Source organism: Xenopus tropicalis, chromosome 9 (genome assembly GCF_000004195.4).
Source record: "Xenopus tropicalis strain Nigerian chromosome 9, UCB_Xtro_10.0, whole genome shotgun sequence".
Lineage (NCBI taxonomy): Eukaryota > Metazoa > Chordata > Amphibia > Anura > Pipidae > Xenopus > Xenopus tropicalis.
The window spans coordinates 11132143-11204231 of NC_030685.2; the positions used below are offsets into that span (position 1 = coordinate 11132143).

A 72089-nucleotide genomic window follows, 5' to 3' on the forward strand; every position below is an offset into this window, starting at 1 on the left:
GATTTTTAAAGGGCTTGTCCCGTTTTGCAGCTCTGGGTGCCAGTGTTTTTTGTTGCTATTTGTATCTTGGGAGGGTGCCGATCCCTCGGAGAGCCATGGGTGTGCGAGGAGGGTCTCCTGTTCTTGTATGAATGAACAGAGGAAGAACTCGCCAGATGGTAAAATGACCTCATTCAATTTATTTAGAAAATCTGTAGTATCAGTTACCAGAAAAATAAGCCTGTAATTTAAGAGAATGAATAAACTTGTACATATCTATGGTAAAACAGGGTTCAGATATACACATAGGGACAAAATGTAAACCCTTATTTAGCACTGATAGTTCGTCTTTTGAACGTTCATACGAGGACAGGTTTACTATAGTTGTTACCTGTGATACCGGCATGTTCCCCGACGCCTGGTCGTCAGTATATGTAAGGACTGGCCTCTGGTGAGGGACCAGCAGGTAGGAGCCTATGTGCAATGTAACCCCCAGAAGTCCCTTTAAGGGCAGGACAGCCAAGTGTGGTGAAGCAAAGATGTTTAATAGAAACTGAACAGAACAAAAGAGTAATACAGGCCTGTGATGATAGGCAAATAGACAGAGTCTGGTAACAGGCAAGTAGGTCAGGGCTGGTAGAGTACTGGCAAGGTCCGTAAGGCAGGCTGAGGTCAGGGCAGGCAGCAGGCAAACAAGGTCAAGGAAACAGGCCGAAGGTCAAACCAGGGAGATCCACAAATACAGGGTACTGGGTGGGGACAGGAGAACGGATACAGGAATCAGGCAGGGAACGCAGGAGTCAAAAATCAGGACGTGGCAAGACCAGGCTCAGTAGGAACGATGCTCGAGCACTGGGTGTTTCCAGGAGCAGGTTTATAACGGCCGCTAATTATTAAAGCAGCAACACATGCGATTAACAAGATGGGTGGAGTACGAAGGGAAACAGGCAAAGATGCTGGATGCACATACGGGCAACTGACCCCACGTGGCTCAGTAAGCAAGTGCACTTGCAGTCTAGCACAATGTCCGGGGTTCATACGATATAAATGCTAAAGCATGTAGATATATCATTCTAAAGCATTGGGGAATTTTGGCTACTGATTCCAAATATGAACATTTATTTAAATTGCCCCCCAGTTTTTTCTTAAAAGAGAGGCAGAAATGAGTTTATTAAACATAAACCGGTTTCTAGTCAGACTTCTTCTTCTTGCTATTCCAACAAAAGGTACATACCCATGTAGAAATTGTAGTCTTTGTAATGGCATTATTCCTGGAAATTTGGTTACCCGTCCACAGCATGGCACTAGGCACGAAGTGGGTGGCTTCTTTACCTGTGATAGTAAAGATGTCATCTACTGTGTCAAGTGTCTATGCGGGCTGGCTTATGTTGGGCAGACTACTAGAACCATTAAAGTTAGGCTTAATAAACACAAATCTACTATACTGTCAGGAACTATGGGGGAATCGAACCCCGGACATTGTGCTAGACTGAGCCACGTGGGGTCAGTTGCCCTTATGTGCATCCAGCATCTTTGCCTGTTTCCCTTCGTACTCCACCCATCTTGTTAATCGCATTTGTTGCTGCTTTAATAATTAGCGGCCGTTATAAACCTGCTCCTGGCAACACCCAGTGCTGGTTCATCCCTGCTGAGCCTGATCTTGCCACTTCTGATTTTTGACTTCTGCGATTCCTGACTCCTGCGTTCCCTGCCTGATTACTATCTCCGTTCTCCTGTCCCCACTTGGTACCCTGTCTTTTGTGGATCTCCCTGGTTTGACTTTAGACCTGTTTCCTTGACCTTGTTTGCCTGCTGCCTGCCCTGACCTCAGCCTGCCTTACGGACCTTGCCAGTACTCTGCCAGCCCTGACCTACTTGCCTGTTACCGGACTCTGTCTATTTGCCTATCATCACAGGCCTGTATATTTACTCTTTTGTTCTGTTTTGTTCTGTTCAGTTTCTATTAAACATCTTTGCTTGGCTGTCCTGCTCTTAAAGGGACTTCTGGGGGTTACATTGCACATAGGCTCCTACCTGCTGGTCCCTCACCAGAGGCCAGTCCTGACATATACGTAATTACCAACCGCAATCTCCTCAAAAAAGCAAGAAAAATGAGAAGGGTAAAGATACAAAGAAAAAAAGGGGAGACGTTGCTTGCCAAGCATTTTTTTTTTACACATGGGCATCAGATGTCACAAGTCTGGTGGCAGATCTTAGAAAAAATAATGGTCAAACAAGGAGAAGAAAAAAAGAAAGTACTGTCACAAGGGGAATGTTACTGGATCTGGCTCTTACAATCTCAACATCCAAAAGGGCTAAATGATGAATTTAATATGGCGTGTTTCCTATAAATATAGGCCATTTATTATTATGTATGTTTTTATTACATGGGTGAAATGTTTTGCCAGGCATGGATTCATGGTGAATTTCTGCGTTTCGCTATTGGCGGATTGTTTGAAAAAATTTGCCGCGGAAAAAATCGCCGCGCATCCAAAAATTGACAAAATAATAGCTGCGGACGACAAAATAATAGCCGCGGGCGACAAAATAATAGCCGCGGGCGACAAAATAATAGCCCGGGCGACATAAGAATAGCCCGGGCAACAAAAGAATAGCCGCGGGCGACAAAAGAATAGCCGTGGGCGACAAAAGAATAGCCGCGGGTGACAAAATAATAGCCCGGGCGACATAAGAATAGCCCGGGCAACAAAAGAATAGCCGCGGGCGACAAAAGAATAGCCGCGGGTGACAAAATAATAGCCGCGCGACAAAAGAATAGCTGTGGACAGCAATTTTTTTCTGTGTTTCGCGAATTTTTCGCCGTTTCACGAATATTCAAATTTTTCGGCGAAACAGGACAGATTCGCTCATCACTACAGATAAGTAATCCTCTTGGTTGCACATCAGGGATAGAGACTCTCTTTCCGCTGCATTTAGGGTAAGATACTTGGATTTTTGTCAACTGATACATGAATTGAAACATGTTTTTAACTGTAACTTAATATGTAACAATTTCAGTTTAATGTGGTTAAAATGTTTGTATTTTCCTGTGCGCCCTGCCGTTTACCTCAACGCTTGGTTTCAGTTTTGTCATGAGACTTGAAGCTGGGGTTTTTTGATGAGAAAACTGTTCATCTTTATATGCACTTTTTACATTTTTGTACACTGTGCTGCCAGTGTAGTATATTTATATTATATTCCTGTGTTGCTGAAATATTTATCTAAATGTGTTTAATTAATTATGATTTGGACATAAAATGTCGTCACTTCCACTGATCTGTATGCTTGATAAAGGGGTGACTTTGCCCCAAAATGTTGCAACTCCGCAATAAGGAGTTTTGCAGCTCTGGGTGCCAGTGCTTTTTGGTGCTATTTGTATCTTGGGAGGGTGCCGATCCCTCCCAAGAGCATTAAAAATATTTTGGAGAGCCATGGGTGTGCGAGGAGGGTCTCGTGTTCTTCCACAATCATGGTTAACACATTGGGGCCGATTCACTAAAGTGCGAAATAACGTGCGCTATTTATAGCGTGAGTTAAAAATTTCATTGTGTCTAAATTATCGCGACTTATCACACGATTCACTATAAGCATACTTGCGCTATTTTACGTGCGATATCACATGCATTATTTAACTCGCGAAGACTATTTCCATGCGGTAATTGATGGTACATGCGCTAAATAACGCACGCGTATAGTGGCCGCTTATAAATAGTAGCTTATAAATAGTGTATATAAATTGTCGCCGCATATAAATAGTGTATATAAATATTAGCCACATATAAACGGTAGCATATAAACGGTAGCATATAAACGGTAGCATATAAACGGTAGCATATAAACGGTAGCATATAAACGGAAGCATATAAACGGTAGCATATAAACGGTAGCATATAAACGGTAGCATATAAACGGAAGCATATAAACGGTAGCATATAAACGGTAGCATATAAACGGTAGCATATAAACGGTAGCATATAAACGGTAGCATATAAACGGTAGCATATAAATGGTAGCATATAAATAGTAGATGCTTATAAATAGTAGCCGCTAGTGATGAGCAAATGTGTTCTGGTTATCTTTAGTGAAAAATTAGTAAATCTTTCGAAAGATCCACGAAACGGCAAAAATGTTGTGCGGGCACCCGCCACTATTATTTTTTGACACCTGTGTCAATTTTTGGACGTGCGGTGATGTTTTTGCGTGGCAAATTTTTTCATGCGTTTTGCCATTGGCAGATTGTTTTGCAAAACGCATGAAAAAATTTGCCACACGTCCAAAAATTCGCCGCAAATCCATGCCTGGTGAAACATTTCATCACTTGTAGCTGCATGTAAATAGTCGTGCGAATGAACGCACGCCATGGTAGCCATACACGCCAATACTTGCGGGAAAATAACTGTATTAAAAATGAACATTTCGCTGCAAACTGGCAGCCGCGTCACTCTAGGGGAAACACAGACTTGAATAAATAACACTGTAAGTCCATATTTTATTGCCAAAAGCTCATTTACTGTACTTTTCTATAATTATCGCCTGCCTGAAGTAGGGGTTCATTTTTGCATGGCCTAATGCGATATTTAGCGCGTCTAAGTGATTGTGAATCATGCGTTAGTATTCTTTTCTGTGCGCTAATTAACGCATGTGTTAAAACTACCGCATGCGGTCACGCAAAAAATAACGTATGCGATATGGCGACTTAACGCACGCAATAATACTAAAGTGAATCGCACGCTAATTATCGCGTCTAATTTAACGCAAAAAAGCACGCGATAAAATTTATCGCACTTTAGTGAATCAGCCCTATTGTATTGTAGCATAGCAACCAGAGCACAGAGTGACATGTTCCTTGATATGGTAGGTACTCAGTGGTATTTTGGTGAAAACTGGGACACAAATGGTTGATGAATATACTATTGAAATCTCACCTATAAACATATAAAGGGACAATGAGGTCTCGGCAATTCATTTCCGCAGCTACCACTCTAGCAACCGTCTTCTGAAACGTATTTTTATCCTCTTCAAATTCCACCGCTTCATCCAACTTCAGAATATTGGCTAAAAAGCAAATGCCAAATAAAAGTATATAAAAGTGCAAAAAAAGATCAACTCGCTGTGAGAACCCTGGAGCATCCACCAAGTCCAGGGTGGTGTCAGCCCAAGAGTTCCCCAGCCTCAATAGGCCCAGTTGTGCCCCATTCCTCAGAAGAGGCAGAATGGATGTACTGGTTACCATGTAGAAGTACAATTTATTGAGGTCTGAATATGAAGATTTTCATTCATCCAGGTCATGGTATATCTAGTATGTACATTATTATTAAGGTTACAACTGGACTTGTTGAGGTGCTTCTACTCAAATATACTTCTAAACCATAAGACCTTCTCTTGTGTGTAAGATTTCTATCCCTGTATTTATCTAATCTGTAACTCGATTTGGGATAAAAAGTTGAAAGACCAGTACAGGTATGGGAACCCTTATCCGGAAACCCGATATCCAGAAAGCTCCAAATTACAGAAAGCCTGTCTCCCATAGACTCCATTTTAATCAAATAATTCAGATTTTTAAAACTGATTTCCTTTTTCTCTGTAATAATAAAACAGTACCTGTACTTGATCCCAACTAAGATATAATTACCCCTTATTGGGGGCAGAACAGCCCTATTGGGTTTATTTAATGGTTAAATGATTCCCCTTTCTCTGTAATAATAAAACAGTACCCGTACTTGATCCCAACTAAGATATAATTACCCCTTATTGGGGGCAGAACAGCCCTATTGGGTTTATTTCATGGTTAAATGATTCCCTTTTCTCTGTAATAATAAAACAGTACCTGTACTTGATCCCAACTAAGATATAATTACCCCTTATTGGGGCAGAACAGCCCTATTGGGTTTATTTCATGGTTAAATGATTCCCTTTTCTCTGTAATAATAAAACAGTACCTGTACTTGATCCCAACTAAGATATAATTACCCCTTATTGGGGGCAGAACAGCCCTATTGGGTTTATTTCATGGTTAAATGATTCCCTTTTCTCTGTAATAATAAAACAGTCCCTGTACTTGATCCCTACTAAGATATAATTACCCCTTATTGGGGGCAGAACAGTCCTATTGGGTTTATTTCATGGTTAAATGATTCCCTTTTCTCTGTAATAATAAAACAGTACCTGTACTTGATCCCAACTAAGATATAATTACCCCTTATTGGGGGCAGAACAGCCCTATTGGGTTTATTTAATGGTTAAATGATTCCCTTTTCTCTGTAATAATAAAACAGTACCTGTACCTGATCCCAACTAAGATATAATTAATCCTTACTGGAGGCAAAATAATCCTATTGGGTTTAATGTTTTATTGATTTTTTAGTAGACTTAGGGTATGAAGATCGAAATTATGGAAAGACCCCTTATCCGGAATACAATTGGTCCCGAGCATTCTGGATAACGGGCCCTATACCTGTACTAATAAAGATAAGTAGAAACTATTCCTTTGACCAGCAATATCCTTACTAGTGATGGATCCACAGGAGATATTGGGTGTGGCCTGCTGAAAAAGTTATGGTAATATAACATGAGAAATGTGAGAAAATGGCGGCCCCTGACTTTGTAATGAAATTTAAACAGACGTACCGAGCTGAGTATAAATCTCCCCAGTTTCATAATCGTTCATCCTGCCGAACCCCCGGTTGTCTACCACTGTGATTGCATCAGTGAGTTTGTAGGATTTTCTGACAGTGGTGAGGCCTCCGTAGCTTTCTAGTCCTTCCTCCAGATGGACCTGGGCTGCTGTCTGAAACTTGCCCCCGTGCAGGGCATAAATGAAGGAGTTAATCAGCGAGGACTTGCCATGTCCTGTTGACCCAAACAGCTGCACCAATATGCGTGTGTAGTCTTGGCCATCATCAATTTTGTAATTCAGAATCGTCTTCCTATCATTTGCCGACTGCTCGATGATGGGTGTGTGACAGAAGTGTCTGATACAGAAGAATTTTTACTTGCAAAACTTGCATAACTTCCATTATGAAATTGAAAGTGAAAGTCTTAACTGGATTTTCCATAGGAAGTCAGTTCTGTTGCACGTTAACCGATTCAGCTTATCTGAAATTGTTATAAACTACATTGCATATTGTGCCTATAGTAGCATTGGGGATAATAGCCTCTGGGAAGGGACTGGGGCTGGGGGATAGCAGGTATAGTAGGGAGAGATGGTGCCTATAGTAGCAGTGGGGGGATAATAGCCTCTGGGAAGGGACTGGGGCTGTGGGATAGCAGGTATAGTAGGGAGAGATGGTGCCTATAGTAGCAGTGGGGGGATAATAGCCTCTGGGAAGGGACTGGGGCTGTGGGATAGCAGGTATAGTAGGGAGAGATGGTGCCTATAGTAGCAGTGGGGGGGATAATAGCCTCTGGGAAGGGACTGGGGCTGTGGGATAGCAGGTATAGTAGGGAGAGATGGTGCCTATAGTAGCAGTGGGGGGATAATAGCCTCTGGGAAGGGACTGGGGCTGTGGGATAGCAGGTATAGTAGGGAGAGGTAGTGCCTATAGTAGCAGTGGGGGGGATAATAGCCTCTGGGAAGGGACTGGGGCTGTGGGATAACAGGTATAGTAGGAAGAGATGGTGCCTATAGTAGCAGTGGGGGGATAATAGCCTCTGGGAAGGGACTGGGGCTGTGGGATAGCAGGTATAGTAGGGAGAGATGGTGCCTATAGTAGCAGTGGGGGGATAATAGCCTCTGGGAAGGGACTGGGGCTGTGGGATAGCAGGTATAGTAGGGAGAGATGGTGCCTATAGTAGCAGTGGGGGGATAATAGCCCCTGGGAAGGGACTGGGGCTGTGGGATAGCAGGTATAGTAGGGAGAGATGGTGCCTATAGTAGCAGTGGGGGGATAATAGCCTCTGGGAAGGGACTGGGGCTGTGGGATAGCAGGTATAGTAGGGAGAGATGGTGCCTATAGTAGCAGTGTGGGGATAATAGCCTCTGGGAAGGGACTGGGGCTGTGGGATAGCAGGTATAGTAGGGAGAGATGGTGCCTATAGTAGCAGTGGGGATAATAGCCCCTGGGAAGGGACTGGGGCTGTGGGATAGCAGGTATAGTAGGGAGAGATGGTGCCTATAGTAGCAGTGGGGGGATAATAGCCTCTGGGAAGGGACTGGGGCTGTGGGATAGCAGGTATAGTAGGGAGAGATGGTGCCTATAGTAGCAGTGGGGGGATAATAGCCTCTGGGAAGGGACTGGGGCTGTGGGATAGCAGGTATAGTAGGGAGAGATGGTGCCTATAGTAGCAGTGGGGGGATAATAGCCTCTGGGAAGGGACTGGGGCTGTGGGATAGCAGGTATAGTAGGGAGAGATGGTGCCTATAGTAGCAGTGGGGGGATAATAGCCTCTGGGAAGGGACTGTGGCTGTGGGATAGCAGGTATAGTAGGGAGAGATGGTGCCTATAGTAGCAGTGGAGGGATAATAGCCTCTGGGAAGGGACTGGGGCTGTGGGATAGCAGGTATAGTAGGGAGAGATGGTGCCTATAGTAGCAGTGGGGATAATAGCCTCTGGGAAGGGACTGGGGCTGTGGGATAGCAGGTATAGTAGGGAGAGATGGTGCCTATAGTAGCATTGGGGATAATAGCCTCTGGGAAGGGACTGGGGCTGTGGGATAGCAGGTATAGTAGGGAGAGATGGTGCCTATAGTAGCAGTGGGGGGATAATAGCCTCTGGGAAGGGACTGGGGCTGTGGGATAGCAGGTATAGTAGGGAGAGATGGTGCCTATAGTAGCAGTGGGGGGATAATAGCCTCTGGGAAGGGACTGGGGCTGTGGGATAGCAGGTATAGTAGGGAGAGATGGTGCCTATAGTAGCAGTGGGGGGATAATAGCCTCTGGGAAGAGACTGGGGCTGTAGGATAGCAGGTATAGTAGGGAGAGATGGTGCCTATAGTAGCAGTGGGGGGATAATAGCCTCTGGGAAGGGACTGGGGCTGTGGGATAGCAGGTATAGTAGGGAGAGATGGTGCCTATAGTAGCAGTGGAGGGATAATAGCCTCTGGGAAGGGACTGGGGCTGTGGGATAGCAGGTATAGTAGGGAGAGATGGTGCCTATAGTAGCAGTGGGGATAATAGCCTCTGGGAAGGGACTGGGGCTGTGGGATAGCAGGTAAAGTAGGGAGAGATGGTGCCTATAGTAGCATTGGGGATAATAGCCTCTGGGAAGGGACTGGGGCTGTGGGATAGCAGGTATAGTAGGGAGAGATGGTGCCTATAGTAGCAGTGGGGGGATAATAGCCTCTGGGAAGGGACTGGGGCTGTGGGATAGCAGGTATAGTAGGGAGAGATGGTGCCTATAGTAGCAGTGGGGGGAATAATAGCCTCTGGGAAGGGACTGGGGCTGTGGGATAGCAGGTATAGTAGGGAGAGATGGTGCCTATAGTAGCAGTGGGGGGATAATAGCCTCTGGGAAGGGACTGGGGCTGTGGGATAGCAGGTATAGTAGGGAGAGATGGTGCCTATAGTAGCAGTGGGGGGATAATAGCCTCTGGGAAGGGACTGGGGCTGTGGGATAGCAGGTATAGTAGGGAGAGATGGTGCCTATAGTAGCAGTGGGGGGAATAATAGCCTCTGGGAAGGGACTGGGGCTGTGGGATAGCAGGTATAGTAGGGAGAGATGGTGCCTATAGTAGCAGTGGGGGGAATAATAGCCTCTGGGAAGGGACTGGGGCTGTGGGATAGCAGGTATAGTAGGGAGAGATGGTGCCTATAGTAGCAGTGGGGGGATAATAGCCTCTGGGAAGGGACTGGGGCTGTGGGATAGCAGGTATAGTAGGGAGAGATGGTGCCTATAGTAGTGGGGGGATAATAGCCTCATTTTTTGCAGACTCCCACTGGACCCATCAGAGCTGTAGGTTATAATTACTAATGTACCCCCTACTAAAATTTATAAGGATTTAGAAGATCGGCGTTACATGACCTGTATTATTCAATCTGTGGCCTTGTTTTTTTATGTCTTCTCTGTGACCCAAATATCCTTATAATATAATTTAAGTAGGGGGTACATTATCCCTTATAATACATGAGTGATACTCAGAGTTCCCTGTATAACTCAGCCTGCAGCCTTGTGCCTTTATATGGGCACAGAACCCCTCAGTGACTGCTAATATCCTTATCATTTACAGTAGGGGGTACAGTATCCCTTATAATACATGAGTGATACTCAGAGTTCCCTGTATAACTCAGCCTGCAGCCTTGTGCCTTTATATGGGCACAGAACCCCTCAGTGACTGCTAATATCCTTATCATTTACAGTAGGGGGTACATTATCCCTTATAATACATGAGTGATACTCAGAGTTCCCTGTATAACTCAGCCTGCAGCCTTGTGCCTTTATATGGGCACAGAACCCCTCAGTGACTGCTAATATCCTTATCATTTACAGTAGGGGGTACATTATCCCTTATAATACATGAGTGATACTCAGAGTTCCCTGTATAACTCAGCCTGCAGCCTTGTGCCTTTATATGGGCACAGAACCCCTCAGTGACTGCTAATATCCTTATCATTTACAGTAGGGGGTACATTATCCCTTATAATACATGAGTGATACTCAGAGTTCCCTGTATAACTCAGCCTGCAGCCTTGTGCCTTTATATGGGCACAGAACCCTTCAGTGACTGCTAATATCCTTATCATTTACAGTAGGGGGTACATTGTCCCATATCCCCCTGTGCCAGGGGTAGAGTTAAAAGCAGCTGATATAACCAGTAGGGGTACTAGGTGTAACTTTCAGACATCTCGTTTCCCCCCATATACAGCTCAGCTCGTACAGGGGTTTGTGCAGCTGATTCCTGCGCCACATCCTCAGGAAATGGACTGTCTCTGTAGCCTCTCATTAAAGTGAAAGCTTTCTAACAAGAACTGAGGACATTTGTATTTTATCTAAAAGCCCCTAAGCAGGGTGCCACCCTAACGGTATTTGACTGGGTCAGAGTTACCCTATAAATCCCTCCCTTCCCTGACCCTCTATAAGGCCAGATTCCCCCTTTTAAGACTCGTCCTGCCTATGTCCCACCCATTTCCCTGCCCCCTCCACCCATTTCCCTGCCCACTCCACCCATTTCCCTGCCCATTCCACCCATTTCCCTGCCCCCTCCACCCATTTCCGTGCCCACTCCACCCATTTCCCTGCCCACTCCACCCATTTCCCTGCCCCCTCCACCCATTTCCCTGCCCACTTCTCCCATTTCCCTGCCCACTCCACCCATTTCCCTGCCCACTCCACCCATTTCCCTGCCCACTACACCCATTTCCTTGCCCACTACACCCATTTCCCTGCCCATTCCACCCATTTCCCTGCCCATTCCTCCCATTTCCCTGCCCATTCCTCCCATTTCCCTGCCCACTCCTCCCATTTCCCTGCCCACTCCTCCCATTTCCCTGCCCACTCCACCCATTTCCCTGCCCACTCCACCCATTTCCCTGCCCACTCCTCCCATTTCCCTGCCCATTCCACCCATTTCCCTGCCCATTCCTCCCATTTCCCTGCCCATTCCTCCCATTTCCCTGCCCATTCCTCCCATTTCCCTGCCCACTCCACCCATTTCCCTGCCCACTCCACCCATTTCCCTGCCCACTCCTCCCATTTCCCTGCCCACTTTTCCCATTTCCCTGCCCACTACACCCATTTCCCTGCCCACTACACCCATTTCCTTGCCCACTACACCCATTTCCCTGCCCATTCCACCCATTTCCCTGCCCATTCCACCCATTTCCCTGCCCACTCCACCCATTTCCCTTCCCATTTCACCCATTTCCCTGCCCACTCCACCCATTTCCCCGCCCACTCCACCCATTTCCCCGCCCACTCCACCCATTTCCCCGCCCTCTCCCATTTCCCTTCCCTCTCCTCCCATTTCCCTGCCCACTCCTCCCATTTCCCCGCCCAGTCCTCCCATTTCCCTGCCCACTCCACCCATTTCCCTGCCCACTCATGCAATTCCCCCGCCCACTCATGCAATTCCCCCGCCCACTCCTCCCATGTTACCGCCCACTCACAGCATGAAATAAACTAAACACACATAAATACTAAACAATTTATTTAAATCAAAATATTTAATTACATTCACACATGACAAAATCTCTTTAAACCCAACCCGGCCTATTTATGGAACTGAACCAAGTACTCTTCCTTTACTTCTGGTAGTATCCCAACATTCTTGTAATGCCAGTACTCTATTTACTTCTGATGTCCTTGCATCTTCTCGAAGGGGGACCTGATGCCTCTGAAAGACACCGGCAGTGCCTGACCCACATCCCATGGTTGCGGGGGCTTTTTGTGCTTAGGGTAAGTTATAACTGTGGTTGAGGTTGTTCTAGAAATAGAACCTGCATTTGCTCCTAAACTGAAGCTGCTTAGACAATGGGGCAGCAGGATTGTCCGCAGAATACTATGGGTTATTGTGTGATCATATGTCTTTTTAGAATGGCAAGGTCCAGGCTGTTAATATAGCATTTATCACATAATGGCTTTAACCTTTGCACATAGGACAGAGCCCTGGTGGTGGTAGGTTGGCACCAGAAGTTCTTTGGAAGACCCCTATCTGTTCTACTAAACCTTCCCCAGCTGGAACCTAACTCTGCCCCCTAGTGATCTTCCTGTAGGCCTAAAGTGCTTCAATGTTAATATAGATATAGACAAAAGGGTCTATAACTAAGTAGAGTACAGCAGTTACACAAGTTCATTGTTCTTATCAGTCAATAAGTAACCCATTAACCATAGAACTTTCCACTTCCTGGTATTAGTGTTCATTTGTATATAAAAGCTAAAGCTTGCCTAAAAACACAACACTTTCTGTACATGACACAATGAGCATCATTAATAACACTATATCATCATAAGGGGCCCCCAGCATCTTCAGGGGGCCCCACAGTCTGTAGAAAGCCCAGTATGATACATGCAGGCCAACACAGATCAACTTCTTAAAGGTTGGGGACAACTGTAGAAGTTTTATACAACAATGATTGTTTAAAGGGGAAGTTCACCTTAACAAAACATATTGTTTTCCCAGTAGAATACATCATATAGCAGTGACTCAATAAACAAGGGCGAAAACCCTCTGAAACATGGAAAGATGTTTTTTTTCTCGAGTTTGAAACGATATGTTCTTGGAATGTGAACTTTGCCTTTAATGACCTCTCGTGATGACTAAAGCTGATACTAAGAATTAGGTCCTAATTATAGGGAAACTGTTTCGTTTAAAAGCATGGGAACAAACATTTTAAAAAATTTGACTCTGTATTGGGTAATTAACACTTGCCCACATGTACCGATAAATATATCTGTAGGGTCAGCACGGGAGAGCTCTGCATTCTGGGAGATTTCAGCTTGCTACTGAAAACAGCAGCATCCTGAGCATTTATTTGGGGCCTTGGGTACCGATTCTTCTGTATTCCGCGTGTCCTCCTCCTTCTCTCCAGGCTTCTTCTCCTGCCCGTCTCCGGTTCCTTCTCCTCCCCTCGTTCCTCTGTCACCTTCCTTATTGTTTCCTTGAAATGACAAAATGGAAACCAGCTTAGATTTAAGATAAAATCATGTGCTGAAGCAGTTTTTGTAGTTGGAACATCTTACTGGGCCTAGGACTAGGCTCTCCAAAATATCAGACCTCCGACACTTAGACAGGATACTGGAGGTCGCTTGTCACCCACTTCCTTATGCAGTGGTTCCCAGACTGTGGTGCCAGTGGAAAGGACCAGCCTAAGGGCCAGCTTGGGTGACATTTGAGAAGAATAGCAACTAGCCAGGAACTAGGTAGGCAGAAGAGGTAGCTTCCTAGGGCGCAAAGATTGGGGGGTACCAGGCAGGAGCCTCTCTTGCCTACCCCTAGTCTGTCCTCCATTATGCGGTGGGGGCAATGAACTATCATTCAATAGCACAGGTGCAGGGGTGAGATGGCCGACCGGGTTGCCTAGGGTGCCCACAGCTCGGCCCGCCCCTGCCACTAGCTCTTCTAGATACCCCCAGAGCAGGTTCCTGCTCACACACATATATATTATCAATAGTAGGGCAACATTGACTGTGCAAGGAGCACATACAGGGGGTAAAAGGCAGCAGAACAGATTTTTTTCTGCTAGCATATATAGACCAGCTGAGAAAATAACCCTTGTTTAGATATGAATAAATCTGCCCCATTTCCCTTCACATTTCATATAAGAGCCAAGATGGCTGATGTTGCCCTGAGGGTGGACCTTATTTACAGCATCCTCTTGCATCTGTAATTAGGCTTTGACCATTACTTTGAAGATCTAGGAGATGGGGAAAGGTTTACATCCCTTTGATTGTATGCTTCACCCCCCTCACCCCCTGTCCAGTGATCTTTCAATCTAATTTCTGTAGCTTCATGAAGTCCTAAGACTTCTTTGAGTAAAAAAATTCAAACAATGATATATTTATCAGTTCTGAGCCAAGCCGACCAAGCTCCCTAGGCAACCTGGTCGGCTTGGCCAGAACCTCTAGTTCCTGACCCCCAAAGGTCAGGAACTAGCCTCCCCATGTGTGTGCAAGCGCACACACAGGTCGGTGGGGCTGTTGGGGCCACTACAGTGGGGGGGAAGGGGTCCATAACTAGAGGTAGGTAAAAAAGGTACCTGCCTGGCGCCCCCCCCCCCACTGTTGCACCCTAGGCAGCTACCGCTTCTGCCTACCCCTAGTTTTGGCCCTGGTATTTATTAATAGCCTCGATAAATTGTAAGTTGATCATACAAAAGTTTTGAAATTCGTGGTAGTTTTATGCAAAATGTTTGACGAATTTTGGTGAAAGTTTTACGAAATTTTTGGAGAATATATTTCTCGAAAACAAAATCTCTTTATTTTTCCCAAACAGGAAGTGCTCCAGTGGCCATTTTAGGAATATTGACACTTATTTTCCTTACTTGCATCTTGGAAAACAATAATGTGTTTCATTTGCCCTTGAAACTGTATAAACATAGAAAACAATGTGATTAACTTCCCCTTGAAAGTGTGTGAAATAGAAAACAAGGATGTGATTAACTTCCCCTTGAAAATGTGTAAACTAGAAAGTAATAATGTGTTTAAGTTGCCCTTGAAACACGTATATCTCGAAAAAAAAACAAAAAAAAAACGTTAAAATAAAAATCGAACTTTTCTCAAAAAACCTTAGTATGGGCCCCATAGTGATAAATACCTTTTTTGTTTGAGGCCATGATGTTCTTCATCTGAAGCTTTTTGTTCATCATTTCCTCATTGAGTGTTTTTTTCTCCACTTGGCTGATGAGGAAAAGCTCCTGGGAGAATTCTCTTATACGGGGCTGATTAGCCAATAGGCTTTCTTTAAACTTGTCGCTACTGTCCTCCAAGTCATCTATCACCACAATGACACATTGCTTGCCTGCACACAGAGAGAACCAAGGATTGGATCACAAGATCACACTAAACCCTCCTGCGCCGCTCAACCAAACGTTACTCAGCTGTTGCTGGACTACAAATCCCAGAATAATGTAACATATAATGAAGGGTGAGGCATGCTGGGAGCTGTAGTCCAGCAACATCAGGGTTGTATTCTTAAAGCAATATTGCACAATAAAACTTTCCCAGCTCTCTAGGGCCCGCATTGGCAGCATTGAAATGCAAAAGAATCCTCCAATGAGAATCCCAGCTGATCTGTATAAATCTGGCTCCCTGTTCTCTGTTCCTGCAATTGGAGTTGGGAGCATTAAGCACAGTTTCCCAGCACTGAACAAGTCTGTCCCTTTATCCCCATGTCTGATTCCTGTGCCATATAATGACGGGAAAATGACATCATTATCTCTATATGTAAGGTACCAGCAAGGGGCCTGACACAGTGCTGGAAATCAGCATTCTCATTGGTCACTTCTCTTGCATCTATAATTAAGTTTTGGGTCAGTAGAATTCTCATTGGGGAATTGGTTTCCATGTGTAATTACGTTTTCCGTCAACTTCTATAGAGAACTAGGGGGCGCAGTGGGACAGCTTTACGGTTGGGTTAAGTGTCCCTGCATAAACAGGCCTATACAGCCCCATCCAATGGGACTTTTCAACTTATAGATGTCTGCCCAATTTTGAAATAAGCTGCCATGTTGAATAAGCCTGATGGGGCTAAATGGGCAGCTGAAATATTTCAGTGTAGCATAAGGTTGGAGTTAAACTATCCTGCCCAGCTGCATGCCCCAATGCTCATATAGTCGGGGATAGTGATGAGCGAATTTTTTTGCCAGACTTTCAGCGCAATTCCATCAACGAGTCAATGTGGTCCCCGATCCAACAGAAAAATCCAACCTGCCCAATCGAGATCTGGACGATTTCATTGGTGCCCATACTAAAGGACTAAAGGACATTTTTGACATGACTGTGCCCATTTTTGACGTGAATGTGCCCATTTTTGACGTGACTGTGCCCATTTTTTACGTGACTGTGCCCATTTTTGACGTGACTGCCCATTTTTGACGTGACTGTGCCCATTTTTGACGTGACTGTGCCCATTTTTGACATGACTGTGCCCATTTTTGACATGACTGTGCCCATTTTTGACGTGACTGTGCCCATTTTTGACGTGACTGTGCCCATTTTTGACATGACTGTGCCCATTTTTGACGTGACTGTGCCCATTTTTGACGTGACTGTGCCCATTTTTGACGTGACTGTGCCCATTTTTGACATGATTGTGCCCATTTTTGACGTGACCATTTTTTTCCGTGCCAAATTTTCACGGAAGTTTCATGAAACAGTTTACCAATGGCGAGGTGCGGAAATTCGCTGCGAATCCATGCCTGGCAAAAAAATTTGCTCATCACTAATAAGAAGCGCTAAAGTAGGTGTAGTATAGATTAAACCCCCGGGCCCACCAGAAAACCTTAGACCATGGGCCCACTCTTCAAACTATTTTTCATCCACTTCTTACTCTCTATATTTTCCTAGTTTTTAATCTTTACATAATATAATCTATTCTTCCATATATTTAGTTGCTTTGTTCCCATAGAATAATAAGTAATGACCCTGAATTAGGCCAAATGGCTAGAAGCAGGCGGGCCCACTGGAAATTTCCCTGGTATCCCTGTGGGCCAGTCCGACAATGGGAGAGAGCAGTTTCTATATATTGGGAGAGCCGATGGCATTGAGTAGACTTCAGGCAAGCTAAGAGGACCTGATAGGGAACTGTCATATATATTTTACTCTGTGTAAGGGCAGAGCTGTGATTGGCTCTCCACATTCTATTGTGCATCTGGGGACTGATAGGACATGCCCACTGCTCATGGACAGGATTGGGAGATTATCTAAGAGGATCTCTAATAAAGGTGTAGTTGTTAAAGGAAAACTTTACCCTCAAACAATGTAGGTCTCTATAAAAATAAATTGCATAAACAGCTCATATGTAAAGCCCTGCTTCATCTAAATAAACCATTTTCATATAAATATACTTTTTTAGCAGTATGTGCCATTGGGTAATCCTAAATAGGAAACTGCCATTTTAAGTACTAAGGGCCGCCCCCTGGGATCATAGGATTCACAGTGCACACAAACAAGCCAAGGCACACATACATGCTAGGCCCCATCAGCCTTTTGCTCCCATACTACTTCCTGTTACAGTTAGCGCTGCATTACTTCCTGTCAGCTGATCTCTGAGGGAACACACAGCCCATCACTAAATGGCGGCTCAAGGGAAAGGATGTAAAAGGGCAATATTTACTGATATATATATATATTGGGGAGATTCTTTAATAGGCCACTTAACATAATATAAACTGTCTGTTGGTTACGTATTCCTTCTGGGGGTGTAGTTTTCTTTTAAGGGTGATTTCCCTTAAAATCAGTTATACATTATCATAGCTGATGCCCAAATTAAGTCTGATAATACAGAACTGTGTGTATGGGACCCATCTCACCCAGCTTTTTGGATAAATATTTCAGCTCTTCATCATACAGAGAGTCAGTCACATTGGTCACATTCACTCTGCCCCTGTTCTTGGTGTGATACAGGATAGCGAACCCGCACCCGGACACGTTGGCTGTGAATTCTGAAAAATTATTGCCGATGTAGATGGGCAGAACTTCCTTTACGTCTTTGCTGAAATCTGTCTCATTGAGCATATCTATCAGCCAGTTATAACTCTGTCTTCCATCCCTCGAAAATATTCCCACGGTTCTCTGGCTTTTCATGTTGCGTCTGACAAAAGCATTCAGACAAATATATTGATCAGGGTTTAGTCATAGATATTATTTGTGCAATAAAACTGAGCAAAATGGAGAAATAAACATAAACAGGTATGGGATCCCAGTCCTATTGGGTTTATTTAATGGTTAAATGATTCCCTTTTCTCTGTAATAATAAAACAGTACCTGTACTTGATCCCAACTAAGATATAATTACCCCTTATTGGGGCAGAACAGCCCTATTGGGTTTATTTAATGGTTAAATGATTCCCTTTTCTCTGTAATAATAAAACAGTACCTGTACTTGATCCCAACTAAGATATAATTACCCCTTATTGGGGGCAGAACAGCCCTATTGGGTTTATTTAATGGTTAAATGATTCCCTTTTCTCTGTAATAATAAAACAGTACCTGTACTTGATCCCAACTAAGATATAATTACCCCTTATTGGGGGCAGAACAGTCCTATTGGGTTTATTTAATGGTTAAATGATTCCCTTTTCTCTGTAATAATAAAACAGTACCTGTACTTGATCCCAACTAAGATATAATTACCCCTTATTGGGGGCAGAACAGCCCTATTGGGTTTATTTAATGGTTAAATGATTCCCTTTTCTCTGTAATAATAAAACAGTACCTGTACTTGATCCCAACTAAGATATAATTACCCCTTATTGGGGCAGAACAATCCTGGATAACAGGTCCCATACATGTATAACATGGAAAGCTACTTTCATTTTCTTCCAGCCTTTAGTTCCGGTTTAAATCCTACAGTTCTTATATTTTCTGGAACGTCTCAGTATCACTATAACACATATAACACATATAACACATATAACACATATAACACATATAACACATATAACACATATTACACATATAACACATATAACACATATAACACATATAACACATATAACACATATAACACATATTACACATATAACACATATAACACATATAACACATATAACACATATAACACATATTACACATATAACACATATAACACATATAACACATATTACACATATAACACATATAACACATATTACACATATAACACATATAACACATATAACACATAAGGAATAGCCCCGTTACCAGTAGAAGTGATTGATCCCAGGAGGATATTAAATACATTACCGTGCTATGAAGCTTCCAGGCAGAATGTCGGTTTCTCCTCTGGTTTCCAAGCTGCCGTCTCAGCATATCCTCTCAGGCAATCCCATAATAACTCCCTCTCCCCCCCCCCCTGAATAGTGGGAATGGAATTTGCTGGTTAACGTTTATGGGAAATTTCAGTTTCACTTTCACTTAGGGCAACGAGCTGCGAGCTGCAATCCCAGGCTTCTCATTACTGAGTGTAAGAAACACAATTCAGCAAGGGAATTAAAAAAGGGAGGAATAAAGGGGCAGATGTGGGATTTTTGCTCCTATGACTTTCTGTGAGATGCAGATTATTATCTCTCTCTCAGCTCTGATTGTTCATGTGTTTACCTTTACTGCACGGCAACTAGACAATGCTTTCCCACAATGCCGAGTGCTTCACAGCAACCGTAACTGTGTTGCCAAGGGGTTGTGTAGACGCTCCAGTATGAATTGTCTGAAGTCTGATTTGTTTTATAAAGTCCCAAACTGTACTAAACACACACAGACACACAAATACACACAGTATTGTCCTTAGGGCCTACAGTAAAACACCCAAGGGACTCATTTGCCAATCCCATTGGTGCAAAAGGCTGGAACTCTAAGGGGTTCAAAGGGGTCATAAACCTCAGCCACGATGCTGTCCCACTGCGCCCCCTAGTTTTGCTATAGAAGTAGCCAAAAAACATAATTATAGATGCAAGAAAATTCCCCAATGAGAATTCAAACTTCATTATGCAGAAGAACTGACCAATAAGAACACTGATTCCCAATAGGGATGAACGAATCTGCCCTGTTTCATTTTGCCCAAAAATATGCGACTACCACACAACTTTTTTGATGCACGTGACTTTTTTGACGCAACCGCAATGTATTTGATGCAACTGCCTGTTTATGAAACCACAGCTACAGCTTTATAAATCCTCAATTCACATCTGTAATATAGGGACCACTAATATATATATATATATATATCCTTCTATTTATTAATATTGGGTTTTTTCCCACAGAAAGCATCTGTGTTTCAGAAAAAGGACAATTATTGGCCTCAGGCAACTTTAAGAGGCAAAATAAAAATTTTAAATTGAATTTCTTCTTCAATGTGCCCCCCCTCCCCAACCCGCTCTAGTGATTAAAAAATAAGACCAGGGCAGTGAGCAGGGGTGGCTGCCTCAGGGCAACACTAGGTGCCAGATCAGCCCTGCCCTAAAGGTGCCCATACACCTTAAGATCCGCTCGCTTGTCGTCAAGCGAGCAGATCTTCTCCCGATATCCCCACCTATGGGTGGACGATATCAGGAGAATCCAGGCTAATTCAAGCCTGGGGCCAAACGATCGAATTATAACAACGGGTATAGGCAAAATCAACGGGCCGATGCGGTCCCCTATTCGACTAGATTTTTTAACCTGCCCGATCGAGATCTGGCCGATTTCAGGCCAGATATCGGTCAGGCAGGCCCGTCGGTAGTGCCCATACATGGGCCAATTACCGTATATACTCGAGTATAAGCCGAGTTTTTCAGCCCTACAAATGTGCTTAAAAAGTAAGCATTGGCTTATACTTGGGTATATACGGTATTGCGTGCAAACTACAGGCAATACGGTCGTTGGGCACCACCCCCCCTCCTGTGGCCGGCCTTAAGCAGCAAGTATACGCGGCGTGCGCGCGACACTATGCGTATCGCGTCGCTGCATATAGGGGGCGATGCGCCATGAGTAACACCCAGGAGCCCCCCCTTCCTAGACGACCGTGGCACCGCGCCGCTCCCTATGTGCAGCGGCGCGATGCTGCACATAGGGAGCGGCGCACCATGAGGCACACCGGAGCCCCCCCTCTCTGGATCCCCCTGGATGACCGTGGTGCCGTTCATCAGGATTAAGCAGCATGTGCACATTATGGGACACAGTGAGTGGCGCGATATATTTATGGGCAGTGTCAATAAAGTAATTCAGATAGTATTCCTTGGCTTTTGTGATGTTTTCTATTGTTTGCATTACTATAAAAAGAAACACCAAGCAACCCAACCCAACCAAGAATACAGAAATGCCATATTTAGTTATGGGATTAAAGATTTTGTATACCGGTATATGGATGCTTTTCATGCTGCACCATTGAGGGGCTTATACTCGAGTCAATACGTTTTTCCAGTTTTCTTAGGTAAAATTAGGTACCTCGGCTTATATTCGGATTGGCTTATACTCGAGTATATACGGTAGCTGCCGAATCTGTCTAAGGGACCCATATCGGCAGCTAGAATCGGCCCGTGTATGGGGACCTTTAGGCAATGCTGCCCTAAAGTGAAGTGACCCACAGTACTGAAGAGGGATTTAATCTATTGTGTTTCATGCCCTCAAGCCATTTCTGCTGTATGGGATCCTGGTCAACAAGCCGTCTCCACGATGGGGTCACAGAACCCTGCTCTAGATTTCACTGTATCCAACATCTGTAAATACCTTGATCGTGATCGTGAGTAAACCCCTGTGGTTGATTCAATAAACCGTTTTATTCTTTGCACAAACCTCTGGCTCCCTGTTTGTATTTCTACACAACAACCCTCCTCCACTGAGAGAGGGCCTATTTGGGTTAAAAGGTCTAGTGTCCTAGTGTCTAGGTCTACCTGTCCTAGGCCAAGGGTTACACACTCTTCACATTTTCCAAATTCTTGCTTAATAATAAGATGGTATATACCAGGAGCTTTGGGACTGACCCAACTTAAGTTGGCAGTGGTGTAACTTTGTCGCACTTGGCCCCCCTTAGGGTCTCGGCATTAGGAAGGTTGAGAACCACTGTTCTAGACTGTAGCCAAAAAATGACATAAGGGAGCCAAGAGCTTTCATATAAGGAGGCTAAGTAGGGTCAGAGTGAGCCGATGGGGCACCAGGAAAAAACCCGGTGGGTCCTGCCAACCCAGACCTGATCCCTGCTGGGGCTCCCTAGCTTCTCTAAGGGGGTTTGGGGGCCATGTTAGGGGCCCCTGAGGGTGTGTGGGGGCTGCATTGGGGGACCCTGAGGGTGTGTGGGGACTCCTGGGGCGGCAGCCAAGAGCTTTCATATAAGGGGGCTAAGCAGGGTCGGAGTGAGCTGATAGGGCACTGGGAGAAAACCCAGTGGGTCCTGCCGACTGAGACCTGATCCCTGTTGGGGCTCCCTAGCTGATCTAAGGGGGTTGGATGGATGTTGGGGACCCCTGAGGGGTTTGGGAGCCATGTTAGGGGCCCCTGATGGTTTGTGGGACCCTGAGGCTGTGTGGGGATCCCTGGGGCGGCAGCCATGTTGGACCCTGCACACCCCAGTCTGACCCTGGAGCTAAAGAATTATTAAAGCTCTAAAAGTGAGGGCGTTGGGAAAGAAGGAATGTTTTTGTCCCACTAAAGAAAACCCTCAGAGTTTGTTCCCTCTGGAACAAAATAGTTGGCCCATAAATCTCCATTCAGTTTGCTCCGCAAATTCTATTTGGTTCTTCTATTCTTTAACTGTATAAACACGGTACTACTACTAATAATAATAATAATAATAATTCTGTGTCATGCTGTGCAAATAATAGGGTTTATTGCTGCATGCAGATAACATATGTCATTTACTCACCCCACATTGTCTAACGGGCTGTTTCTGTATATGAACATCTAAAGCATCTTATTACAGATATGAAACAAAATCATATGGATAGCGCATTACATCATCATACCATTTTGCCAAAAATTTTAAATTAGGTTAATCATGTTTTTGCTTCTAGTGCCCCTTTTACCCCCAGGGCAATTTTTGAACTATTTGCCTTCCTCTTCTGCCTCTTTGCAGCTTTCAAATGGGGGGTCACTGACCCCGGCAACCAAACCCTATTGCTCTGTGAGGCTCCAGTTTTATTGTTACTGATACTTTTTATTCCTTATCTTTCTATTCAGCCCCTCCCCTATTCATATATCAGTCACCCTCTCAAACCACCCCCTGGTTACTAAGGTAACTCAGACCCTAGCAACCAGAAAACTGCTGAAATTCCAAACTGGAGAGCTAAAATGACTAAAAAAAACCACAAATAATAAAAAATGAAGACCAACTGCAAATAGTCTCAGAATATTACTCTCTATATCATACTAAAAGTTAACTCAAAGGTGACCAACCCCTTTGATTCTCTCTTCCCACTCAAGCTTTTCCATCTCTGATGTTTCTGCCTCCTCCTGCTCCAATGACTTTATCCACTGCCATTTTATTAACTATTTTACTCTGGGCCCCCCTGTGAAAAAAATCTTCAGGGGGGCCCGGCACAGAATAGACTCACCCCTCCCCAGCCCTGACTTACACCCTGCTGCTCCCCCACCCTCTCTCCAACCTGAAAGCTGGTATGGAGTGGAGATTTATCTGAAGCAATGTAGAAGCAGACCACACAGTCTGGGCCCCCCCTGTCCCCGGCCATCCCCGCTTCAGGTTTTGATAGACAGTTAGGTCTAATACATCCTTTGAATGGGGGTTGCACCTTCTGCCTAGAACATGTATAAGAGCTCACTCTTTCAAACTAACCAGCTCTGATGGAATTGGTTATTTAAGTTACCTTTAAAACCTCTACTAGGAAAAGAAGCCCCCCCTAAAAGACGCAGTAGACCTACCTGCCAATCAAAATCTGACCCAGACCCCAGCAGGAAGAGACCATGAAGACAGGTTGCTCAGAGTGAGATCCTGAAGAATAACGTGATTATTTCATAAGCAGTACAGAATAATTATATTTAGAAAGTTCCCTGAATGCAGGGTTTAACCCAGGGTCTCTGGCTCTGCCCAATGTGTGAAATTATTGCTGTTGTTTTTGCACATTAAGTGATAATAGTAAAGTCGGAAATCCATCAGCCTCCATCCCCTGCACCATTCAAAGATGAATTCAGAGAACCTCCATTCCCTCCTCCTCTTTGGTTGGCAGTAGAAGCTCCGTAGTTGTAGGTGTATTTGCAGATATCTCTGGATCATTCTTTTTCTCCTGCTCTCTATTTTGTGATGATAGCAAAGCGGCAGATGGATTTGTCTCAGCCCCCTTTCCTTGCTCTTGCTTTAACTCCACATTAGTTGGTGATGGTTGATTTGAAGACTCAGATGTATATAAAGAGGTCTTGTTGGCTTGCAACTCCAAGGTCTCATTGGCCTGCAACTCCAAGGTCTCATTGGCCTGCAACTCCAAGGTCTCATTGGCCTGCAACTCCAAGGTCTCATTGGCCTGCAACTCCAAGGTCTCATTGGCCTGAAACTCCAAGGTCTCATTGGCCTGCAACTCCAAGGTCTCTTTGGAATGCAACTCCAAGGTCTCATTTGCCTGCAACTCCAAGGTCTCATTTGCCTGCAACTCCAAGGTCTCATTTGCCTGCAACTCCATGGTCTCTTTGGAATGCAACTCCAAGGTCTCATTGGCCTGCAACTCCAAGGTCTCATTGGCCTGAAACTCCAAGGTCTCATTGGCCTGCAACTCCAAGGTCTCTTTGGAATGCAACTCCAAGGTCTCATTTGCCTGCAACTCCAAGGTCTCATTTGCCTGCAACTCCATGGTCTCTTTGGAATGCAACTCCAAGGTCTCATTGGCCTGCAACTCCAAGGTCTCATTTGCCTGCAACTCCAACTTGACTGGGTCTGTAGCTGCTTGTGTTGTAGACATCTGTGTATCATTCTTATTCTCCTGCTTCTCATTTTGTGATGACAGCGAAGAGCCAGAAGGATTTGTGCCAGTCCCAATCCCTTGCTCTTGCTCCACATTGGCTGGTGATGGTGGGTTTGAAGTTTTAGAAAGATGCAAAGAGGTCACATTGGCCTGCATCTCCAACTTGTCTTTGATTGCTAATGATGGGTCTGTAGCTGCATGTATTGTAGAGATTTGTGTATTGTCCTTCTTCTCCTGCTTCTCATTTTGTGATGACAGGGAAGAACCAGAAGGATTTGTGTCAGTCCCAGTCCCTTGCTCTTGCTCCACATTGGCTGGTGATGGTGGGTTTGAAGTTTCAGATGGATGCAAGGAGGTTTCATTTGCCTGCGACTCCCCTTGAACTGTGGTTGGTACCAGTGGGTTTGTAACTGCTTGTGTTGTAGACACCTGTGTATCATTCATCTTCTCCTGCTCCTTATTTTGTGAAGATAGTAATGAATCAGAAATATATTTATCAGTCCCCTGCCCTTGCTCCATATTTATTGGTGATGTTTGGCTTGAATTTTCAGAGAGATGTAAAGAGGTCCCATTGGCCTGCATCTCCAACTTGTCTTTGATTGGTAATGGTGGGTATGTAGCTGCATATGTTGTAGAGATTTGGGTATCGTCCTTCTTCTCCTGCTTCTCATTTTGTGATGACAGGGAAGAGCCAGAAGGATTTGTGTCAGTCCCAATCCCTTGCTCTTGCTCCACATTGGCTGGTGATGGTGGGTTCAAAGTTTTAGATGGATGCAAGGAGTTTTCATTTGCCTGTGACTCCCCTTGGTCTGTGGTTGGTACCAGTGGGTCTGTAACTGCTTTTGTTGTAGACACCTGTGTATCATTTGTCTTCTCCTGCTCCTTATTTTGTGAATATAGTAATGAATCAGAAGTATTTTTATCAATCCCCTGCCCTTTCTCCATATTTATTAGTGATGTTTGGCTTGAATTTTCAGGTAGATGCAAAGAGGTCACATTGGCCTGCATCTCCAACTTGTCTTTGATTGGTAATGGTGGGTCTGTAGCTGCTTGTGTTGTAGACATCTGTGTATCATTCTTCATCTCCTGCTTCTCATTTTGTGATGACAGGGAAGAGCCAGAAGGATTTGTGTCAGTCCCAATCCCTTGCTCTTGCTCCACATTGGCTGGTGATGGTGGGTTTGAAGTTTCAGATGAATACAAAGAGGTTTCATTTGCCTGCAACTCCCCTTGGACTGCGATTAGTACCAGTGGGTCTGTAGCTGCTTTTGTTGTAGACACCTGTGTATTATTCGTCTTCTCCTGATTTTGTGAAGATAGTAATGAACCAGAATTATATTTATCAGTCCCCTGCCCTTGCTCTTGCTCCATATTTATTGGTGATGTTTGGCTTGAATTTTCAGATAGATGCAAAGAGGTCCTTTTGGCCTGAATCTCAAACTTGTCTTTGATTGGTAATGGTGGGTCTATAGCTGCTTGTGTTATAGAGATTTGCGTATTGTCCTTCTTCTCCTGCTTCTCATTTTGTGATGAAAGGGAAGAGCCAGAAGGATTTGTGTCAGTCCAAACCCCTTGCTCTTGCTCCACATTGGCTGGTGATGGTGGGTTTGAAGTTTCAGATGGATACAAGGAGGTTTCATTTGCCTGCAACTCCACTTGGACTGTGGTTGGTACCAGTGTATCTGAAGCTGCTTGTGTTGTAGACACCTGTGTATCATTCTTCTTCTCCTGCTTATTTTGTAAAGATAGTAATGTCCCAGAATGATTCTTATCAGGTACCTGCCATTGCTCTTGCTCTATATTTATTGGTGATGTTGGGTTTGAATGTTCAAATAGATTCAAGGAGTTCTCATTGGCTTGTGAGTCCCACATGACTGTGCCTGGTGATGGTGGGTCAGTAGCAATCTTCTCCTCCTGGTCATTGTATTGTGAAGCTACATGTTGGGTGTAATCATTCTGCTCCCATGATCTGGTCGTCGGCACAGTATTTTCTTGTCTACTCGGCTGATCTAGTACTGAAGATATTAGACAAGTTATCAGTAGATATGGGGGCTCATTAACTAAACATTAACTAAACATTCGCCAGATTAAACTTGCCGCAGTGACAATTCGATAAAGTCTGGATTTTTTTGGTTACGCCTTGGGGAAACTAGTGGTGTAGAATATTATCTTTAGCAGTGCAGAGATGGGTTACCTGGAGATTCAGGAAGAAAGTTGCTTTGCTCGGGTTCTTCATTAAGGATTTTGGCCTTTTCTAAAAGAAAAATACATAATAACAAAATATAATTCCTTTTGGTGCAGACTTGAATTATAATGTGATTGATGGTATCAGCTACAATGAATGAGGAGATGTTTTCACTCATTTTACATCAATACAGGGTCGGACTGGACCACTCGGACAATGGGAAAAATCCCGGTGGGCCCCGGCTCTAGTGGGCCTCGGTGGCCCAGACCCGACCCTTGCTGGCGCTCTCCCTGCCTGACCACTCCTCCCCTGACACGTTAAATTACGCATGCTTGGGGGAGGACGTTGGGTGGGGGGCCCTGTGAGGGGGGGTCAGGGGGCTCCTGCGGGGGGTGTAATTAGGGGACGTGGCCAGCAGGGGCACCTGCATGGCCCCCGGGGTGGGAGCCCCTGTGGGCCCTTCACCCCACAGCCCGACCCTGTATCAATATTAGTAATTTGACTAATGCGGTAAAGGTAATTAAGCTAAAGATCAATGATCATTGCTTTTTATTGAGAAAATGTTATTATTTGTGTATTTGTGGGGTTGTGATTGGGGTGTGGGGAATGCCCAACCGCTCCTCCTCCGTTAAATTTACACGCTAGGGGGAGGATGTCGGGTGGGGGGGCCCTGCGAGGGGGGTAAGGGGGGCCAGCGCGGGCACCTGCAGGGCCCCTGGGGCGGGAGCCCCGGTGGGCCCTCCACCCCCTAGTCCGACCCTGCTGAGGTATGAAAGAGTGGTCAGCACCAACGTGGCAATGCATTACCAGTTGACAAGAAGCCAAGTCAGATTTACCTTCTTTTAAGGTATTTGGATCGCAGCGGCAACAGGGGCAGCAGGGGCAACATTGGCTGCTACACCACAACCAGCAGCAACACCGACACCACCAACAATGTTCTCCATGTTTATTGCTTCCTTTTGCTTCATCATACAAAGCTTGGCTCTTTTGCGCTGTAAAACAAAAAAAACAGGAAACAGCATGCATCTTGTAGTCTTCTACTATTATATGCTGTGTGATTTGCCACCTAAAACTTGTTGAGATGCAGAAGTCAAGGGGAAGTATATGTTGAGCGTCTGGGCAAGTTGGAAATTGCATATTTTCAAGCAAGTCGGCAGTAACCCACGATTCTGCTCATACTCATACCCAATGTCTAATACCCATTAGACAGGCCAGAGGAGAGGGGAAAGGATGGAGCTTTGGGGGCATTGGCTCTGCAGAATGGTCTATTTTAGTCATTACACCAAAGGGCATATTTATCAAAATTAAATTTGGGGGAAAAAAATGAGAGTGCAAAAAAACCAAAAAAACTGGGACAAAAAGCAAGTCAAATTCTCATTTTGTCAGCGGAAAAAAAGATCACACACCAGGAAAAATCACAGTGTTATTCATTAGAGCTAGTGATGAGCGAATCTGTCCTGTTTCGCTTCGCAGAAAAATTTGCGAATCTTTGAAAAGATTCGCGAAACGGCGAAAAATTTGCAAAACAGTGAAAATGATGTGCGCCAAAAAAAAATTGTCGCCCGCGCTATTCTTTTGTCGCCTGCGGCTATTCTTTTGTCTCCAGTGGCTATTCTTTTGTCGCGAGGCTATTCTTTTGTCGCGAGGCTATTCTTTTGTCGCCCGTGGCTATTCTTTTGTCGCCAGGGGCTATTCTTTTGTCGCGAGGCTATTCTTTTGTCGCCCGTGGCTATTCTTTTGTCGCCAGTGGCTATTCTTTTGTCGCCAGTGGCTATTCTTTTGTCGCGAGGCTATTCTTTTGTCGCCTGTGGCTATTCTTTTGTTGCCCGCGGCTATTCTTTTGTCGGGGCGACAATTTTTGGATGCGCAGCAAATTTTTTTCAGCCGTTTTCGCGAAATATTTCGCCCATCACTAATTAGAGCCTGTTAGGGACTATTCCTATTGACTTTATATAGAAACTCACTCGCTTTTGACCAGTGATCTCCAACCAGTGGCTCATCACCCCCATTGATGTTGCTCCCAGTGGCCTCAAAGTAGGAGCCATTTTTACATTTCCGGCTTGGAGACAAGTTTTGGAAACCCAGAGACACAGTTTTACCCCAAGCAGAACCTCCTGCAGGCCAGCAGTCCCCATGGGGCTACCAACTAGCCAATCACAGCCCTACTTGGCATCCCCCAAAACTTTTGTTATGCTTCTACGGCTCATAAACAAATTTTTACATCTAAGTTTGGCTCACAAGTAAAAAAGAATGGGGATCTCTGCTTTTGACACTAGATTTGGGCACGATTTACCCTCATTTGACAAAAAGCCAAGTCAGATTTACCTTTCTCTTTGCAGCAGGAGCAGCAGCACCACCGCCACAAACACCCTCTATTTATAGTGCTTCCTTTTGCTTCATCATGGAAAGCTTGGTTCTTTTGCGCTGTAGAACAATAAAACAGAAATCAAGGGGAAGTAAATGTTGAGCATCTTGGCAAGTTGGAAATTACATTTTTTCAAGTAAGTCAGCAGTAACCCACGATTCCGCTCATACTCACCCAGTGGCTCGGGGGCAACATGTTGCTCCCCAACCCCTTGGATGTTGCTCTCAGTGCCCCCAAACCAGGGAGTTATTTTTGAATTCCTGACTTGGGGGCAAGTTTTGGTTGGATAAAAACAAGATTTCCTACCAAATAAAGCCCCCTGTAAGCCGATAGGGTGCATAGAGGCCCCTAATAGCCAATCACAGCCCTTATTTGGCTCCTCCATGAACTTTTATGGTGCTTGTGTTGCTCTCCAAGTCTTTTTACATTTGACTGTGGCTCAAGATTAAGAAAGGTTGGGGACCCTGCATTAGACAGACCAGAGGAGAGGGGAAAGGAGGGAGCTTTGGGAGCATTGGTTCTGCAGAATGGTCTGTTTAAAAATGAGGGTGCAGAAAAAAAACTGCTACAAAATGCAAGCCAATTTGTCAAATTCGTATTTTGTCAGCGCAAAAAAATGTGAATTTGACAATTGGGGACCTCTGCTTTTGACACTAGATTTGGACACGATTTGGCTTCTTTTGGCTAAAGTGGGCGGAAGATACGACAATGCATTAACAGCTTAAGTCAGATTTACCTTCATATAAGGTATTTTGTTTGAAACAACTTTTTTTGGTGTGATCATGAATAGTCTGGTCCTTTTGGGGTGTTGGACAATAAAATATTAAATTGTGATTAGTATTCAATCCAAAGTAAACGGAAGCACCATGTGCCTTGTAGTGCAGTTATGTTACTGCAAAGAAGTCAAAAAGACTGATATCTTGAGTATTTTTACAACCAAGCCAGTTGTGTAAGTGATTATATATTGGTGGGAGCCACCATTCTGCTCACACCCCTCCCTGAGACAGACGAGAGGAAAGGTGGAAGGGGGCAGCTTTGGCTCTGCAAAAAGGTCTACAGTATATTACACCCGGGGGCAAACATCGCCATCACCAAACAGGAATCCAATTTGAATGTTCACCTACAAGTTAGAAAGTGAAAGCAAAGATCTGATTGGTTGTTATGGGCAACATCACCCATCTCCAATGTTAATAAATAGTAGGCTGAAATATCCACATTCAGTTGTTTGTAACCATCGCCGCCGTGGCACTGGAAAAGGAAAAGTTGACACTATATTTGAAGACGATTTGGCTTCATTTGACTTGGACTGAATACCTGGTGTTGGTTCTTTCCTTCCTTTCTCTTCAGCATGTTCCTTAATATTACCTAAATGATAAAAATAAAAAAGAAGTCATATTATTTATCATATTATGAAAGTCCATAGAGTGGGACCTATAGGCACCTCATGGAAACATCAGGAGGGCAGGGTGCAACGCTGGTTTCTGCAGTTAATGCCACGACAGTAGAGATGTAGCGAACTGTTCGCCGGCGAACTAATTCGCGCGAACATCGGGTGTTCGCGAACGCGCAAGTTCGCAAACTTTCCGCGTATGTTCGCAATTTGGGTTTGCGTGGCGTTTTTCCACGGCGTTTTTTCTCGGCCTAAAAACGCTGCGCAAGCCACACATGGCGTTTTTCAGCAAATCCCGTTTCCATGTTGCTAATAGTGCGAAATAGCAAAAAACGCTGCGTATTTCCGCTAGGTCTGCCAGCTGCCTTTGCGTATACATAGGAATAGCTTGCAGTTTTATGCAACGCTGTGTCAACAAAGTATTTTTCATAGAAATTTTTGCCCTTGATCCCCCTCCTGCATGCCCCTGTCCAGGTTGTGGCACCCTTTAAACAACTTTAAAATCAGTTTTCTGGCGAGAAATGGCTTTTCTAGGTTTTAAAGTTCGCCTTTCCATTGAAGTCTATGGGGTTCGCAAAGTTCGCGAATATTCGCGCTTTTTGGCGTAAGTTCGCGAACGCGTTCACAAACTTTTTTTTTGAGGTTCGCTACATCCCTACACGACAGTAAATGAGATCTCCTGTTGAGATCTGAGCCCTTTTTACTGGAGAAATGGAAATTTACAAAGTTATTGTAAATATTGATGAGCACATTTTTTTTCATCAGGCATGGATTTGCAGCGAAATTCCACATTTCCCCATCGGCAAATTTTTTCAGGCAAAAAGTGGCAAAAATTTGCTGAGAAAAAAATTCACCAAGACAAAAAAGTCACAGAGACAAAAATTTCACCAAGACAAAAAAGTTGCCGAAACAAAAAAGTTGTTGCAAAAAAACAAAAAAGAAAACCCCGGCCATTGTCTTTAAAGCATTTGGAGCGAGAAAATACACCCATTGACTTAAATGTGAAAAAATTCACCAAGACAAAAATATCACAGAGACAAAAAAGTCGCCAACATAAAAATGTTGCGAGACAAAAAAGTCAACGCAAAAAAAATCTTCCTATTGACTTTAATGCATTTGAATCCCAGATTCAGTTCGGCATTCGGCCAAATCACGGCTTTTTTTTAAGGATTTGGTTTTGGCTGAATCTGCGGTCCCGTTCAAACTGAATCCGAATCCTAATTAGCACAAATTAACATATGCTAATTAGCATTCGGAAAAGGGTTAAATGGGTAGTGAAAAAAAAATATCGCCATTTCGCCATGTGCTGTGTTTTTTAACCCCTTCCGATCCTAGTCAGCATATTCTAATTCGGATTGGGTCGAATCCTGCTGGGTGGGTTCAGGGGGTTCGGCTGAACCCAAAAAAGGGGGTTCGGTGCATCCCTAATTTGGAGTTAGAAAAATAGTTGCATGTAAATATTGTCAACCGCCTAAAAATTTGGGAATATATAGCAGATTTTTAGTGACAAGCAAATTTTTTCGCCAGGCATGGATTGGGAGCAAAGTTCCGCGTTTTGGCAAAATTTTTCGCGAAACTGTGGCAAAAATTTGCAGTGAAAACCTTCGTCCAGACAAAAATGTCTGATACAAAAAATACCCATTGACTGAAAAAATTGAAAAAACACCCATTTTGAGTAAAAATAAAAAAAGTTGCGCAGAAAAAATGTTGCGCGCGTAACACTTGTCACATTCGTTGCCTACTGGCGTTTTGCAATTTTTTTGCCTTTTCGCAGATTTTTCAGCAGTTTTGCTCATTTTTCTCCATGTAAAATGGGACATACCGTATATACTCGAGTATAAGCCGATCCGAATATAAGCCGAGGTACCTAATTTTACCTAAGAAAACTGGAAAAACGTATTGACTCGAGTATAAGCCTAGGGTGGGAAATGCAGCAGCTACTTCTAAGTTTTATAAATCAAAATAAATACCAATAAAATTACATTAATTGAGGCATCAGTGGGGTATATGTTTTTCAATATTTATTTCAAAGAAAAACAGTAAACTAGCTCTGTAAGCGGAGAAGAGGGTCAATATGAGTACGACCCTACACTCATTGCACAATTGCAAACTGGCAGCAGACCCAGTCCCGGAGGACATGTAAGGGGGAATAAGTATTGCTAGTGGGAGCCTAGGCCAGGGCACTGGAGGGTCTGGTTGCGGGAGGCCTAATTTGCACACAAAGGACAGAGGGTGCTAGTCTAGAGGGACCCATAGCACCCGACTCGAGTATAAGCCGAGGGTGACTTTATCAGCACATTTTGGGTGCTGAAAAACTAGGCTTATACTCGAGTATATACAGTATTCCCTTTAGTGACTAATTGTAAAATATGCATTTTTATACAAATTGGTTCAGTACTTCTCTTGTGTGAGGGGGAGCTTTTGCCCATGATCTTCATGATGTGATCTATCTTGGCTGTAATAGACGTGTGGGCTTCTGTCCATTCTAGGTCAGAACCTGCAGAACCTCCGGGGATGAACGCTTCTTTCTCTCTCTCACTAATAAGGAAGAGAGCGCAGGAGTATTCCTTGATCTTTGGTTGGCTTTCAAGTATGTCTTCCTTCCTTGCATCGCTGCTGTCTTTCAGGTCATCTAACACCACAATGACCATTGGCTTGCCTGCAAACACACATTTACCATTGAGCACATTTACCTAATTGGTTTGTGTAAATCACTATATTGAAGATTAAAGGGAAACTATACCCCCAAACAATGTAGGTGTCTATAAAAATATATTGCATAAACAGCTCATATGTAAAACCCTGCTTTAATCTCAATATTCATACTTTTTTAGTAGTGTGTGCCATTGGGTAATCCTAAATAGAAAACTGCCATTTTAAGTACTAAGGGCCGCCCCCTGGGATCATAGGATTCACAGTGCGCACAAACAAGCCAAGGCACACACACATGCTAGGCCCCATCAGCCAATGAATGGGCAGAGTTCTGCCTTTTGCTCCCACACTACTTCCTGTTACAGTTAGAGCTGCATCACTTCCTGTCAGCTGATCTCTGAGGGAGCACACAGCCCATCACTAAACGGCAAAAAAGTTGTGCGGTACCCGCATTTTGTGAGTTTTTTTGGCGTTTTACTAATTTTTCCACAGTTTTCGCAAATTTTGGGGGGAAGCGAAATGGGACAGATTCTAAAAGTGAATATATAGCAGATTTTTAGTGATAAGCACATTTTTTTTCAGCAGGCATGGATTTACAAAACTGCAAAAATGTGCAACAAAAATGTCACTAATAGAAAAAAAATGCCCACTGACTTTAATGCAATTGGAGTAAAGAAAAATTTGTGCATAAAATTTGCCACGTAAAATTTGTTGTCTACTGATTTGTTGTCTACGCTTTGCAAATTTTTCACCGTTTCATAGGTTTTTGGGTGAAGTTTTTTTAAAGGTTTTTAAAATTGCCCTGGTCACTTACTGAATGCTAGGGATGAGCGAAAAAATTCTCCAGCGTTAGATTCGCGGCGAACTTTCGCGTTTCGCTGCCGGCGAAATGTTTCGGGAAACGGCGGCAAAAATTCGCCGTGCGGCTCCTTTCGTTATTTTTGCCGTGCACGGGCAAATTTTGTTGCGCGAGAGCAATTTTTGCCGTGAACGTCCAATTTTAGTCGCGCGCGGGCAATTTTTAACGTGTGTGACGATTTTTCCACCGCGCGACGGAAAACTAGGGCGCACAACTTATTTTGCCGCGCGCAGAAATTACGCCGCGCGGCGAAAAAAAAAATGACACCGCGCGAAACGGGACAAATTCGCTCATCACTACTGAATGCCTTTTTGAGTGCGAGATTTCCTTACCCAACATTGAAGATAACGTTTTCAGCTCATCATCGTACAACGAATCAGTCACATCTGTAACATTCAGCCTCCCTCTCTTCTGGGTGTGGTACAGGATAGCGAATGTGCATTGCGCCACATTGTTCATAAAGTCAATTAAGTTGTTTCCTACATAGACCGGGGAGACTTCATTCACCACACTTTGGAAACGCGGCCCTTTCAGCAGATTGATCAGCCATGTGTAGTGGTCGATTCTGTCTCTTGAGAATATTCCAACTCTAAGTTTATTGTTTCCCATTATTCTATACCTAAGAAAATACAAAGAAAAGATTCCTGATAAGTATATGCAGAAACATGCAAATTCACCACCTATCCGATCAGTCATAACAGTTATTGTTCTGGAAGCTCTGAATGTTCTCTACTAAAATTCATTAGACAAGAATGCGTAGAGGAGATACATCTAGGGGCAGATTTACTAATCCACGAACGCTCCGAGTGTATTTTTGGCGACTTTTTTGTTGCTTGCGCGACTTTTTCGTACTTTTGTGCAAAAAAAACGAAAAGGTTTTCCCGCTGTTTAAAATTGTTCAGTACGAACATTTTGTGACTTTCGGATTGCCAACACGATATTATCGTGACTAATACGATTTTTTGGTAAGCATATTCGTGATATTTGCCATCAAGAAATTATCTTATGCAATCCGAATTTGTCCCATTCAGGATTCGAACTCACGTTTTCATGAATGTGCCCCCTAGTGGGGCCTCTGTAAATAGGATATACCTGCATGACCTTTAAGAAGCGTATTTATCAACTTTCACCCATTAATAAATACACTTCTAAAAATCCCATAGGAATGAACAGAACGTGGATGAGTTTATGGGGTCCATTTACTAAACAATTTTGAGGTAAATTTGTATTTTTTCTAAATTATAGAACATTTTGGCATGTATGCGAAAATTTCGTTAAAATTTCACACGTTTTTCGTGGTTTTTGGTAATAAATCGTATTTTGCACAAAGAATACGAACATTTCGGAATTTGTTAACGCTTTGGTTACACTTTCATCGGGACTATATTCTCGCCAAGTTTGATCTGTCGAGTGCCGTTGAGTCCTATGGAAGGCTTCCAAAGCCAGAACTGCTTTTGTGGCATTTACGAACTTTTTCCCCCCAAAATTTTGTGACTTTCGGAATGCAATTGCGATATTATCGTACGAACGATAAAAGCATAGTCGAGACATTTCAGAACTACAGAAATGATCGTGGTTACTTCGAATTTATACCATATCGAGTTTTAAGACCAGAAAAAAAAAACACATTTTAGTAAATGTGCCCCTATACTGTATGTATTAAGCTCTAAACTCCCATTTTGATAAATCTGCCTCTTAGTAACCTCTATGACATTTAGCGGCAGATTTATGAAAATGTAAGTTTAGAGCTCAATACATGTGTTTATGGGAAGAAATTCCTTAAGGCTTCTAGAAAAGTCCATTACATGGACTTTGCCCCATTTACATGGGTTTATCCTATAGGCTAAAGCTCACCCACTGGGTTTAAAGCAGAAGCCAGGATAATAGCTGATCAGATTCCCAACTACAGACCGGTTTCACCTTTTTGGGGCTCATCAGTGTAGTGCAGGGTTTTCTGATCAAGCTAAAAGGGTTGAGGAGACCGCCTCATATGTATGCAAATGTCATAACAGGATTCTGGGAATATGTATGAGGCGGTCTCCTCAATCCCTTTAGCTTGTTTGTGTATCCCCACTCCTGGCTCTCCCTAAGCTGATCAGAAAACCCTGCACTACACTGATGAGCCCCAAAAAGGTGAAACCGGTCTGTAGTTGGGAATCTGATCAGCTATTATCCCGGCTTTTGCTTCAAACCCAGTGGGTGAGCTTTAGCCTATAGGATAAACCCATGTAAATGGGACAAAGCCCATGTAAATGGACTTTTCTATGAGCCTTAAGGAATTTCTTCCCAGAATCCTGTTATGACATTTGCATACGTATGAGGCGGTCTCCTCAATCCCTTTAGCTTGTTCGTGTATCCACTATTTGATAAACACATGTACAAATAGTCAAATAGTGAGCTCTCATTTTCAACCAGTGATAAATAGGCTTCTAAAAATCCCATAGGGCTGTATGTAACTGTATTAGTCTCTAAACTCCCATTTTGATAAATCTACCTCTTAAAAAATGTTCCCTTAGGGGCAGATTTATCAAAATGTGAGTTTAGAGCTTAATACATTCGGCAAGCTGAAAATGCAAATATATATGACACCTGCATTCATTTACATTGTTTACTAAATGGAAGACGGATTTATGAAAGTGAACAACCCCTTTATCCGGTAAGTCTGACCCTCCGGTCACTGTGGGAGACAAAGGCGGGGCCTGAGCTGCTATAAATCTGCAGAAGCAGGAAGCTCTATATAAAGAATAATAAAATGTACAAACAGGATCAACAGGATCAATTAACCTTTATCTTAATAAAAATCCATCCCTGCCCCGGGCTGCACCCTGCCCATACTCAGTACAACTAAATGATTTCTGCTAAGTGTTACTGTAAGTGTTACTGTAAGTGTGACTGTAAGTGTGACTGTAAGTGTGACTGTAAGTGTTACTGTAAGTGTGACTGTAAGTGTTACTGTAAGTGTGACTGTAAGTGTGACTGTAAGTGTGACTGTAAGTGAGCACTTGGGAGTCTCTATGTTCCGAGGTGGGTGGAACACTGATTGCTTGAGCGGCTTGTACCCATGGGTCAGACTGACCGGGGAAAATTGCACTCTAATCCTGTTACTAAGACACTGGAAGTGACTGCGCTCTCGCTGCAAAAGTACCCAGGTCACTTTTTTGAGATAAAAATGCATTATGGGTAAAAATTGTTGGTGTTTGTGGAATATTGTAGTATCGAAGTGGGGCGATTTGTCTATCTATCTATCTATCATCTATGTAATCTATCTATCTATCTATCTATTATAAATATGTGTCTGTCTGTCTATCTATCTATCATCTATCTATCTATATCTATCTATCTATCTATCTATCATCTATCTATCTATCATGTATCTATCTATCTATCTATCTATCTATCATCTATCTATCTATCTATCTATCTATCTATCTATCTATCTATCTATTATAAATATGTGTCTGTCTGTCTGTCTATCTATCTATCATGTATCTATCTATCTGTCTATCTATCTATCAATTATCTATCTATCTATCTATCTATCTATCTATCTATCTATCTATCTATTATACATATGTGTCTGTCTGTCTGTCTGTCTGTCTGTCTATCTATCTATCTATCTATCTATCTATCTATCTATCTATCATGTATCTATCTATCTATCTATCTATCTATCATCTATCTATTTATCTATCTATCTATCATGTATCTATCTATCTATCTATCTATCTATCATCTATCTATCTATCTATCTATCTATCTATCTATCTATCTATCTATCATGTATCTATCTATATATCTATCTATCATCTATCTATCTATCATCTATCTATTTATCTATCATGTATCTATCTATCTATCTATCTATCATCTATCTATCTATCATCTATCTATCTATCTATCTATCATGTATCTATCTATCTATCTATCTATCTATCTATCTATCATCTATCTATCTATCTATCTATCTATCTATCTATCAGCTATCTATCTATCTATCTATCATGTATCTATCTATCTATCTATCTATCATCTATCTATCTATCATCTATCTATCTATCTATCTATCTATCTATCATCTATCTATCTATCTATCTATCTATCATGTATCTATCTATCTGTCTGTCTATCTATCATCTATCTATCTATCATCTATCTATCTATCTATCTATCATCTATCTATCTATATATCTATCTATCATGTATCTATCTATCTATCTATCTATCTATCTATCATGTATCTATCTATCTATCTATCATGTATCTATCTATCTATCATGTATCTATCTATCTATCTATCATGTATCTATCTATCTATCTATCTATCTATCTATCTATCTATCTATCTATCTATCATGTATCTATCTATCTACCATGTATCTATCTATCTATCATGTATCTATCTATCTATCTATCTATCATGTATCTATCTATCTATCTATCTATCTATCTATCATGTATCTATCTATCTATCTATCTATCATGTATCTATCTATCTATCTATCTATCTATCTATCTATCATGTATCTATCTATCTATCTATCTATCATGTATCTATCTATCTATCTATCTATCATGTATCTATCTATCTATCTATCTATCTATCTATCTATCTATCATGTATCTATCTATCTATCTATCTATCTATCATGTATCTATCTATCTATCTATCTATCATGTATCTATCTATCTATCTATCTATCTATCATGTATCTATCTATCTATCTATCTATCATGTATCTATCTATCTATCTATCATGTATCTATCTATCTATCTATCTATCTATCTATCTATCTATCTATCATGTATCTATCTATCTACCATGTATCTATCTATCTATCATGTATCTATCTATCTATCTATCTATCATCTATGTAATTTATCTCTCTCCTCTCTACCTATCTATCCATATATCCATATATCTATATATCTATATACACTGGATCTGGGATACTGCACGTCCATCTTGTAGGACTAGAACTTTTGGAATGTACAGCTATGGGCACGGCGCCTGCCTCATCTTTCTCTTCTTTTTAGAAAACATGTGACAGCAGCAGAACGTTCCACTATATCTTCCCATACGGGACTATGAGCCAGGCTGCTGGTTATAGGGGGAAGTCACTTACCTTAATCCCCAGTGCCGGTAGCTAGAGACGGCTCATATACAGACCCTCTCCCTTATGCGCCTCTGTCTCTCATGTAACGTTTTCACTTTCACTATTACTAACCAGCTTATCTACATTTCAGCAGTTTCCTAACCTTTGGCCCATACAGTAAATCAGCCGCTTCTGCTTTATATTTCCTCTTCTTTGTATCCGATGCACGGCACCGGTGTTCTGGAGGGATTCTGGTTTTAAAGGGATATGCTACTTAATAAATACATTTTATTGCACCCACAGGCTAACCCAGGGATGCCCCTCAGGTACTCCGGCTAACCCAGGAATGTCCCTCAGGTACTCAGGCTAACCCAGGAATGCCCCTCAGGTACTCCGGCTAACCCAGGGATGCCCCTCGGGTACTCCGGCTAACCCAGGGATGCCCCTCGGGTACTCCGGCTAACCCGGGGATGTCCCTCGGGTACTCCGGCTAACCCGGGGATGTCCCTCAGTTACTCCGGCTAACCCGGGGATGTCCCTCAGGTACTCCGGCTAACCCAGGGATGTCCCTCGGGTACTCCGGCTAACCCAGGGATGTCCCTCGGGTACTCCGGCTAACCCGGGGATGTCCCTCAGTTACTCCGGCTAACCCGGGGATGTCCCTCAGGTACTCCGGCTAACCCGGGGATGTCCCTCAGTTACTCCGGCTAACCCGGGGATGTCCCTCAGGTACTCCGGCTAACCCGGGGATGTCCCTCAGGTACTCCGGCTAACCCGGGGATGTCCCTCAGGTACTCCGGCTAACCCGGGGATGTCCCTCAGGTACTCCGGCTAACCCGGGGATGTCCCTCAGGTACTTTGGCTAACCCAGGAATGTCCCTCAGGTACTCCGGCTAACCCGGGTATGACCCTCAGGTACTCCGGCTAACCCGGGGATGTCCCTCAGGTGGGAATTTATTTTGGTCCATTATTATTTACAGTGCAACAATTTCATAAAGCCCCTTTGAGTTCATTGGTTCTTAAACTCTATCTTATTGGATAAAAAAAGTGTGTAAACGTTAAATATGTCAGTAAAATAATCTATCTGCAGCAGCACTGTTAGCTTTCAACTGAAAATAATTAAAAGTAATTGTACTGTCGAAGATAAAGATGACAGTTAGACGAGTGCAGGTACAGAAACCTTTAGTCCTCCCTTTGACCTAATACTGTATGTAGGATGATGTTGAAGATACAGAAATACGATATAGAAATAGTACAAAATTCAAAGATACCAACAACTAATTCTTGGACATAAAGCTGCAATATGTTGATAAAATAGTTGGAGGAGGATATTTGGAACAATCGATATATCTCACAGTAGAACAAATGAGGTACAGGAATGGATAACACACAAATATCTAAAATGGAGACATTTTCAAAGAAGAGTTTGACGTTCACCATCAGCGAAAGTGTCCTAAACCTGAAGTAAAGCATATTTAGCATCAATTAAGGGTTTCAAAATACAAGTCAACTCACGTAAGTCAAACTAAAGCTTAAAAGTGTTTACTCAAACATCGGTAAAAAATACAGATTACTTTAAAACTCTCAATTATTACAGGATTGATCCTGGCTTCTGGTATTATATCAGTGTTATGGCTTTGACTCTGTCCCAACATCTTCTTTTGACTTCTGCACTTCCCAGTCAGTTTAATCTCACCTCCCCATTCCTACTTCTAGAGCCCACAATGTCATAGTAACGCATGCTAAGCTTCTGTCCCCATCTGTGACTGCCACCTAACCAAATATCTAGCCCTTCTTGACTTCCAAAAAACAGAGGTGTCAATGTCTATGAAGATTCTCATTCATCCAGGTCATGATACACAGTATCTAGTAGAATTAAGTCTTATACATTATGTATCAATCAGTCTATGAAGGCCCTCATTCATCCAGGTCATGATATACAGTATCTAGTAGGATTAAGTCTTATACATTATGTATCAATCAGTCTATGAAGGTCCTCATTCATCCAGGCCATGATATACAGTATCTAGTAGGATTAAGTCTTATACATTATGTGTCAATCAGTCTATGAAGGTCCTCATTCATCCAGGTCATGATATACAGTATCTAGTAGAATTAAGTCTTATACATTATGTATCAATCAGTCTATGAAGGCCCTCATTCATCCAGGTCATGATACAAAGTATCTAGTAGAATTAAGTCTTATACATTATGTATCAATCAGTCTATGAAGATTCTCATTCATCCAGGTCATGATACACAGTATCTAGTAGAATTAAGTCTTATACATTATGTATCAATCAGTCTATGAAGATTCTCATTCATCCAGGTCATGATACAAAGTATCTGGTAGAATTAAGTCTTATACATTATGTATCAATCAGTCTATGAAGGTCCTCATTCATCCAGGTCATGATACACAGTATCTAGTAGAAATAAGTCTTATACATTATGTATCAATCAGTCTATGAAGGTTCTCATTCATCCAGGCCATGATATACAGTATCTAGTAGAAATAAGTCTTATACATTATGTATCAATCAGTCTATGAAGGCCCTCATTCATCCAGGCCATGATACACAGTATCTAGTAGAATTAAGTCTTATACATTATGTATCAATCAGTCTATGAAGGCCCTCATTCATCCAGGTCATGATACAAAGTATCTAGTAGAATTAAGTCTTATACATTATGTATCAATCAGTCTATGAAGATTCTCATTCATCCAGGTCATGATATACAGTATCTAGTAGAATTAAGTCTTATACATTATGTATCAATCAGTCTATGAAGATTCTCATTCATCCAGGTCATGATATACAGTATCTAGTAGAATTAAGTCTTATACATTATGTATCAATCAGTCTATGAAGGACCTCATTCATCCAGGTCATGATACAAAGTATCTGGTAGAATTAAGTCTTATACATTATGTATCAATCAGTCTATGAAGGTCCTCATTCATCCAGGTCATGATACAAAGTATCTGGTAGAATTAAGTCTTATACATTATGTATCAATCAGTCTATGAAGGCCCTCATTCATCCAGGTCATGATACACAGTATCTAGTAGAATTAAGTCTTATACATTATGTATCAATCAGTCTATGAAGGCCCTCATTCATCCAGGTCATGATACACAGTATCTAGTAGAATTAAGTCTTATACATTATGTATCAATCAGTCTATGAAGGCCCTCATTCATCCAGGACATGATACAAAGTATCTAGTAGAATTAAGTCTTATACATTATGTATCAATCAGTCTATGAAGATTCTCATTCATCCAGGTCATGATACACAGTATCTAGTAGAATTAAGTTTAAAACAACTGGACTTTTCTGAGTTTTTCTTGAAAACGTTTCACCACTCACCATTATGCTGCGTTGACATCCTTACCCAGTCATGTACTTTGAAGGATTAACACCTTCATCAATGAGAATCTTGGTACCATTGTGATTGGATCATACCTTCTTACACCTGTCAGTTTCAGCTAACACCTAACTGAATAAGTTCAATGGAACCATTGTGATTGGATGTCTGTGACTCTACTACCATCAAGGGTTTAAATACCGGGGAATTCCCTACCAGTCATTTGAACTGAAGAAGCCACTCGGATGAGTGGTGAAACGTTTTCAAGAAAAACCCAGAAAAGTCCAGTTGTTTTAGACTTAATTCTTCTAGATAGAGGTGTCAATGGGATAAAGATACGAAAAACATATTCTCATCTAATCATAGTTAGATGCAATGGGTCTGATACATTTGTAATGAAATTATAATAAACAAGTGAACAACCTTAAATAAGACACAACTGGAAAGAGCTTTCGTAGATGTACAGCAGGAGCGCATATAGATCATAAAAAGATAAAACGAAAACCACAAACTAATAGTGCATAACGTCTATAAACAATAACTCCAAATAAAACCAATCACCATGTGTAGGTAATATTAAATTGTGTAGTCGTGCTAAATGCTCACCAGATGGCGATGTGTTCAAGCCAAATTAACAACTTGTGTAGAACTTGAGACGTAACCGGGTCCTCAGCGTAAGCAAACAGAGAGATAAAACGGCAGATAGTATAAAATCATTTATTAAATAGATCCTGCTAAAATCAGGCTACTTACAGAACGTAGAAAACAACAGGCTCATAAATTTCTCAACGCGTTTCGCGTATATCCAATACGCTTCCTCAGGCAATGAATAAAAGTGAACTGGAAAGAGATGTGTTAGTGTCTGTTCTCTTGCATGCAATAATGGTTTCACCCTACAGCTGACAATCCATTTGCAGCACAGATTCTGCCTTGACAATGGTATTGCTGTAATTTGTAGCATTGGGGATAATGGGATTCTGACTGATCCCCTATCGTTATCGATAAGTCCATAGAAGGATTTCCCAACAGAAAAATATCATACCCTTGTTATAACATTCAAACATATAAAAAATGCATTATTAACATTAAATAAGTAGAGATGTAGCGAACCTCACAAAAAAAGTTTGCGAACCCGTTCCACCAAAAAGTGCAAACTTTTGCGAACTTTGCGAACCCCATAGACTTCAATGGGAAGGCGAACTTAAAAACCTAGAAAAGCCATTTCTGGCCAGAAAACTGATTTTAAAGTTGTTTAAAGGGTGCCACGACCTGGACAGTGACATGCAGGAGGGGGATCAAGGGCAAAAACTTCTCTGAAAAATACGTTGTTGACACAGCGTTGTGTTTTGTGCTGTAAAGGGCAGAAATCACACTACATTTCTAAACTTGTGTAATAAACTGCTTTAAAACGTCCGGCGTCTACATGCCAATCAAGTCGTGTAAAGGTTACAGCCGGTTCACACGCAAAGACAAAACGCCGCAGTAGTGGATACGGAATATATTATTGCTGGTGGAAAAACATCGCTCAGGTGATTTTATTGCAATGCAATGTCACTACTATGTGTAACGTGTTTGGTGCACTACTATGAATAACAGCAAACAGCACTGGACACAATAAAGAAAAGTAACTTAAATTAAAAAAAAATAAAAAATTAATAATAAAAAAAAAGTGTTCTCTGGTTGGTGCTGGGGGTGAACTACTAGGAGCAGCACACCAGTCCCCAACACAGCTAGACTAATAGCACTGGGCTCTAAAAATAACAGTAGCAAAGTAAAAAAACACAAATAAAAAAAAATGATGTGAATGTGTGGTTGGTGCTTAGTGCACTACTATGAGCAGCACACCTGTCTCCAACACACACAGACAGAGCTGCAGTACACAATGAAAAGAAGAGTAACAGTAATCAGAAAATAAAAGCAGTCCTTACAAGGACTATTGGGTTACAGCAGGACAGCTGTCCCCAGCAGCTACATACAGAGCAGTAGAAAGTATATTACTAGTCAGAAAAGCTACCTAAACTGCCCCTCAAACCCCTGCACAGCTCTCTCCCTATGCTAACTCATCAAGCACACACAGGCAGAATGTAAAATGGCTGCTGGGCTTCGGTTTATATATGGAAGGGAGTGGTCCGGGGGTGGTCCAGGAGGGAGAGCTGCCTGATTGGCTGCCATGTATCTGCTGGCTCTGGGGTGAGAGGTCAAAATTTGGCTCCAGCTAAGGCGAACCCAAAATTGCGAACATTGCTAAAAGTTTGCGAACTTGCGAAACTTGCGAACACCCGATTTTCGTGCGAATTAGTTCTCCGGCGAACAGTTCGCTACATCTCTATAAATAAGTACAAAATAGATTTCTATTTTCAGTTTGCCATATCCAAGAAGAGGCCTTTTGTTATGTAAGTGCGGTGTCGTTATTGGAAAGCGTCTAACGCAATCCAGGGATTTCCATTTAAAAAACTGGATTGCGCTGACCCAGTTCCTGAAAGTAACTGCAGAAAATGTGGGACCATGTGTGGAAGGAATGCATTTGCTGTGACAGACCACGGAAATATGTTGAATATATTAGGTAAGTAGCTTGAACAATCACATTCCTGAAAAAAGCTGGAATGCCTGATGCTTTTGCCAGGTGGCCCTTATAAAGACTTGCCCAAACAGAATGAGCAATACATTGATAAATTAGTCTTCAGAGGACCTGAAGCAACTGGGGCAGGTCACAAAATTAACTTTGCAAAATAACTGAACTGCAAGTGGCCATTTTAGTCAAAGAGTGTGCACCAAGGAATATGTCATATTAAAGACACAATTTGCAATCTAAATGATCTAAAATCTATAAGAATATGGAGCAGTAAAAATGCCATTGTGTTTGGCCATTGAGAAATACTGGTGTACTTACCAGTTGGTGTTTAGACAATTGTGAGCCCTATAGTAGCCATAAAAGAACAGAACCTGGGGGGGGGTACAAGTAAATTGCTGTGATTTTGTGGAGACATATATAAGGAATTATTTCAGATGGGGGATACTGGGCATTTGGTAGGTGAAATATTTTTTAAAAAATAGAGCAACAAAGGCAATTGTAGAAATGCAAGTAAGAGACATATCTTTTCCATGCACTTATCTTGCAAAAACTAGTATAGTATATCACTAACTTATAACCAATATCACTCATGAACACAGAGCATAAGTAAACAATGAACTGCAATATCGTGCTACGCAACCACTGAATATAAAAAAGTTTTGTTCAGTCCATGAGTTTTGTCCTTCTCAAAGTTCTTCTCAAAGCTCTTTTCAGTTCATTGTTCCGCAAACTGTAGATGATTGGATTCAGACAAGGAGTAAAGATTGAGTAGGTTAATGACAATAATCTACCCCCTGCAACATTGTTAGTTTTTGATTGAAAATAATTAAAGATGCCTGTAATATAGAAGATAATAATGACAGTGAGATGAGAGATGCAGGTCGAAAGACCTTTAGTCCTCCCTTTATTAAACCTATTATGTAGGATGATGCTGAAGACACGGGAATATGAAATAGAAATAGTTGAAAGAGCAAAGATACCCACAGCTGAAGCCAGGACATAAACTAGTAAAATGTTGGGAAAAGAGTCAGAGCAGGAACTTTGGATCAGTTGATATAGCTCACAGAAGAGTCCTCTGATGGTGGCTGTATAGCAGAAAGTTAGTCTGAGAGTACCCAGGGTATGTACCAAGGAACAGCAGAACCCTACAACCCAGGCACATGAAGTCAGAGCAGCACAGAGCTTTTTATTTACAATGATGATGTAATGGAGAGGGTAACAGATGGCCACATATCTATCGTAGGACATCACAGTCAACAGACAGACCTCAGTTGTGGCAAACAATACAAAGAAAAAGACCTGAGCTATACAACTTGCATAGGACACTGAGATACTTTGTGTTAAGAAGCTGTAGAGTATATGAGGTGCAGGAATGGATGACATGGAAATATCTAAAATAGAGAGATTTTTAAGGAAGAAGAACATAGGAGTTTGGAGTTCAGCATCGGTGTTGATCAGGAGAATAATCACAAGGTTCCCCACCAAGGTGGTGATGTAGACCAGAAGAACGAGCAAGGGAACATGAGAATCTGTGAGATCTGACAGGTCAGTTAAAAGGAACGCAGATACATCACTTTTGTTTTCCATTTCACCTCATCCAAAAATCTGTCCACAAGTTGGGGTTCATTTTTGCTACTGAGATGGTAAAATAAAAAACATTGCAGTCAGGTATTTAAAAGAATAAGAAATGTTGATGTTTGTTGTTACCTGATTTACCTGGTTAAATATATGGATTTATCGCCATGACGTGAAAAGGTTTTGCATTCAAACCATGGCATTAAAAAAAATCTAATCCTGATGTTTCTTTTCACCCATTTATCAGAGAAGCAGCCAACTGATTGGTCTCTGGTGGTTTATTATAACTGTATACATTTGTTTTTGCCTCAAGAGAACATCTAAAAATACGATAATGGATTTCCTAAGCTTCACACCAGTGTGAGAAGAATGACCAAAATTTTGAATTTAGAAATTTTAGAGTTTTTTTTGAATTTGAATAAACTCAAAATTTCACCAGACTCAAATGTTTGCTTTCTTATTAAAGATTTGAATGCAAAAAACTCAATTGAACAAAACCATGGGAAAAAAACTCATCATTTTCAATTGGTCTACAAACTCTCGAAAAAAAATGTGAAATAAAAAGTCTTACATTTTGCCATAGGAAAACTCCAATTTGGGCTGTTTTATCACCGTTTAAATTCAAAATTATTATGGCAATTTGATTCGTTTGTGTGCTAAAACTCATGAATTCAAATTGGAGTTTTCAAAACTGGAATTCTTCGATATTTATTAAGCGCAACACATTTAAAAAACTTAGATTTTTGTAGAAATTCAGCATTTTAAAGCTTATAAGTTCATGAAGAAGTCAATAGGAGTTGTATTAGGCAAAACATTTTTTTAAAAATTCCAGTTCCAATTTGAGTCTGTAGATCTATTGAATTCTATTGATTGATCTCTGGTGGTTTATGATAACCATATACATTTGTTTTTGCCTCAAGAGAACATTTAAAAATACAATGACAGTGGATTTCCTAAGCTTCACACCAGTGTGAGAAGAATGGCCACTTTACCAAAATTTTGAATTTAGAAATGTTAGAGTTTTTTTAAAATGGAAAAACTCAAAATTTCACTAGACTCAAATGTTTGCTTTCATATTAAAGATTTGAATGCAAAAAACTCAATTGAACAAAACCTTGGAAAAAAACCTTATCATTTTCAATTGGTCTACAAATTCTCGAAAAAAATGTAAAAATAAAAACTCTTACATTTTGCCATAGGACAACTCAAATTTGGGCTGTTTTATCACCATTTAAATTTGAAATTATTACCACAATTTGATTAGTTTGTGTGCTTAAACTCACCATTTCAAACTGGAGTTTTCAAAACTGGAATTCTTTGATATTTATTAAGCGCCACACATTTGAAAAAACTTAGATGTAAAACTTGTAAGTTCATAAAGAAGTCAATAAGAGTTGTACTAGGCAAATTTTTTTTTAAAAAATTCCAATTCGAGTCTGTAGAGCTATTGAAAATAATAGGTAGAATAGTAATTCTATGTATTTAATTTTTTTTTCACAGTTTTATTTAATAAAGTTTCTAGATTCAAAATTGTAAATAAATTTTACCTCAACTTGAGGGGTGTGACTTTATTCTTATTCTTCGTGTAAGTTTATATAAGTGCCAGGGAGAATTAAACATATAGTCATAGCAGGGGATGACAATATTTTGAGATGCCATGGGGCACCTTAAGAAGATTGATACAAATACCAAATGCCTCTTTCATAAGGGGCAGACAAGTGCCTAGTTTTAAGTATAAGGTTCAGTGCACAGTGTCGGCAGGTACAGGACAGTCCTCTTAGCAGGCTGTAAGGCCGGGACCCCATTGGGTAGTCCACCACTGGATCCTAACTTTCTTCTGTCTGAATAAGGTGTAAGTTAGGGGACAGTAAGGAAAAGTAAAACTTCAATCACTGGGGGTGTCATATGTTAGGCACCCCCCAGTGATTGTAATAATTTACCTTATACCCCAAGTCAGTGCTCTTGTTAGCAGAAACTGCCCCAGCCTGGGGTACTTCTGTACACAAGAGATCACCTGTCTCCTTCTTCCTCTTCATCAGCCCTGAGATTTTGAAGAAAGAAGAAGTAGAAAAAGAGGATCACTCCTTGGTGCTCACACAGAAATTCCCCAGGAGTTGTACTATACGACGTACTATAGAAGATAAAGATGACAGTTAGATGAGAGGTGCAGATAAAGAAACATTTAGTCCTTCTTTAAATTAAAAAAGCAAAGATACCAACAGCTAAAGTACTAATATGTTGATAAAAGAATCCTCTGATGGTTCCAATCTGGATGGATTGATATATCTCACAGAAGAATCCTCTGATGGTTCCAGTCTGGATGGATTGTTATATCTCACAGAAAAATCCTCTGATGGTACCAATCTGGATGGATTGTTGTATCTCACAGAAGAATCCTCTGATGGTTCCAATCTGGAGGGATTGATATATCTCACAGAAGAATCCTCTGATGGTTCCAATCTGGATGGATTGATATATCTCACAGAAGAATCCTCTGATGGTTCTAATCTAGATGGATTGATATATCTCACAGAAGAATTCTCTGATGGTTCTAATTTAGATGGATTGATATATCTCCTAGAAGAATCCTCTGATGTTTCCAATCTGGATGGATTGATATATCTCACAGAAGAATCCTCTGATGGTTCCAATCTGGAGGGATTGATATATCTCACAGAAGAATCCTCAGATGGTTCCAATCTGGATGAATTGATATATCTCCCAGGAGAATCCTCTGATGGTTCCAATCTGGATGGATTGACATATCTCCCAGAAGAATCCTCTGATGGTTCCAATCTGGATGAATTGATAAATCTCCCAGAAGAATGCTCTGATGGTTCCAATCTGGATGAATTGATATATCTCACAGAAGAATCCTCTGAAGGTTCCAATCTGGATGAATTGATATATCTCGCAGAAGAATCCTCTGATGGTTCCAGTCTGGATGGATTGATATATCTCCCAGAAGAATCCTCTGATGGTTCCAATCTAAATGAATTGATATATCTCACAGAAGAATCCTCTGATGGTTCCAATCTAAATGAATTGATATATCTCCCAGAAGAATCCTCTGATGGTTCCAATCTGGATGAATTGATATATCTCCCAGAAGAATCCTCTGATGGTTCCAATCTGGATGGATTGATATATCTCCCAGAAGAATCCTCTGATGGTTCCAGTCTGGATGGATTGATATATCTCACAGAAGAATCCTTTGATGGTTCCAATCTGAATGAACTGATATATCTCACAGAAGAATCCTTTGATGGTTCCAATCTGGATGAACTGATTGGCCCTATTTGAAGAAAGAAGAAGTAGAAAACGAGGATCCCTCCTTGCTGCTCATACAGAAATTCCCCAGGTCAGTCAGTGACCTGTGACAATTCATATAGCATGGTAGGGTACATTGAACACATTTCTGGAGGTTTTGGGGTCTTATGTGTTATTACAGTTTTAAATTTAAAAAAAAGCTGAAATTGCCCTTTAAGCTACGTCTCAGTTCCCCCAAGAGACCTGTTTAGCTTATTAGTTACAATTGTATCTCAGTGTAGGTGTGATTTTTTTTAACTTTCTGGGCTCTCTGCCAAAAGCCCACTTATTTAATTAAATGTGAGAAACAATGTATCTAAGTGCAGCTGAACCTTGTTAACTTTCTGGGCTCTCTGCAAAAAGTTACTTTTTAATTGAATTTGCATCTTTTTTAGCGTTAGTGCAGGAGATTAAAGGGAAATGAGGGATTTTCAGTAAGAATTCGGGACTGCGGGTTGAGCTGTCAAAAAGGGACTGTCCCACAAAAATCGAGACCGTTGGGAGCTATGAACTTGCCCAATCTGTGCCCCTAGCATCTTATCTCTGTCATACTAGAATAGTGGGTCCTCAACCCCCTCTTCAACTACTTTCAAGCATTTAGAAAAGGAGGGTCCAGGCAGTAAACAAAATATACATACCATGAATAATATTTCTAGCCAATTAATGCACAGCTAATGTGTTTTTTAAGGGATTTGGTAAGCATAATCAGTGTCGGACTGGAACCCCAGGGGCCCACCAGAAAATCTTAAACCATGGGCCCACACTCCAACATATTTATCCTCTATTCTTCACTCAGCATCTTTATTATCCTATTATTTTTAATTACATGCTACAATCTATCATTTCTTTTTTCTCTTCCCATTCAGAAATAGGTAATGACGATGAATTAGGCCAAATGGTTAGGAGCAGGTGGGCCCACTGACCCATGGGCCAACCGGGAGTTTTCCTGGTATCCTGGTGGGCCAGTCCGACTCTGAACATAATGAAATATAGGTAAAGGGTGGCTCTTCCAAAAGTATAGTTCGCACAACATCCCATTGGCATTTGCCAGTTTAGAAATGTTGCTCTTACCTGTTGGTGTGAGACAGTTGTGGGCACAGTATAGTAGTTGGAAGAGAATAGAGCCTGTATACAAATAGGCTTTAGTAGCTTTATGCTTCCCAGATTATATAGATGTAATGAATTATCTTTTGATGAAGAACGTTCAGCTTTATGCTTCCCAGGTTATATAGATGTAATGAATTATCTTTGATGAAGAATGTTTAGCTTTATTCTTCCTATAATGCATATTAGTAAACAGTGAACTGCAGTACCTTATTACCTTGGTACACAACCATAAAATGTAATAAAAAAGCAATGAACAAGCTGAATACAACTTAAACGTTGAATTCCTATTTGACTATTAGAAGTTTTGTTTGTCTCAGTGTTCTTCTCAAAGCTCTTTTCAGTTCATTGTTCCTTAAACTATAGATAATTGGGTTCAAACAAGGAGTAAACACTGAATAGGTTAATGACAGTAACCTACCTGCTGTAGCATTATTAGATTTTGGTCGAAAATAATTAAAAATACATGCAACATAGAAGATAATTATGACAGTAAGATGAGAGGTGCAGGTAGAGAAACCTTTAGTCCTTCCTTTATTACATTTATTATGTAGGATGATTCTGAAGACATGGAAATATGAAACAGAAATAGTGAAAAAGGCAAATAAACCAACAGCTGATGCCAGGACATAAACTAGTAAAATGTTGATAAAATAGTTGGAACAGGAAATTTGGATCAGTTGATATAGCTCACAGAAGAATCCCCTGATGGTGGCTGTATAGCAGAACGTTAATCTGAGAGTACCCAGGGTATGTACCAAGGAAAAGCAGAACCCAAAAGTCCAGACACATGAAGTCAGAGCAGCACAGAGCTTTTTATTTACAATGCTGGTGTAATGGAGAGGGTAACAGATGGCCACATATCTATCGTAGGACATCAAAGCCAAGAGACAGACTTCAGTTGTAGCAAACAATATAAAGAAAAAGATCTGAGCCATACAACTTGCATGAGTAATCGATGTTGTTTGTGTCAAGAAATTGTAGAATAAATGAGGCGCAGGAATGGATGAGGTGCCGATATCTAAAATGGAGAGATTTTTAAGGAAGAAGAACATAGGAGTTTGGAGTTCAGCATCAGTGTTGACCAGGAGAATAATCAGAAGGTTCCCAGTCAAGGTCATCAAGTAGATAAGGAGAATGAGCAGCACAAAGGGAAATTGAGAATGAATAAGATCTGACAAGTCAAATAAAAGGAACCCTATTTCACTTTTGTTTTCCATGTATGCTTTACCCAGTAATATCACATTTTAATCTAAGTCTGTGAGTGTAAGGTGTCACAATGGGCCATTATGACTGGATTCGGCGATGCCGAGGACTTCCTGTACCAGTCAGTTGAACTGAAGAAGCTGCTCGGATGAGTAGTGAACGTCAATGATTACTTAGCAAGTCCAGTTGCTCTAGATTTACTTGTACTGGATATACCGTGACCTGGATGAATGAAAATCTTCATAGTCATTTTAATCTAACATTTAATATTAAATTAAATGTGAAGTAGAAAGGTTTTGCATTAAAACCAAATACTCATGTCTTGAGTTGCCTCTAAAAGTAACTAGCCTCACTTCTACACCAAGCAAGGGCCCAGCTATCATAGTTTCAGAGAGTAGTTGCTATATAAGCCATCTGACTGCCCCCTGGTGGTTAATTATAATCCATAAATGTGTTTATCCTCAAGAGAACATTTAGAAGATCCAGCAAAAAAGGATAATATAAGCAGCGTAAAAATGATTTTATCACAATTAGACAGTGGTGATTTATTTATTTTATAAAAAATTGAAGTTTTGTTGATTTCTCGAGTCCCATGTCTGTACTTATTTCATTATTTAGAATGCGGGTTTTTTTGGTTAAATTTAATTTAAATTACTTTGAATAAACTCCAAATTTTACCAGACTCAAATGTTTAATTGTTAAAAAATGTTAATCTAAAAAACTTAAAACCATAAAAATAAACTTGAATGCTTCAAATTCTACTCAAAAAATTGCTCACATTTTGCCAAAAAAAAAAATTGCTCACATTTTGCCTAGATCAGACCCAATTCGCAAATTGTAATCTTGTGGCGCAAAATATAAATATTTAAAGATCCCACAACCCTGTACTCGTTGCCCATAGTGATGAGCGAATCTGTCGCATTTCGCTTCGTCATTAAATTCGCGAAACCCCAAGAAAATTTGCGAAAAGCATTTGTTGCACAATTTTTTTGCCACCCCCGCTTCTTTTTTTTTGTCGCCTGCACCCAATTTGACACGACTGCACCCAACTGATGCAACCGTGCCCCTTTTTTGACACGACCGCACCCAATTTGAAGGGCAAATTTTCACGGAAGTTTTGCAAAACAATTCGCCAATGCAAAATGCGGAAACTTGCTCCGAATCCATGCCTGGCGAAAAAATTTGCTCATCTCTAGTTGCCCAACATAGGTCAATTCTAGATTGTTCCTGGGTGCGTTCCTGTTCTGATTTTCTGTGTTTTGACTCCTGCCTGTTCCTGACCATCGCTTTATTGGTGCCTGAACCAACCTTTGCCTGTTTTTTGATTATTCTTCTCCTTTGTCTGTTTGTTGCTGACCTCGGCCTGTCCTTTGACCACTAACCCATTCCTACTGTCCCATAAATAGGTTCCCCTGCCTGCTCTCGCCTTGGGTCTCTCACTGTAAATCCTGGTGGGATCCGAGTAGTGAAGGATCCTTGGCATCTGTTCTAGGTTCAATCGTGACATACAGTTTGCCAAACTGGAATCTTCGATATTTATTAGGTGTAACAAATTTGAACAACTTTGATATAAAATTCATGTAGAAGTCATTAGGATTTGACCTAGGCAATATTTAATATATTTCTTTAATTCAATTTTTTTAAATTTTTGTAATCTGTAAAACCATTGAAAATAATAAGTAGAATAATAATTCCATGCATTTGAATTTTTTTTACAGTTATATTCAATTCATTTTCCAGATCCAAAATGTTAAATACATTTTACCTCAATTTTCAAGTACTTGAGGGGACTAGACCCAGGCAATTTCCCTCCACATCCACCTTATAGCTCAGACAGTAGGGTGTGTGACTTTATTCGTGTACTATGTGTAAGTTTTGGGTTTATATACATTCCAGGGAGAACTTTACATATAGTCATAGTGACCACGTGTTTGAGTGCCGGAACAACAAGGCTTGGCGAGAAGCCAAAGTGTGCCATAAGCTGGTGAGCTGGTATCCCAGGAGGGGAGAGACAGCAGGGCTGAGTGAGTAGAACTGTTCTGCCCCAATAAGGGGTAATTATATCTTAGTTGGGATCAAGTACAGGTACTGTTTTATTATTACAGAGAAAAGGGAATCATTTAACCATTAAATAAACCCAATAGGGCTGTTCTGCCCCAAATAAGGGGTAATTATATCTTAGTTGGGATCAAGTACCGGTACTGTTTTATTATTACAGACAAAAGGGAATCGTTTAACCATTAAATAAACCCAATAGGGCTGTTCTGCCCCCAATAAGGGGTAATTATATCTTAGTTGGGATCAAGTACAGGTACTGTTTTATTATTACAGAGAAAAGGGAATCATTTAACCATTAAATAAACCCAATAGGGCTGTTCTGCCCCAATAAGGGGTAATTATATCTTAGTTGGGATCAAGTACAGGTACTGTTTTATTATTACAGAGAAAAGGAAATCATTTTTAAAAATTAGAATTATTTGCTTATAATGGAGTCTATGGGAGATGGCTTTCCCATAATTCTGAACTTTTTGCATAGCAGGTTTCCAGATAACGGACCCCATGCCTGTATGTGCTAACCTGATTTGTGGGTTCAGTTTTATCATACTAGAATAGTCTGTTCCTACAGGGTCCAGGCAGTGAACAAAGTTTCCATGCTCCTTTTGTTTCTCAATCATCTACATACCATGAATTATATTTCTATCCAAGTAAAGCACTGCTAATGAGTTTTTAAGGGAAAGCATAATGGTATATAGGTAAAGGGTGGCCCTTCCAAAGGAATAGTTCACACAACATCCCATTGGCGTTTTAGAAATGTTGCACTGTTGGTGTTTAGACAGTTGTGAGAAGAGTTGGAAGAGAATAAAGCCTGTATACAAATTTGTTTTAGTGGCTTTATGCTTCCCAGGCTTCCTAGAGTAAATATTTTTTTAAAAAATACGTAATAAAAACAAAATAGAACAACAAATACAGTAGTATAACCAAGTAAGAAAATGTATTTGGTATGCATGTACATTGCAAACTCTCTATCATTATATCGCTGACTTATAAGCCTAATGATAAACAAATACCTTAATACCTTGGTACACAATGATTAAATGTAATAAAAGAAGCAATGATCTGTACACATGCTGAATAACATATTCTTATATTAATTTAAAATGTACCATTCCTATTTGAATATTATAAGTTTTGTTCGTCTCAGTGTTCTTCTCAAAGCTCTTTTCAGCTCATTGTTCCTTAAACTATAGATTATCGGATTCAAACAAGGAGTAAACATGGAGTAGGTTAATGACAGCAGTAACCTACCTGCCGTAGCATTATTAGATTTTGGTTGAAAATAATTAAAAAGACATGCAACATAGAAGATAATGATGACAGTAAGATGAGAGGTGCAGGTAGAGAAACCTTTAGTCCTTCCTTTGTTACTTTTATTATGTAGGATGATTCTGAAGACATGGAAATATGAAAAAGAAATAGTGGAAAGGGCAAATAAACCAACAGTTGAAGCCATGACATAAATTAGTAAAATGTTGATAAAATAGTCGGAACAAGAAATTTGGATCAACTGATATATCTCACAGAAGAATCCTCTGATGGTGGCTGTATAGCAGAAAGTTAATCTAAGAGTACCCAGGGTATGTACCAAGGAATAGCACAACCCAAAAGTCCAGACACAAGAAGTCAGAGCAACACAGAGCTTTCTATTTACAATGCTGGAGTAATGGAGAGGGTAACAGATGGCCACATATCTATCGTAGGACATCAAAGCCAAGAGACAGACCTCGGCAATGGCAAACAATACAAAGAAAAAGATCTGAGCCATACAACTTGCATGAGTAATCGACGTTGTTTGTGTCAAGAAATTGTAGAATAAATGAGGCGCAGGAATGGATGAGGTGCCGATATCTAAAATGGAGAGATTTTCAAGGAAGAAGAACATAGGAGTTTGGAGTTCAGCATCGGTGTTGACCAGGAGAATAATCAGAAGGTTCCCAGTCAAGGTCATGAGGTAGATCAGGAGAATGAGCAGCACAAAAGGAAACTGAGAATGAGTAAAATCTGACAAGTCAAATAAAAGGAACCCTATTTCACTTTTGTTTTCCATCTATGCTTTATCCAGTAATGTCACATTGTAATCTAAGTTCCTAAGTTCTACACCAAGCAAATGATTGTGTCATTCTTTATGCAAAGACCCAGTTATCATAGAGCAGTTGCTATATAAGCCATCTGACTGCCCACTGGTGGTTAATTATAATCCATAAATGTGTCTATCCTCAAGAGAACATTTAGAAGATCCAGCGAAAAATAATAATATGAAATAATAAGCAAAAAATGATTTTATCACAATTAGAAGACAGCAGTGATTTCTCTTGACTTATTGGTATGTGAAAAATCTTGATACCCACGTCTGTACTTATTTCATTCTTTTGAATGTGGAATTTGTTGCCTACATTTTTCTAAATATGAATATGCCCAAAAACATTTTTGGAGAATTGTGCATAGAATTTAATGGCAAAATAACAAATTCTCGAGTAATTGGAACCACATAAAGATTTGTATTAAATCTGTTAAGGTTCTCATTCATCCAGGTATAGTTGTAGTAATTAGAGATGTAGCGAACTGTTCGCCGGCGAACAAATTCGCGCGAACATCGGGTGTTCGCGAACGCGTATGTTCGCAGTTTGGGTTCGCGCTGCGTTTTCCATTGTCGCAAAAGTATTGTACAATACGCCGCACAAGTCACACATGGCGTTTTTCCGCAAATCCCGTTTTCATGGTGTTTAGCGCGACATAGCAAAAAAGCCGCGTATTTTTGCTAGAATAGCTTGCGTTTTTTGCGCAACTCTGTGCCAACAAAGTATTTTTCAGAGACATTTTTGCCCTTGATCCCCCTTCTGCATGCCCCTGTCCAGGTCGTGGCACCCTTTAAACAACTTTAAAATCAGTTTTCTGGCCAGAAATGGCTTTTCTAGTTTTTAAAGTTCGCCTTCCCATTGAAGTCTATGGGGTTCGCAAAGTTCGCGAATATTCGCGGGTTTGTGCGTAAGTTCGCGAACATGTTCGCGAACTTTTTTTTTAGGTTCGCTACATCCCTAGTAGTAATAAGTCAAATCTAGTAATGAGCGAATTTTTTCACCAGGCATGGATTCACAGTGAATTTCCGTATTTCGCCATGGGCGAATTGTTTCGCAAAGCTTCCATGAAAATTTGGTGCGGAAAAATTTGTCACGCAGATTTTTTTTTGTCACGCATCAAATTAGGCGTGATCGGGTCAAAATGGGTGCAGTTGCGTCAAAATAAGGACGCGGTCGCTTCAAAAAACCGTGGGCGACAAAAAAATAGCCGCAGCGGCAAAAAAATAGATGTGGGTGACAAAAAAAAATAGCCGCAGGCGACAAAAAAAGATGTGGGCGACAAAAAAAATCGCCCAACAAATGCGTTCGTGAATTTTTCACTGTTTCGCGAATTTTATGGTGAAGCGAAATGGGACAGATTTTCATCACTAGTCAAATCAGCTAGACTTGCTGTGTTTTTCTAGAAGACGTTTCATCCGACTCAATTCAGAATGACTTTTACAAAGATCTAAAGATCTTCCTGAAATAAATACCCTGGAATGTTGCTCCAATCAGCATAATCTGTTTATTATAACCAGAATGGGGTCAGGGATCTCATGAAGGTGAGGTGTTAAACCTTCCAGGGAGAGGGGCTAAAATGAACTAAACCTCGATTAAGTATTTATGAGATAAAACCATATTTTTTTAAAACTTATCGACCATTTCGTAACGTCCGCGATAATTTCGTTAAAATTCCACTATTTTTTCGTGGTTTTCGCTAAATTACCACGAAAAAAATCGTATTTTTCTCAAACACTACGGACATTTCGGAATTCATTAACAATGTGGTTTAACTTTCATCAGGACTATCTTTTCGCCAGGTTTTAACAAAATTTTCTGCACAAAAATATTGTGACATTCGGAACGCAATTGCAATATTTTCATACGACCGATAAAAGCATTTTCGAGACATTTTATGTGAAAAATCTTGAGACTCATGTCTGTACTTATTTCATTCTTTGGAACGAGGCATTTCTTGACTAAATTTTCCTAAATGTGGATATGCCCAACAACATTTTTGGAGAATTGTGCATAGAATTTAATGGCAAAACAACTTGAGAATTCTCCAAAATTCTGAACAATTCTCGAGTAATTGGAATCACATAAAGATTTGTAGGTTCTCATTCATTCATAGTTGTAGTAATAGGTCAAATCAGCTGTGTTTTTCTTGAAGACGTTTCAACCGACTGGCTTTCTTAATTCAGAATGACTTGTACAAAGATCTAAAGATCTTCCTGGAATAAATACCCTGGAATGTTGCTCCAATCAGCATAATCTGTTTATTATAACCAGCATGGGGTGTCGGGGATCTCATGAAGTTGAGGTGTTAAACCTTCCAGGGAGAGGGGCCAAAATGTATGAGACAATAGGGGGCCCATTTACTAAACCTAAATTAAGTATTTACTTATCAACCATTTAGTAATGTCCATGATAATTTTCGTTAAAATTCCACCACTTTTTTGTGGTTTTCGTTAAATCACCACGAAAAAAAAATCGTATTTTTCTCAAACACTACGAACATTTTGGAATGATCTGTTGATAACCATTGAGTCCTATGAAAGGCTTCCAAAGCCAGACATGGTAGGCTTCAAAGATTCAAAGGTTTTTGCGGTTTAACGAAATTTTCGGCACAAAAATATTGTGACTATTGGAACACAATTTAGAACATCAGAAATTATCGTGGTTACTCCGAATTTTTACCATTTCGTGTTTTTAAGCCCCCCAAAAAATCGGATTTTAGTAAATGTGCCCCTAGGTGTTGCTCCGCCATGTATGCAATGCAGTGATTTGTATGTTGGAGAAACTAAACAACATAACAGCGTATGGTGCCAGTTTCTCTGGTCAGGACTTAGCCATGTTCCTACATCTAAATAAAAAAGGACACATGTTTGAAGACAGCCAAATCCCCATTCTGGACTGGGAGAAGGACTCGTTCAAGAGAGGTGTTTAAGAAGCTGGAATATATATATGGAAAAATGGAAAAACCAAGCTAGAATAGGGGTGGGGGGGGGTATGACATTTATTGGTGAGTCAATCATCTAGCCTTGCTCTGATTGGTTGGCAGTGCAGAAGACAACTCTGGAGGCAGACAAACTTTTTGAAGTGGAAAGCACATTTGTTTCACTTTGGCATGGATATGAGAGGATAGGGATGGCTGGATATTTCTTGTTGACTGTATACACAAAAACATTTCCTATCCATGTTTCTCAATCTGCAATGTAACATCCTTGTGGGCATGCAGTGCTATCTGGGAGCTGGAGCCTCTGAGGGCAGAGAGACCCTTTTTATATTCTTAGCTATGCAGTGCATCAGTTCAATTATGTATTCGTTTTTACCCAAAGCTGGGGTTGTATTGTGAAAACACATAAAAATGGTTTGACGTTTGGCTCCTGGTCTGGAACACTTCAACTACAAAGTCCTAGGGCTTGTGAAATACTGAGAGAGGAGAGCAGGGGGGCGATTTATCATCTAAGAGAGTCACGATAAATGTGGATTTTAGAGAATTCAGTTCAATAATCAGTTATTATTTTCTATATCGTAGTCTTTCTTCACCTCACCCTACAAGATGTACCCTATTGGAGTAGAGTTGTGCATGTGTGCAATTATGAGAACATATATTATGCTTAATATGCCTTCCGAAACCAAAAAGTCACCGTCCGCCTATGACCAAGACTTGCACTATTGTTTGGTTTTCCATCTCAGTTTGATGTTTTCCATGTCACTTTATAAAATAGCATATTGATGATAAGTTAAAAACAGAAGCTAATCTGCACTAAGGCAGGCAGTAAGGACAGGGCCGGGGTGTGACTCTTGATTCTGCTCTTTGCACGGAGAGCCATATTTTTCAGGGGCAAGCCTGGGGGTTCATTGGGGTTGGGGGACACAAGGGCAAGAACACTAAGGAGCACAAGAGCACACCCCTTTGTGCTCATTAATACAACACGACTCCCCCCCAGGGTCATAAATCTTATATGGAAAGCCAACCCCAATGGACAAGCATCCAAGAACACTTCACATCTATATCTTGCACACCATTTAATCAGATATTATTGTACCTGCAAAGAGACAACAATCACTACCATAAATAGGAACACTGGTTTCTGACGAAATGGCTCCATTATGCTTGTCTGATACAATATTAGATTGGGGCAGGCACTGATATAAATGAACCATCTCTGCAAAGTGTTGTGTGATAAAGTGGTGCATACACTAATCAGGATTCTCTTTCTCAAAACAATTAACTATAGGTTAGTTTTAATAGTTAAGAAAATGTCAATGAATGTTTTCAAAGCAGAGATTCTTCTAATGTTTTGAATAGCATCTCACATACAACTTATGAAATGATAAAATGAGTCAATTTTCTGGGGTTTTTTTTCAATTTCATACTTAAACAATTGTAATTTAGCCCCTGTTTCTGAATGATATCCAGACTAATGAAGCTTTGATAGACTTCAGTCTAATGTTTGTTCGTATGCAAGGCTAGTGATCTGTTCAAAACAGAAATCAAACGTTCCTCTTTAAGGTCTTTGTTCCTCAGACTGTAAATAATTGGGTTTAGTATTGGTTTAATTATTGTAAAAACAACAGGCACCAAAATGTCTGCAATAGGGTGATGGGTTGATGCTGGCCATAGAAATGTGGAAAAGAAACACTTATAGAAGGAGAAAACAACACTAATGTGTGATTTACAGATAGCGAAGGCCTTAAGTTTTTCTTCATTTGTTGGAATCTTCCATATTGACTTTAATATTGGCACATAAGGAGCAAAGGTCAGTCCAACAGCAAGAAATTTCAAAGTGAATGTCGTTAAGGATATAGCCAGAATGTGTATGAGAATACCAATGCATGACAGTTGTAACAACAGAGGAAGGTGGCAAAAGAAGGTATGAACTGAGCTTTGTGCACAGAAAACCAACTCATGAGTACACCGAGCATTGGTCAATGCATTGGAAAAGCCCAGAGTCCAAGTCAATGAGGACATGGTTTTGACATAATGAAGAAAATGCCAGATCGTAATGTATCTATCATAGGATATACCCACCAGTAATACGTTTTTATCAGTGGTGAACTTTAGAACGAATAATATCTGGGCTACACAATCCACCAAAGACATGATCGTTTTTCCAGCTAATAGGTCAGTATTCTAGGGATGACTACAGAGAATGAAAAAAAACATCCAAGCTGGCCAGGTTCATAAGGAAAAATGACATTGGAGTATGCAGATGGAAATCATGGTGAATTAGAACCATCATGAGAAAGTTGACATGTTATTTTATCAGATATAGGAGGGAAAAGTCTGGGAACTGCAGTTGGATGATCTGTTACTTTGTTCCTGTAGACACCTGAAATTAGAGAAAACAGCCTATTAAGATAAACCTGCACATTTCCCAACCCCATCTTTTAGTAGTAATATAAAGTGATGAGCGAATCTGTCCGAAAGAAGATTCGCGAAACGGCGGAAAATTTGCGAAACGGCAACAATTTTGTGCAGAAAAAAAATTGTCGCCCGAGTCTATTCTTTTGATGCAAGACTATTCTTTTGACACCCGCGTCTATTCTAGCGACATTTTTGGACTCACGGCTATTGTTTTGACGCCCGCGACTATTCTTGCGACAATTTTTGATATGTGAATATTCTTTTAATGCCCACGACTATTCTTGTGACAATTTTTGGACGTGCGGCGATTCTTGCGACAATTTTTCAGCGGCAATTTTTTTTACCTGTTTCACGAAACGTGGAAATTTGGAGCGAATCCATGCCTGCCAAAACATTTCGCCCATCAATAGTAATATATTCTAGTACAGTGCTGCGTACGTTAGCTAACACTTTATAAATAAAATTGATATTAAAAAAGGTTTGGTAATCTACCTTCCTTCCCTCTTCTGTGGATTTACAGTTTACGTAAAGTTCTTCTTAGTGATGTTTTGAGTTCCTGGTTCCTCAGACTGTACATCAAAGGATTTAGAAAGGGGGTTAATATTGCATAAAATACAGAAGCCACTTTGTCCTCTGTGAAACGATACTTTGCATTTGGGCGCAAGTAGTTGAAGAAAAGACTACTGTAAAATATAAAGACCACAGCTAGATGAGAGGAGCAGGTGGAGAAAGCCTTGGATCTCATGTTTTTTGACGGGATCTTCAGAACTGTGCCAAGTATAATGATGTATGGGGAAAAGGTGGCTACTAAAAAGCCTCCTCCAAATAACATCCCAAAGAGAAGAATAAGCAATACATTGATGAATGTGTCACTACAGGAGATCTGAAGTAACTGGGGCATGTCACAAAAGAAACTTTGCAAGACATTTGGGCTGCAAAAGGTCAATTTAGCCAAAAAAAATATGTGCACAAAGCCATATACCGCACTGAAAACCAACACAAATGATACAAACTGAGCGCAAACTTTCCAGCTCATTATCTGCATGTAATTAAGAGGACGGCAGATAGCAACATATCTGTCATAGGACATTACTGCCAGCAGAAACACCTCTGATACAGAAAAAAAGAAGAAGAAATAGACTTGAGTTATACAAGCTTGGACAGAAATAATCTTGCTTCCTGTGAGTAAATCAAAGAGCATTCTTGGGACAGTGACTGAGGAGTAACCCATATCCAGACATGCCAGGGTTCCAAGGAAGAAGTACATGGGGGTGTGAAGATGGGAATCAGTGAAGATTAGAAAAAAGACAAGAAGGTTCCCAGTAAGAGTAATAAGGTAGATGAGGAGAAACAGCAGGAACAAAGGAAGCTGAAGACTCGGAAGATCAGACAGTTCGCTGAGAACCAAAGTATTCACTATTGTTTGGTTTTCCATCTCAGCTTGGTAGCTTTTGTAAAGTGAACTATTATATAACAATGATGATTTGTTTAATCAGAAAGTAACAGGAGAGACTGACCAGTCAAAAGAAAACAATAAAACAGAACCACAAACAGAATATTTTTGAAGCATTTCTGTAGTGCACGAGTTCTAGGTGTGTCCAATGAAGGATGTGTTTGTGCAGTGTGAAAGTTGTTTGTGGCATAAAAATTTCAAAAGCATCGTGAAAGTTTATGTTTCTGTGGTGTAGACAATATAGCATGTGTTTGTAAGCATTGACAAAATTATATATAAAATGAAGTACTGGTGGGCAGTAGGTAATGGCACCTCGTTACCTGTTGGTGTTTAGACAGTTGTGAGCACTTCTCTATAGTTATAAGAAGAGAACAGAACCTTCATGAAGTTGTGGTGGCTCAGTTCTACCCAGGTCATACAGATCTCTGGAATAAAAAAATAAAAGAACATCAACAAACCTTGAAATATAAAGAAAAGTAAGGAAAGCAATGAACATGCCTTGCAAATACTTAGGGGCACATTTACTAACCCACGAACGGGTCGAAATGAGTCCGATTGCGTTTTTTTCGTAATGATCGGTATTTTGCGATTTTTTCGTATTTTTTGCGATTTTTTCGGCGTCTTTACGAATTTTTCGTTACCAATACGATTTTTGCGTAAAAACGCGAGTTTTTCGTAGCCATTACGAACGTTGCGTAAAATCTGGCGATTTTTCGTAGCGTTAAAACTTGCGCAAAAAGTTGCGCTTTTTTCGTAGCGTTAAAACTTACGCGAAACTTCGCACCTTTTAAGTTTTAACGCTACGAAAAAGGCGCAACTTTTCGCGTAAGTTTTAACGCTACGAAAAAATCGATTTTACGCAACTTTCGTAATGGCTACGAAAAACTTGCGTTTTTACGCAAAAATCGTATTGGTAACGAAAAATTCGTAAAGCCAAAAAAATCGCAAAAAATACGAAAAAGTCGCAAAATGTTCGTTTTCAAGTCGGAACTTTTCCAATTCGGGTCGGATTCGTGGGTTAGTAAATCAGCCCCCTATAATTAACAAGAAACAGGTGCCATGCAGTATCAGTAAATAATGAACTTTAATATCTTGATACTAATATCTTGGCTACAAAAATGCTGATTTTATTTTATATTTTATCAACATTTAACATCGTCAGCTGAATCATGATGGGAACAAGATGGGGCATTGTAAGTATTGAACTCCGACAGTTCATGCATTTGTTTCTATTATCTACAAATGAGGACAAGCTGACAATAGTGAATATGCTTACATATCTATTGAAAAAAATGGAACACCAGTTATGTTATTGTATGATCTATATCCAGTAGTTCAAATGAAGAATGAGAAGTTTTGAGCCTTTTGTTGCCCACCCACTGAACTAATAACCACTAGCGCAACCCTTAGGGGCAGATTTATCAAAATGTGAGTTTAGAGCTCTATACATAAAAACTCACCCATGTTCTATTCATTCCTATAGGATTTTTAGAAGCGTATTTATCAAAAAAGTTCACCATTTGATAAATACTCTTCTAAAAATCTCATAGAAATGAATAGAACATGAGTGATTTTTTATGTATTAAGCTCTAAACTCACATTTTGATAAATCTACCCCTTGGTATTCACATGGACAATGATAATTTTCTTTTCAAGCTGGTAATCTCAAGTCTACAAATACATTGTATTTTATATTATTTACAGACAAAAATAACAAAGATAAAAAGACTCGGCCAATACTGTGTTCAAATACCAGTGTGTACCAGTTTCCAAGAATGTGTAATATTTGCTAGTATGTACCATTAGTTACCATTGAGAAGACTTTTTTTTTTATGAAAAGAAGATCACATAATTCATTACAGTGAACATGATGTGAAAATATAACCAATATCATCCTAAATTTTATAGGAAAGAAATGCCATGTTCTTACGTTTTTTTTTTGCGATAGATATTGGAAAAATAAGACTTACCACCATTACATGGTGACGTGCTCTATGTGAGGGTCCAGTCAACCTGAGGAAAGAAGCTCTTAAATAAACCATTTGAGTTGATCTCTAGTGGTTAATTATAATGTAATAATTCAGTCCGGCCTCTAGAGAAGATCTATACAATCCAGTGCCAATGGGGATATGTGCCCCTTAATCTACTAAGAAATCAATTAAAGAAGCTCTATTTTACTATACTAAGGGGCACATTTACTAGCCCACGAACAGGCCGAATGCGTCCGATTGCGTTTTTTTCGTAATGATCGGTATTTGGCGATTTTTCGGAAAATTATCGCGACTTTTTCGTTGCCATTCCGAATGTTGCGCAAAATCTGGTGATTTTTTCGGAGCATTAAAACTTGCGCGAAAAGTCGCGCCTTTTTCGTAGCCATTCCGAAAGTTGCGCAAAATGTTGCGATTTTTTCGTAGCGTTCGGATTCATTCAAGCTTCAGTATGGTGACTTTTCTTGGGCCGGGTTGGAGCTGCAGGGTGCCATTGAGCCCTATGGGAGACTTTCCTTGGGCCAGGTTGGAGCTGCAGAGTGCCATTGAGCCCTATGGGAGGCTTTCCTTGGGCCGGGTTGGAGCTGCAGAGTGCCATTGAGCCCTATGGGAGACTTTCCTTGGGCCGGGTTGGAGCTGCAGAGTGCCATTGAGCCCTATGGGAGACTTTCCTTGGGCCGGGTTGGAGCTGCAGAGTGCCATTGAGCCCTATGGGAGACTTTCCTTGGGCCAGGTTGGAGCTGCAGAGTGCCATTGAGCCCTATGGGAGACTTCCCTTGGGCCAGGTTGGAGCTGCAGAGTGCCATTGAGCCCTATGGGAGACTTTCCTTGGGCCGGGTTGGAGCTGCAGAGTGCCATTGAGCCCTATGGAAGGCTTTCCTTGGGCCGGGTTGGAGCTGCAGAGTGCCATTGAGCCCTATGGGAGACTTTCCTTGGGCCGGGTTGGAGCTGCAGAGTGCCATTGAGCCCTATGGGAGACTTTCCTTGGGCCGGGTTGGAGCTGCAGAGTGCCATTGAGCCCTATGGGAGACTTTCCTTGGGCCGGGTTGGAGCTGCAGAGTGCCATTGAGCCCTATGGGAGGCTTTCCTTGGGCCGGGTTGGAGCTGCAGAGTGCCATTGAGCCCTATGGGAGACTTTCCTTGGGCCGGGTTGGAGCTGCAGAGTGCCACTGAGCCCTATGGGAGACTTTCCTTGGGCCAGGTTGGAGCTGCAGAGTGCCATTGAGCCCTATGGGAGACTTTCCTTGGGCCGGGTTGGAGCTGCAGAGTGCCATTGAGCCCTATGGGAGACTTTCCTTGGGCCGGGTTGGAGCTGCTGAGTGCCATTGAGCCCTATGGGAGGCTTTCCTTGGGCCGGGTTGGAGCTGCAGAGTGCCATTGAGCCCTATGGGAGGCTTTCCTTGGGCCGGGTTGGAGCTGCAGAGTGCCATTGAGCCCTATGGGAGACTTTCCTTGGGCCGGGTTGGAGCTGCAGAGTGCCATTGAGCCCTATGGGAGACTTTCCTTGGGCCGGGTTGGAGCTGCAGAGTGCCATTGAGCCCTATGGGAGACTTTCCTTGGGCCGGGTTGGAGCTGCAGGGTGCCATTGAGCCCTATGGGAGGCTTCCAAAATCATGCTAAGTCTGAAAGTTTTGCCCGCCGCTTACGATTGCTCAATACGAAAAAGTCGCGACAAGATACGAGCGAATCGTAATGGCTACGAAAAACTCGCGTTTTTTCGCGCAAATCATATTGGTAACGAAAAAGTCGCGACAATTTCCGAAAAGTCGTAAAGGCACTGAAAAAATCGCAAAAAATACGAAAAAGTCGCAAAATGTTCGTTTTCCAATCGGAATTTTTCCAATTCGGATTCGAATTCGTGTCTTAGTAAATCAGCCCCTTAGTTGAATTCCATTAGCCTATGAAGGAATGCTTTGGAGGAAATGAAAACCCTCCACTGTCCAGTTATAATATACAGGGCTTTTAGCAAATATGTGTTTTATTGCCAAAATGAATAGTGATTGGCCAAGCTGATCTGTTTCACTTCACTGAAACAATTTATGTTGTTAAAAAAATTATCTCAAAATGAAATTTTGCCAAATGCATTGGAGTCACTGAGAATTTTCCTCCGTTTTTCTCGCAAAAAATGCGTCCAAATTAGAGACCATTTTCTCAAGTTTTTGTCTCTCTCCAAATGCATTGCAGTCAATGAGAATTTTCCTCCGTTTTTCTCACACAAAATGCGTCCAAATTAGAGACCATTTTCTCAAGTTTTTGTCTCTCTCCAAATGCATTGCAGTCAATGAGAATTTTCCTCTGTTTTTCTCGCACAAAATGCGTCCAAATTAGAGACCATTTTCTCAAGTTTTTGTCTCTCTCCAAATGCATTGGAGTCAATGAGAATTTTCCTCCGTTTTTCTCACACAAAATGCGTCCAAATTAGAGACCATTTTCTCAAGTTTTTGTCTCTCTCCAAATGCATTGGAGTCAATGAGAATTTTCCTCCGTTTTTCTCACACAAAATGCGTCCAAATTAGAGACCATTTTCTCAAGTTTTTGTCTCTCTCCAAATGCATTGGAGTCAATGCCCATTTTTTCTCGCACCAAATTAAATGTATTGGAGTCAATGGACATTGTTTCTTGATTTTTTTTTTTTTGCCCCAAATGCCTTGAAGTTAATAAGTGTTTTTTTTTTCTCCTACCAAATGCATTGATCATTGAGGTCAATGTGTTTTTGTTTTTTTAGAGCTTTTTCTTGCACAAAATACATTGGAGTTCTCACACTAAGGGAGCATTTACCGTTTTTTGGAGCTAAAACTTGAATTGTTCATGTAAAAAAAACCACAATTTTTTTATGATTTATTAAGTGTAAATACCACAAAAACCGCTTATATAAAACTTTGCCATCTAAAAGCTGTTGAGGTCGTGTTGAAGCCAATGGTAGTTGTCCTAGGCAAATTGTAACAATCTTTATTTAATTCATGGTTTTAGAGGTTTTCAGGAGTTTTTCATTTGTAAGACCACAAAGATTCATGGAAAAATTTAAAAACCACAAAAAATTTGTGATTTTGTGTTCTTTTCGTTTTCATTCTGCATTTTAATTTGTCTGTGTTTTTTCAGTTCGGATCTTTTAACTAACAACTAGACATTTGTGGTTTTAGTGGAAACGAGTTTATTTGTGGTTTCAAAGAACTCTAAAACCACTATTTCATTACACCATTATTCCATTTTATTTTCTCAGGAAAGAAAAGTATTTTCAAAAGCTTGACAAATCCTTATCCAAAACAATGCAAAATTTGCACACAGCTCTCATTTGACCCAGATACCTGAAAATCTTTACATTTGTGGGCATCAGAAGGTTTGAGGACCCAAATTATCTTAACTAATAAGATTTCATTCTCAGGAAAATGTTTCCTAACACAATGCTAAGGGGGGCCCAATCACAATTCATATTTTTTGTGCCAAAATATTCACATAAGAATGTGATTTTTTTCACAAATTGTTATCACAACAAATCTGAAAGCAAAAACAGGCCATCTAAAACCTCTTGAGATCATGTAGAAGTCAATGGAAGATGGCCCTTCTTCATCTGGAAGATCTTTCTTTGCTTCATGGTTTTAGAGGTTTCTGGTTTTTTCTGGTTGCGTTTGTGCACAATGCGAAAAAGTTTTTTTTTTTTGTTTATTCCATCTTTATTGCATGGTAAGTATATTAGTGAGTATACATTTATACAGATTCGTCAGTAGTGATGAGCAAATTTTTTTGGCAGGCATGCATTTGCAGCACATTTCCGCATTTCGTCACTGGCGAATTGTTTCGTGAAAATTCATAGCGGAAAAATTTGGCGCAGGGAAATTTTCTTTCTCGCTTGTCAAATTGGGCATGGTCACGTCAAAAAGGGTGTAACAGTTTTGCAAGTCTTTTGGATTTGAGTCCAGTAGGGTTGTAGCCCAGAACAAGTCCACCCAATGTCTCCCAGTGTTCCTCTTTCTTTTCCACACCTCCAACATCTGTCTGTAGGGATTAATCCCATTCAATGGAGGAGTGATGGGGTTCTGTACCATCGGGAAAGTAGTTTATATAACAGTTCTTGATATTTATTGCTAATTGAACATATTGTCACTGCTTGGAATATATCTAGCCAGTCCTGTTCTGAGATTGATAGTAGTTCTGCCTTCCATGATTTTGTATAGGATGGCATAGAGGGGTATTTATAGTCCAACAAAGTCCTATACATTAAAGATAGCCCATGTTTTATTGGGGTATTAATTGCAGAAATTGTTTCAAAAGTAGTCAGAGTTCTGCAGGTTTGGCTATCTATCTGTATCTATCTGTTTTCATAACCCCTATCTTCTATAAAAGTTGTAGTTTTTGTTTATTTTCCATGTCTTTTTTCATTTTGGATCTTTTAATAAACGAATAGACACTCATGGTTTTAGGGGCAGATTTACTAAAACTCCATAATTTCTCATTTGTTTTTATTTTCAAATTTGACTTAATTTGTTTTCCCAAATGTCTGATATTTACTAATAAAAAATGCTACAAGAAAAGTTGTAAAAAAAACTCAAATTTCAAATTGTCGCTGCGGAAATCCCGGCTTTACTGAAATACTGCTGCAACAATTCGAAAAAGTCATGATTTTCAGACAAGACCTGCCATTGACTTCTACATGAACTCAGCAGATTTAATCTGGAGAATTTTCAAATTCGGATTTTTAGCCATTTTTAGCCAAAAGTTGCAGCAATTTTTCTCTGTGACTTTTTTGAAAAATAAAAATCGAATCAAGTTTAAAATGAAAAATGATTAGTAAATGAGCCCAATTCTTTCAGTTCTGATTATTTAGTTTATTATCAGAACCAGGGGAGAAAAAGGATGCGCATACAATTACAAATTCCGAAAAAAATGTATTGTCCTTCAGAATCTATCCTTCCTCACCCTCCAAAGGATTTACAGATATGTAAGTTAATTTTAGTTATGCTTTGAGTTCCTGGGTAAAATTAATAAATAAAAAAAGTATAAAAAATATAGCAACCTAAGCAGTAGTAATAAAAAATAAAAAAAAAAGGTACAAAAGTATCTTACCCATGTACTACTGTACATGCTAAATTATAAAACATATAAGTAAAAGATTATTTCCTAGGCATTGTGTCCAGTCAATGAGTATAATGGTTTAAAGTTCAACATTACCCTTCCTACGTCAAATAAATAAAGACACTGGAGACAGTTGTTGGCTTTTGTTTTTTCAATTATTACTTGAACAATAGAAATCTTGTTTTTTTTAAAGTTCTCCTCAAAGCTCTTTTCAGTTCCTTGTTCCTCAAACTATAGATTATCGGGTTCAAACAAGGAGTAAATATTGAATATGTTAATGATACTAATCTACCTGAGGCAACATTGTTTGTTTTTGGTTGAAAATAGTTAAACATGCCCGTAGTATAGAAGATAATTACTACAGTAAGGTTGAGAGATGCAGGTCGAGAAACCTTTGGTCCTTCCTTTGTTACATTTATTATGGAGGATGATGCTGAAGACATGGAAATATGAAATAGTGAAAAACACAAAGAAACTAACAGCTGAAGCCAGGATATAGAATAATAAAATGTTGATAAAAGAGTCAGAACAGGATATTTGGATCAGTTGATATAGCTCACAGAAGAATCCCCTGATGGTGGCTGTATAGCAGAAAGTTAATCTGAGAGTACCCAGGGTATGTACCAAGGAATAGCACAACCCAAATATCCAGGCACGTGAAGTCAGAGCAGCACAAAGCTTTTTATTTACAATGCTGATGTAATGGAGAGGGTAACAGATGGCCACATATCTATCGTAGGACATCAAAGCAAAGAGACACATCTCAGTGATGGCAAAATAAACAAAGAAGAAAATTTGAGCCATACAACTTGCATAGGAATGGATGACATGCCAATATCTAAAATGGAGAGATTTCCAAGGAAGAAGAACATAGGAGTTTGGAGTTCAGCATCAGTGTTGATCAGGAGAATAATCACAAGGTTGAAAGTTAAGGTCATGAGGTAGATCAGGAGAATGAGCTGCACTAGAGGAAACTGAGAATCTGTAAGAACTGACAAGTCGGATAAAAGGAACCCGGATATTGCACTTTTGTTTCTCATTTCTGCTTCATCCAAAAAGATATGTGCAGCTTGAAGGTCCATTTTTGATACTGAGGCAGTAACCAATTTTCAAAAATATACACACAAGTTTGGCACAGAAACCATGGACATTACTTTTTAAGACCATTAATAATAATATTGTTGTTTCTTTTGAGTTGGTCTAAAAAGGATAAGATGTTCTTCCACTCCAAGCAAAGGACTGTGTCAGGATTTATACAAGGACCAGATTTCACAGAAGAAGTTGCCATTTATGCAGTTTGACTGTCCTCTGGGGATTAATTATAATTAATATATGTTTAACCTCAAAAGAACATCTGGAAATCCCATTAAGTGTATTATTCTGTCTCACAATTAAATAATAGTGGAAATTTATCAAAACCAAAACTTAAAATAGTTTTAGACTTCTCTTGCCCAATTTTGCCCGTCAGACATGCAA

General features: G+C 40.8%; 2 protein-coding genes across 2 annotated transcripts; both read right to left on the bottom strand.

Moving 5' to 3' along the window:
* Positions 1-12746: 12746 nt before the first annotated feature.
* LOC100489315 lies at positions 12747-19630 on the bottom strand. Its single transcript, XM_002939846.5, has 4 exons — positions 19296-19630; positions 17882-18162; positions 15166-15369; positions 12747-13510 (listed from the first exon to the last, which is right to left on the bottom strand). Exons 2-4 carry the CDS (start codon positions 18153-18155, stop codon positions 13353-13355), a joined length of 636 nt encoding a protein of 211 aa, XP_002939892.1. The 5' UTR covers positions 18156-18162; positions 19296-19630; the 3' UTR covers positions 12747-13352.
* A 3928-nt stretch (positions 19631-23558) lies between these two features.
* On the bottom strand, positions 23559-34992 carry LOC116407753. The gene is made up of 7 exons (XM_031893723.1): positions 34712-34992; positions 33267-33527; positions 30793-30843; positions 29439-29537; positions 27950-28105; positions 27123-27182; positions 23559-26943 (listed from the first exon to the last, which is right to left on the bottom strand). Exons 1-7 carry the CDS (start codon positions 34986-34988, stop codon positions 24164-24166), a joined length of 3684 nt encoding a protein of 1227 aa, XP_031749583.1. The 5' UTR covers positions 34989-34992; the 3' UTR covers positions 23559-24163.
* Positions 34993-72089: the final 37097 nt, after the last annotated feature.

Bases quoted from the DNA above. Each gene is read 5' to 3' on its own strand.
- LOC100489315 (XM_002939846.5), bottom strand. From the start codon at position 18,155: ATGAAAAGCCAGAGAACCGTGGGAATATTTTCGAGGGATGGAAGACAG. The intron at 15,370-17,881 runs GTGAGATGGGTC...CTCTGTGTGCAG, and splicing joins ATATTTATCCAAAAAGCTGG to GCAAGCAATGTGTCATTGTG. The intron at 13,511-15,165 runs GTATTTATCACT...TGTCATTTCAAG, and splicing joins CATGGCCTCAAACAAAAAAG to GAAACAATAAGGAAGGTGAC.
- LOC116407753 (XM_031893723.1), bottom strand. From the start codon at position 34,988: ATGGGAAACAATAAACTTAGAGTTGGAATATTCTCAAGAGACAGAATC. The intron at 30,844-33,266 runs GTACTGAACCAA...TTTATCATTTAG, and splicing joins CTCCCCCTCACACAAGAGAA to GTAATATTAAGGAACATGCT. The intron at 29,538-30,792 runs GTATTCAGTCCA...ATTGTTCTACAG, and splicing joins AAGGAAAGAACCAACACCAG to CGCAAAAGAACCAAGCTTTC.